Genomic DNA, 72,089 nt, shown 5'->3' on the forward strand with positions numbered 1-72,089 from the left:
CATGTATAGTCCCTTTGAAAGGAGATATGATCAATGGGAATATGAAGATTAAATATATCTCACAAGGACATGAACTTGAGTTGGATTTGACACGGGCAGAAGCTGGTTCTATAGCTTGGATGCTTTTTGAGTTTGGAACGTGGCCACAGCAGATGGCATATTTTGCTTACTTTTCTCAATGAGACTTAAACTGGAAGCCTTTGAAAATCTGGTGTTGTAAAAGTCAAGCTTCACATCGTAGCTTCTAGAATTACATGCCGCGAGCGTGTAAGGTGATTGGGACCATTGAGCTGATTGGCCATGTTGTTGCTTGATAGAGGCCAAAAAATTACAGTGATTAGACAACACTGATCATCATATTGTTGTGAGTTTTTCCTATTGAACACATCCCTCACTGCTCTTTTCAGGTCATTGATCAGATAGGGGACTTGGCGGCCCACCAAAATAACGGAATTGATTGCCGCATACTGGTGCCACATGCACAAAGCTTCATGGAACAGCCTCAAGTAGTAGCATTCCTCATGCATATATATCAGATACAAGAATGAAATGCTTGTTATGTAAACATTAAGCAATTGGTTAAATGGATTTTTTGATCTGTGGTTCAAATGCGAAGGCATGCAAGCGGGCCGCGTTGTGTCTACGTGGACTAAAAGATGGCCACTCATTAAGCTTATAATAGCTTGAATGGTATGGAATCCATGCTCCAAATAGGTAGCCGAATCACTTTCTCACATGAGCATCCAAGGCAATTAATACTATCATTGGTATCTACATCTCTGCTTTGAGATTTTTTTTAACCTTATCATCTGAGGCACTACATCAAGTGAAAAAAAACAGCATATGAGATCTTTGCCTTTGCCTTTTCAGGGCCAGAGAGATCTGATTCTTGAATTGATATCGATGATGACAGCTAGTTCTAAGTTGTAAATTGCAGCTTTAGATAGCAACCAAAATGAAAACTAGAGAAGGATTGAAGAAGCAAATTTTCATGGGTCATGCATGCTTATGTCAAGTTGGTAGCATTCATCACGTGGGGCCCGCTGTGAAAGTGCTATTAATATAGTTGACACATGGATAGAAGAAAAGAGATTACTTCTCAAAATAGCCATTAATACACAAGAAAAGAATCTCTATAAAATGAGAGAAAATCTGATATGGTTGTTCAAAAGTCTGTTTACAAAAGCAATTGATACAGGCTTATATAATCCCACAACCTTAAATCCTAAATATACAACTTTTTTCAAAATAGTAGAACATTTCCTAAAATATAAAAAATTTATTAAAAATATTAAATGGTTTATAAATTGACTCAAACTCTTTCACATGAGTAATTTAAGCTATCCCTCTAAACTACTAAAATATCCTAAAAATAATCAAATCCGTAACTTGTGAAAAATAATAAATTTTAGCTTAAAACTTAAACTCTAAAATGAACTTATTTTAGAAAACTGTCCATGGATAAATAAATGGCCTTTGGCTTTGGCTATTGGAAGCTATAATGCACCCTAGACGTTGGATCGAACTATTTAACCTGATTCTTTTTACAATCTTGGCAGTCAATGTGATTGTTGTTGACTTTTTCTTATGCCATACTCATCTCAAAAAATTAAACTCGTTAGTAGCCTATGATGATGACTTGTATTTGTTACGTATATTTTATCTTTGGCAGCAACTAATGGTGAAGGCCTACATGTCGGATTGGAGTTTTATACTTAGGATGAAACTATAGAAAATGAAATCTCACTTCTTATTTTTTGCAGTCTCCTATGTGTTTATGGTTTTGACTTCCACCATTTTTGTAACAATGGATTTATAATCATGGATTGTAAGGATGTTGATTGTGGCTTCATTAGACACTCTCGATGAGCATCCCTTTGCCACAATATTATTGTAGTCACTACTGACTTTGGATCTATGCACTTTGGGAAATTGGGATGATTGCGAAAGTGTTCATATTTTGGTCATCAAGTCATCCGTTTTTACCTATCCATCGATTATTTCTGTTGATAAAATTGTTAACTGATATTTTGATTCAATTGAGACATTTCTAGGCCAAACATGAATCCATCAACTGATTCCGTTGATTCATCAAGTAATTTGATGGAGAAATCATCAAGAGGCGGTCCATCTACACAAGTATATTCTTCTTTTTGTTGGTGGATCTTTTTCAACATCTGATTTTCCAAAAAGCATCCGACTCCCTGAGTTAGCCTTGCTCTTGTACGGTCATGGTCTATAATTTGACATGGGTGTTGTAGCTGTTGGACCCAAACTAGCTAGCTGCGAGCTATGTCAATGGCCATAGGTCGTGTTTACTGCATGTTTATGTTTGTGATCCATATCCTCGATGAAGCAGTCAATCCTCGCTTTTATCTCTTGATTTGACGAATTCCCTTATTTTTTAAAGAGCCAGGAATTCCATGCTCATCAATGATTCATACCTCGAGAGCACCATAGGTTTGTTGTTAATTGATGCAGCAACTCTGATACCGAATGTCGTAATGGGTCCTAATTTAAGCTATTTTAGGACACTCTAAACCCTAAAAATAGTAAAACTGATAACTTACAAAATAATAATAAATATTAACTTAAAACTTAAAATTAACCCAAAAGAAAATGACCATATTTTGGAAAAGCAATTTGAGGCCAACAGCCTTTGGCATAGGCTAGCGTGTACAGCTAATCAATAGCTTTCCTTAAATATACAAAATGGATATGCAGTTATAAAGTTATGGCCTTAAGAAGCTATAAGACACGCTAGACCCTTGGGTCATTAAGTTATGGCCTTAAGAAGCTATGAGACACGCTAGACCCTTGGATCTAACTTTCTAGCCTGATTTTTATTTTTAAAAAAACCGTGGCCATCCATGTGATTGAACAGGCCCAGGCCTAATCTCAGGTAAAGGTCCTTAAATGCATAGCCAAGGCCTAGCTATGAAGACTGATAGTTTCATTGCCTGTGAATGGTAAAGGGAAAACATAATGCCATGATTATGATTGGGCAATACTAATAAATCTAGGAACAACTACTGAGATCACAAGTTTCATTGTGCCGAGAGATGGGACATCTGTACCAGCCAAATAGTACGGCCCTATGGTAAAGATTGGTCATCTCCAAAATCAGGTTGATCCACTCATTAGATGGGCCATACCTGTATCTGGAGTGAAAAAGTCAGTTATTCATTGATTCCAACAGTGTGGCCCACCTGACAAGTGAACCACTCTGAATTGTGCCGCAGGTGATCTTCATGATGCAGTCTATACTGTTTGCATGTACAGATGGAAGGAAAAATATGCCCACCGTAACCTATAGGTAATCAGTTTCTCTTCAATAAAACCAGGTTACTTCAAAACGAGTGTTTGCTTTGATTATACAAATGGAGCCCACGGTTCAGTGATCCAAACGTTGATATGTGAGGGCTACACGAAGTTAAAACTTCCCCAAATTGGAGGATCCTGGCCATGGAATATTTATCCTCCTTTCGATTGAATGTGAGTCATTCCTGTTTCTTCTTTCTTAACCATCTTGTCTGTGGGCCACCTCATTTTACAGCACCACAAAGATAATCCAATTTTGAAAGAAAAACAAAAATGTCTTTCCACAAACAGATGGGTACTCACAATACACACACACACACACACACACACACACACACACACACACACACGGAAACGCTCAGCTGCGAACTGGTTCGTACTACCAACTTTTTTGAGAACTCATCATATCTGACGAGTCTCAAAAATCTGAACGGTCCACATGAAGCAGAACCTCATGAAATCCCCAGGTACGAAATATTACTTTGATCCAAAACTTTGATGGGCCATGAAAAATGCAAACAGTTTCTTCCCTTGATTTGAATTTCTCTTTGCTATGGCCCACCAGAATCTTAGATCAGGGTGAAAATTCACCCCCTATGGTTTCATGGGATTCTGCATCTTATGGACCGTTCGGATTCGACACCCATGACACGTGTGCAAAGGTGCGCACGTGCATAGGTGAGCATGCCTCTATATATATATATATATATATATATATCATTTCATGAAGTTGGATGCAACCAAACGCAACAAAAAGAAGAAAAAAAAAAAAGGCCCTCATTCACCGTCACAGTTACAGTGATTGAGGAAAACCAATTATGATAATAATCAGCAGAGCATTATTATTACCATAATACCAGCATTATGTAGGTCTGATTAGAGTATAACTCACGAAAACCTGTTATAATACAAAAGAATGCCCAGTTAGGTCCGCCAAATGATCCTGGAGGTCTAACGTGGAGCTTCATAAGAACATTGGAAAACACCATAAAAAGTGGAATGCCTCGAAATAATATAACAGATGTGAAGGAAAAAGAAAAAAGAAACAAAAATAAAGAACAAGACCTGCATATGGCACAGCTAATTTTACAGAATGATGAGGTCAAAAATGTACATATTTCAGTTTTTGGGTGGTGCCGGCTGCTGCCTCATACTGGCTCTGCGGCACACATCCCATGCCTTATGTGGGGCCAAGACGCCGGCCTGTAGCGCAAAAAATGACTCGTATCCTGGTGAGTCGAATGCAAAACCAGTATGCTTTGATGTTTCCCTTGGAAGCTGAGAGAGGGCATAGCTCCTCTGCTCGTCCGGCGTCAGGTCGTTCCCAATCTCCAGCAATTCGACCCTGCTGCTCACTTCAGGGTCATTTTTGTGGATTTCCTGAATAATCTGATAGTCGTAGGGGAAAAGCCATCTTTGAATCCTGAAAACAAACAGACTTGGATTTAATCTCTTTAACTCAGGAAATGAGAAACCTAGATTTGGATTCAGTTAATTAAGGGCGAGTTTGGTTACACCAAATATTATGAAAGATTGTGTTTGGTTGTTGCACCAAATATCATGAAATCTTTCATGATATTTGGTGCAACCAAACACAACCTGAGGACCTGTTGGGAGCTTGGAAAAGGAAAAGGCAAGAAAGTGGCATTTTATAAGAAAGCATTTGGATAGAGAAGTATTTTTAGGACTACTGTATAAAACACATTCTCAGAAAATGTTCTCCACCCAAAAAAAAAGAACTCCCAATGAGGGGAAAATCATTTTATTGGAAAGTATTTGGGCCTAAAACAGGCCAGAGAGAGAGAGAGAGAGGGAGGGAGGGAGGGAGAGAGAGAGCGAGAGAGAGTCTCACCCTTGGTATGCAAAGTCGCCAAGAAGTGCAAAGATAGGAATAAGCAGAAGGGTGAAATAGAAATAGAATGAACTCATCAAAACATATATGACGAAGAATATGTTCTCCTGCAAGAATATGTAAAACAGAGAAGTAAGATACAACACATTAGCTTGAGGGATAGCATGATCTAGTATACTCGAGAAAGCCTACCTGTCTATCATATGGGGTCATTATTCCAGAGTAGATGAAGATGAAAATAAACCATGCTAGAATGCTCCCTCCAATACTTATATGATGCCACCTTGTGATCAAATTACAGGCCATTAGCAGGCGAAGGTTGACAGTCACTACCACACAGGTGAAGGCCATTGTACTGACGTCCCAAAGGCCAATCATCTTGCCTGAAGTATTGAGGCTGCTGCGACTGGCAGCGACTGTAGAATGATAGAGGACCAAGGATTGAAATACGGAAAAGAAAGCCCACACTGCCACAACTCTCCATTTGAAGAACGTGTTTCTTATTCCCTCCTTGTATAGCTGCGGGTACTTCTTGGATAGAGTAGCACTCACGTCCTGGCAAAAAATTGCAGCGTTGGAGCGGTTGAACCAAGCATAAACTTTTTTCTATTGAACCAATCATGAACTCTTCTCATCCGACTTTTCTATTATCTAGAAAAGAATTAAGAGATACCAATTGCATGCAAATTTCCGCACGAGTGTCCATGGGGACGAATGTAGACATTTAAAAGATCTGGACAACTTATCCAGAGGGCCCCACCATATATGGGCCATGTCCCAAAAGATAGGCTGGTTTCTAGGATACTAACTACATGATTGGAACAAGACAAGAAATGGTCGGTGGGCATTTCTTTCCTCAAATTCAGCATTTAGGAACATGATCAGACATAAGTCCAGACAGAGACCTTATATGGTTGGGCCCACCAAAAGAGTGGTCCCCATCTTCTATATGCCTGACATATGTCCCATGGGAACTCATGAACGAAACATGCGACCAGTACTCCAGAAATCAATACCAGCGTGGGGGGGGGTCTGCCATATATGGATTAACCCTCACGAGCATTTTACAAGAAAAAATATCTCACCTTGTCAAATAGGCCAAGAATAATCACAGGTAGTGCTGTAAAAATAACATTATACAAGGACTGAAACCAATCATCATAAAATCTCTGACCAGAGAAACCAGTCTGGAACGTGAACCAAAACTGAGTCAATGTGAAAGTAAGATTCTTGTAAAAGAAGTATGTTACAACCTGCAATAAAAAAAGAAAAAGAAAAAAGGATTGGAAGTAAGAGACTTGCTAAATAGATTCAATTAAAGTTATACAGTCTGTAAAGGAAATCAGGGAATAGTTTAACCTTGCATAATCTTAGATATGACCATCGCCCATGCACTAGAAGCAAATCAGTAAGGAAGCGGAACTGAGCAATCGCGAAATCACTAGCCATGACTGCTTGCATTCCTTCCAGCCCACTTATGCCGACGCCAACATGAGCAGCTTGAATCATGCTCACATCATTAGCACCATCGCCAATACTAAGTGTGATCTTTCGGGCACCTTTCTTGACCAAGCTAGTCACCTTCAAAACAGCATAGCAATTTATTGATTGCCCAGAGAGTACGTGTGTCATGGTTAGGGCTGAATGCAATCCTTTCACAATACCACTCCCTCAAAATGCATGATGGTGCATGGTAAGTGACTATGGAATGAAAATTGTAAACACACATAGGTCAATAAGTTGATGCAAAAGAGATCATGATGATGTTCCAGATATCCATGATAGGTATTGAATACATACAACAAGTTTACAAAAAATGTTTAATACAGGTTAAAAAGTTGCTAGCTGTACTGAGACAAAGAAGAATTCCATTATTTAAGTTCATAATGCAACACTTCTCTATTAAAAAGAAAAAAGGAAAAAAGAAAAAAGAAAAAAAAGAAGAAAAGTGTTTGCTTTATCAAAATAGGTATATGTTATGAACTTTAATTGGCAAGTTTGACACAGTTTACTTTTCATAGGAAAACAAAATTTTATTAAAGAGGGAAAAATTACACAGTTATCCATCCAGGCAATAGATGATTATGGAGCTCACATGCTTTTCTTTCTTCTTTTTTCCCTAGGTACGCTGGATCTGAACCCAAGACCTCAATGTTGCAAAGCAAGCTGTCAGCCATTAGCTGTGGACTCAAAAACTAGGCCGCATGTATCGATTGCCTCTTAATGCCTTACACACAAAGTCAAGCCAAGGCATTGGCCTCCTTCAACACTTGCCAAAAGAAAATCAGAAACAACTCCACTGTATCCCTTTTTCTCATTAACAATGAACTCTTTTTTTTCTTTCTTTTTTCATGGATACGTTCGAAGATGTTCTCATCTAGTTGAGATATAATGTAGCATAATCACCAAGAAATTTACCTGCGCTTTTTGCAGTGGAGAAACTCGACAGCAAACTACAGAAGTGCAATTCAAGCTCAAGTTGAGCAGAGTTACTCGTAAAGTGGGATCCAATGCATACATCAAACACTTTCCATCAATTATAAGTGCCAATTTAGGCCGAGATACAGTATGCAGGTAGTGTTGAGCATCATCCATGCATTTTTTTAACTCTTGTTTCACCCAGTCTCTGAGAACGCGTGCAATCTCCACTTGATCACCCTAATCATAAAATATAAAGACAATCTTAGCAAGGAAACAGCCCCACTAGAACAATCTAGTCACCTACGTGTACATGCACTGGGAATTTTACACTTCAAAGAGAACACACTTCAGGGATTTTAAAAATGCATCTTACCCGACTCTCGACCTCTCTAATTGCATCAGTTTCAGAACTGATGGTAAATTGTTTCATGTCATTGTTGATCAAATTACAGGCTGCACAAGGGAAACGAAAAGGCTAGCAAATTGGATGTGATGTCCTGGAAGCAAAACAAGTAGAAGTGGACATGAACACAATCTTTCAACGAACATTGACTTACCATAGGCTATATTTATCGCTGTTTCCATCTTGTCCCCTGTCAGAACCCAAATCTTTATACCAGCTCTAGAAAGAGTCTCTATACAAGATGGCACTCCTTCCTGAAGTTTGTCTTCTATAGCAGTGGATCCGATCAATATAAGATCCTTCTCTATCAGTTCTGACACCTAATGAATTTAACACATAATAAAGAAGGTGAAACCTCTTCCACTGGGAAAACGAGTGGCAATTATATGATATCTTCTTAGAGAAAATAGATATATGCACACTATCTGTCCATGATGATGTAAGAGAGCAACACCAAGATACAAGGCATACCCATGCAAGCATGGTAATATCACAACTATATGCAACCACTACACACCAATATATCCAATTCATAACACATGAACCCTTTATCATGAAGTAACAAAAGAAATTTTGAAAACACGCACACCCCTATGCATTTAAATGAACATTTGTTGCCATGTATGAACATTGTTATCAAGAAGAAACAAACACTAACATTTGTTACCATGTATGAACATTGTTATCGGATTCTCCACTACATAAAAAGTTAAAACATCTGAAATGCCTTGAGATGAAGCATAAAAAAGCTAGCTAATTCTTCAACTGTTCCTTTCCTACATGATTAGACCATTTATTGGAGCCACGTGAAGAAAATTATGTGAATGAACAGTCAACAACTAGTTCATCTCCATGTGGGCATAAAAAGGAACTGCAGCATTTATGGATAACAAGCATGTTATAGTGGATGGTGATAGTAAGAAAAACTTGATGACCTATGGTCTAATTGAAGGTCTGGCGTTTGATAGAGTGGAATGGCATAATAAGATTCATGTAACCAACCCCAATTAATTGGGATAAGGCTTAGATGATGATGATGATGATGACGACGACGTGTGCTAGAGTGGGTTGGACATTTTGGACTTTTTCCTTCTAGGGCTTTGGGTCCACTTCTGTTAGGTTTTATTTTATTTCAAATAAGAGGCTGTAGGAGAGGGCTCTCTCTACCCTAATCTTTTCACCACTAACATGGTATAAGAGAAGTATAACCCTGATGGGACAATTGCTCAATATAAGGCTCGGTTGGCTGCTAAGGAGTTTACACTGCAACATGGGGTGGACTATCATGAGACGTTTGCTCCATGGCAAAATTAAAATTTGTTTGGATAACATCATCACCAGCCTTTATATCAGTTGGATGTGAAAAAACTACTTCATGGTGATCTGAAAGAAGAAATTTATATGAGCATTCTTATAGAATTTCAACCTCCTGCCTTGAAGGGGAAAGTATGTAAACTTGAAAAGGGACTGTATGGGCTCAAGCAGCACCTCAAGCATGCTTTGAATACTTTAGACAAGCTGTCTCTCAAATTGGGTTCGTGCATGGTTTTTTTATCACTCCGTGCTATCAAGCAGCAATCATCTCGAACAATTGTTTTGGCCGTCCTTGTGGATAACATCATTGTCACAGGAGATAAGGTAGATGATATCAAGGCTGTCAAAGAGTTCCTTGCCTCAACCTTTGAGGTAAAAAAATCTTGGACTGCTACATTAAGCATCAAAGACACCTGATCCAAGGATGAGATCTTCCTCTATGAGCGCAAGTATACAGTTGATCCACTCTGTGAGACCGGTATGTTGGGTTCCCGACTGTCTGAGAATCATCATCTTCACTCTCAAGGAGTCTACTCATCTTTCAGGTCCTGGCTGATATAAGTGACTGGTCAGTAGGCTAATTTATCTCTGCATGAGATGGCCAAATATTGCTTATGCAGTGGTCTCATGAGTCAGTTTATGTAGTCATTGTGCACTCATCATCTTGAAGCAGTTTATCGTTTTCTCCACTACTTGAAGTCGTCTCCTGGCAAGGGGGTTATTTTCTTTGATCATGGATGCCTTCATGTGAACGCCTATTTAGATGTTGATTGGGTTGGGTTATCTGATGCTCGCCGTTCCACCATCAGCTACTGTACATTTGTTGATGGCAACCTAGTCCCTTGGAAGAGCAAGAAGCACACTGTCGTTGCTCGTTCCTCTGCTGAAGCGAAGCATCACTCTATGGGTCAAGCCACGTGTGAGGTCCTTTGGCTCCAGATGCTTCTTTTGATCTTGATGTTGATATCTCTACTCCAATTTCCTTTTCTGTGACAACCAGGCAGCCATACACATTGCTTCCAACCTTATGTTCCACAAGCAAACTACACATATCGAGGTAGAGTGTCAGCTTGTTCACAAATAGTTTACTGTGGGTCTTACTTTTCCTTCTCATGTTTCTTTGCAGGATAAACTAGCTAATGTCCATGTCAAGGTGGTTCCTTCTTGTCATCTTGTTAATATTGTGTTCAAGCTGGGATGGGGGACATTTCAGCTTGAGAAGTGTTAGAGTGGGCTTGGATTTTTTTGGGCTTTGTACTTTGTAGGGGCTTTGACCCAGTTCTGTTAGGGATTATTATAAATAAGAGGCTGTTGGAGAGAGCTCTCTCTACCCTAATCTTTTCTCCATTAACAAAGTGAATTGGGTTATACCACGTCGGCTATAAAGACCACAGCACAAAAAACACAGCCAACTAATTTTAAGATGCAACTTCAATGGATGTTTGTGGGTGGCCAAAAACATTATCCTGGTCAATAAAGGTGATTTCAACAAACAAAACAAATATTGCAGATAAAAGTTGTTCTTTCAGGAACTATTTACAAAACAAATGTCTCGAGTGTAACTTCACTAGGATACTGTATCTATCAAAAAAAAAACAAATACACGTTAAGAATAAAATTCCAGATAACTATAATGCCACTGAAGCTTACAGGTAAAGAAAACATGTATTTTAAAGCACCAACCTCATCCAAATTCTCTTCAGAATAAAAGACTTCATAAAAATCTCAATTAAAAAAATGTTGGGACAAGTATAGATGATGAAGATGAATAATATTGATAAAAAAAAATAAAAAATGTCATAATAAAATACCAACCTCATCCAATTTCTTTTCACGGTCTCGCAAAGATGACTTGGCTTGGATAAATTTCTCATTCCAGCTTTCATACCACTCACTACTCAAATCCTTGTAGGCAAGACAAAGCGTACGTAAACCAGAAGACCCAAACTGCTCCAAATGCGCCCTGGTTACTTTCTTTAAGTTATTGTCTCCATCCACCAATCTTTCATAGATGACAGTATCAGCGCCCTGTGAAATACAATATCTTTTGAGTGCAACCTGGCTCGATATGAGCAATAATAACCATCCAAAATGTCAGGAGCCTCAAATGATCACCTTGCAATACAAAACAAGCCTTCCATTTGGATAGCGACATATGACGGACTGGCGTTTTCTTGTACTATTTGCATAAAAAGATATGTTAATGCTAGTGCCATGGAAGAGTATAAACTCAAGTATAATGTTAATATTCAGAAGCATAGGCAGCCACCTGTTGAACTCCAAAACATTTAGAATCTCGTATTGGATATCTTGAACTTTACCCATCTTCTCCACATGTGATTCACGAACCTTGATCATAGTTGGTGTACGCCTGGAAACACAAACGTTTATGAAGAATTCGATCGAGAAGTACATAGGATGCTGCATTAGATATTCATTCAATCTTATCTAGGAAGCAACTTTCAATAATCTGATTATTTCTTGCCAAGCCCCCAGCCAACACCAGTTACTAGAGAAGACATTGCCATTCACCGAACCAAAGATGGGATACTCATCTAAAGAATCTTTCATTCATATGCAGTATTATTATTACTATTATTATTATTATTATTATTTTTTGCCAACATAAGAATATGATTTTGAAAAAGATAACAATTAAGAGAAGAGGCACATGTGCACGCTCATGCACGCATGCACATATTGAATGACAACTCAGTTTTATTTCAAAACGGAAGGATGGAGAGAAGAAAGCAGAGAGCAAAAAGGAGATAACGAGCAATCATCTTCAATACAACGAGAATCTGCCAAGACCAGAAAACAAAATAGGAGTATAACATGCAGACAGAGCTTTGCTTCAATACAAATGGATCCCAAGAGGAGAGGGAATCTGGGTCGGACATGGTCCACATCATAAATTGGATCTTTCACTTTAGCGACTCCACTGGAATACCTATACCTTCAAAGATCCTATGATTTCTCTCTTTCCATATACCCCACATAATTGCACAAGGAATATGTTAACGGAAAGCAAATAAAGAGACGGAAAGGATTCTCGCAAATCTCATCAAGTCACACATCATGCCAAAAACTCACCTTGTTGCCTCGGCCCAAAAAAGAATGGACTCCATTTCTAAATATATTTCTAGAGTTGTGAGAAGGGCTTCCTTCATTATGCTCCCAGCCAAAGAGACTGATGGTTTTCAGAGTACATTCATTGTGAGAAAAGATACAATTTTGTCACCACATACAGTTCAAAACTGGTTTCAGTCCTAATGGAGTCAGCTGGCATTGTATTGTTCTACTTAGCGGTTTTGAATCACAACTTGCCCAAGGAAAGAAAACAATAAGACTCATTCCAACTCAGTTTGAATCATTCGAGATCAGTCAAACAGTACACATGTATCGGTGAGTCAACTCATCTTGTTCTCCACTGAAATCAAGTCAACTAAGTATCAAACAATTTTTTGAACATGGTTTGAGCTGATGCATGACACAGGCACTAACATGTGCTTAGCATGCACAAGCAACATTGAGCAGCCACGTAAGTGTATAAAAGGGCTTCATCATCCACCAACCATGATAGCAAGTATGTTTTTATTTTTTGAAAGATGACCACTTTATTAGCAAAGGCAAGCAAGAAAATAAAGCAAACATATCAACCCACCATTCTAGAGTCAACAAATAATAGCATGGAGCGTACTATAGTTCATCGATAAGAATTTTTCAAAAATGAAAACAGAGGCAAAAGAACATCCCAGAAGAATAACCAACTAAAATATTACAAAAGGGCAACCAACCAGGCCCTTGGGAAAGCTTCCCTTCTAAGGCCCAAAGACTCCTCTAAGACCAATGCCCAAGAGCTGAAGTGATATCTAAAACTCTTTCAATCACCTGGACCACCGATTCAATATTGTTATCAAAGGTTTGATTGATCCTTTATTTTCCAAATAGTCCATAGAAGAGCTACGAAACACATGTACCATAACAATCTTCCTTTGTGACCTTTAGGGCCTGCCCCCAGCCTCCAACCTCTCAACCACCAGGACGAGTTTTGATCAGAACACCGGCAGAGGCACCAATAGAAAGGTGATTTACACATTCAGCATTCCCGAGGCACAAACGGCAACCATTCACAATAGCCATATTGTTGCTTGGGAGGTAATCAGCTGTAAGCACTTTATCATAACCAAGCCCCTGAAAGCACTGGCCCTAGGTAGCATTCTCCCTCAAAATACAAGGGGCCATTTGGATGCCTGTTAAGTTTTTTACGTTGCAAGAGACTTTCAGCTGTAAGTCACTTACAGGGAAGTGACTTCTCACCCCCAGGCCCCAGGCCCATGAAGTTTCCTGGCAGTTTTACCTGTGACATACAGGTGAATTTCCTCCCCCAAACACCACCTGTAAGTCACTGCCCACTTGCAGAACTTACAGGCATCCAAACGAACCCTAAGCTGCCAAAGCACACAAACCCAATGGGATAAATGCTTCAGTATTCATCTAAATATCAACCATCACAAAAGTAATAATAATTCCAGAAACTGTCGTACCTGAAGCTTACTGTTCTGATCTTGAAAAGTGCAACCAAAGATCGCAGCTCAAAGGAACTTTCATTACAAGGAATCATATTATGTGTGGCCCAAATTGTTGCCTAGTATAACATGGGTTATCGGGCCCAAAGTGGTGCCTGTGGTTCCTTGACCCAGACTATTAGTATGTTGTGTCCTACCTTGCATTGCACTGCTCAAAAACTCCTTGATGGGATAATCTTAACTTTTTAGTTTGTCAGAGAGACATTTAAGAAGAGAAGTACAACAATGATCCACATTCAACTGAAGGTCCTAACATTGTTCGCTGGGATATTCGAATCTCAAAGAATTTACTTCATCTATATAGTATACTGGTGCAGAACACACCAATGGTCTGGATTATCGAAGCATGGAGCCCACTAGTCAGAACTCCAAACCCTTGCATACAGTACAAAGACGTGAGCCATGTATCACATTATCCTCTTTTCATCACCTAGCATTAAAGATGTGACCAACAAAGACACGTTATTGTAGAGGATTATGGTGAAAACACTAACAAGCACCAATGTTCAAAATATCGGTATCGCGTTACGTTTAGCACCCTTGGGATACGGATACATATCGGTTATCGCATGGGATATATCAATTGTATCGCATAATGTATCACTGTTGTTGGAAACATGGGGAAACATTGGAAATTGGTCGAATTTTTCAACAAAATTTTAATGATTGTTCAAAAAGACATCGATACACACTTACAAATCAAAACATTACAACAAACAATTGCACATAATAGGTTTTCTTTTTATGGGGTCCTAATCTATGCATTGTCTAACCGAATTGATGCAAGTATATTCAAAGTCTATTCATATAATTTATAAATGTAAGAAGACGTGTGGAAACACAAGAAATACATTCAAAAGCAAAAGAAGAATCACTAGATTAGGTTACGTACATGTTTGATTTCGATTTTTTTATTTTTTTCAATTTTCCGCAAATCGTTCCTTCTCCTCCAAATCTCAAAATCGAAGTTCCCAATCCATGATTTTTCATGGAATGCAAAACATGAAAAATCATGGATTTGTAACAATTTGACACTGATTTAACATGATTTATAGGAAAAAGAATCGAAAAAAAAAAAATGCTCACTGGATCGAACGTGTGGGATATATCCTGCTACTTGTGTGTTTCGTATTGCATAGGTGGGATACAAGATTTATCGTGGGATATATCGGCCGATATCGTCGATATTTAAAACACCAAGCACTGACATTGGTTCATGTTGTAAATAGGAAATCAGAAGCAACAGTAATATTATAGGTGCCTGAGTTTTCCACAGTGATTGCCGATATTTCAATGGCAAAATTACCTATAAAAGAAGAAGCCAAAGTTTTTTGCAGCAGTAACCAAAGCAGCCTCATCTGGAGATGCAGCCTGATATGTGATCTTCTCTGGGGATTCATCACCTTCAGGAAGCACAGTATGACATATTGCAAGGCATCTGAAGAACTCCTACTCAGAGAATAGAAACTTCCATTAAGAATTTTACAGTGGAATTGAATTAAAGGAAAGAACTCTGAGAAAGTGCAGCAACTAATATGAGAACAAAATTATAGATGACTATCAATAGGTTCTATTGTGATCAACGAAATGTATTTCAATGACCTATTTTCAACAGTTACAAATCATTTATTTGCATTTGGAATCCTTCCCCAACAAAAGTTCTGACAAGATATTCAGTTCCAAGAACTATGTTTAAAAGAGAAGGCTAAAGCAAGTCAAACAAAATGAAACGAACAAAATATTATAAAGTTAATTGTTCTGATACAATTTTTTTTTTAAAAAAAGTTTCCAGGACCGAATAAAAAAGTATTCTCATATTATCACTGAAAAAACAAAATACAATTTATAAAAAAATAAAAAAAAAAGTTTCCATGACTGAATAAAAAAGTATTCTCATATTATCACTGCAAAAACAAAATATTCTGATATACTTGAATAAGAGTGTCCATGAATGAAAAGTTAATTATAAATAAAGAAGCATCTGAAATTGATTTCTATTATAGAAATGGAGCTATAAGAAGGCGATGTAAACGATTCAAGAAAAGGGGTACATTAGACTTATTTAAAAGATTAAATGACAACAGAGGAAACTAAGTAGGTAGCTGTGGCATATAGAGGCATGTGGAGCATCAAGAGAATTTCTAAAAATACATCACCCCACTGAAAAAACCAAAGGAAAAGACCAAAAAAAAAAGAAAAGTTGAAGCATTTGAATAACTATGTATCTAAGAATTTGAATAAGTATTGTTTGAAGTTACGGAATATGTATCTTAGTTCCACATAAAGCTAGTAGTTCCAGAATTAATAACTATTGCTGCACAGCCCATTAAAATGATTCTTTCCTAAGATGGAATGGATAAATATACATTTTTTAGCCCCAGACTTATGTGAATGCTTCATGCAAAACATGACCCCAAAAAGATGAATGAACCAGCATTTTGTTCTGCTATAATTGCATCTGGTAATTTACCTTGCAAGTCTCAGCGTTGCTTTCATTTCTCCAACCACCACGCATAAGCCTAGCATCGTCAAAATTGAAACCCTTCTCATGCACTGCTGCAGCTGACTTTTTTACCTATAAAACAAGATAGAATGAGTAAAATTTTATATAATAAATAACATGTTCTTACCACAATCTTTGAACATACCTCATCGATGTTCAAACCATTCCGCTGAGCCGCTCCTCTTTCTATTTCAGTGATCCCAGTTCCATACACCTCTCCACCAATTGAACATTTAAAGAACTCCATCAGGTTCCTTGTCAAGGTTCCTGTCTTATCAGAGAATATGTACTCCACCTGTCCTAAGAAAAGAAGTATATTCAAATAAAATTCCTAGAAAGTTTAATCAAACAGCATGTCAATGAATATATTAGCAGCAATTGGCCTTCAAGAATTAACAACAAAGTATTCAATCACCACCGAATCTCCATGAGATATAAAACTGAAGAATGAAAATCTGCTTTAAAAAACAATGAAGTTGCACCTGTATGGTAGTAAGATATGACAGATATACCTGTCCAAGTTCCTCATTCAGATTGGATGTCCGTGCCAATGCAGGGGTGTTGCTTTCAATATGATACATATGTAAATCCTTATTGATGAACTGAGTGGACTGAATGAATTTGATCATCTGAAATTTTAACAGAAAAATAAAATACCATTCAACATGGATTATTAGGAACATTTGAAAAGAGAAATCTGTCACCACATATCTGCAGAAAAACTGCTTCGACTGAATAACTCATGGCACCCACCTCAATTGAAACATAAAGAGAGATAGGTATAATGGTTGAGTACAACGTAATAAGGGTAAACATGGTGAGAATGGCAACCTGCAAATAAACAAGAAATGAAATGTACATAGCACAGTTGCCAATGGCATGCAAATGGATCTCATTATAGAACAAATGTTCTTCGAAAGAGGAATCAGTACCACAAATCTGTTGCTGGGATTAAATTGATCTTCGACACCTTCTCTAAGACCTAAGTAGTAGTACTTGCGGTTGATAAATATACCACTGGGGATTCCAAACATACAATTACTAGTTTTAGTCACCAGCATTAATAACAGAACCTCAATTCAAAGGAAAGACAAAACAATGACCAGAAACATATGCATGCCCTTTCAGCTGAAACTGATCAGTCAGGGAAAAACAAAATCTCAATATAAAGAAGGCAAGTATTTGTGTGGCAAATGCAGCTCAGCAAGCAATTAACAGGCATGGGCTTTTTAAATTGATGTGCATGACTCCTAACACAACCACAAAAAAATCCTCCAAAAAAATGACGAAAGGAATATAGTGAAATTCTATTGTTAACAAATCCTCGAAGCAAATGTTTCCCTGAACTGTCATGTGAATGATGTCAGGAAAGAATGCATTAGTAACAACTTGTAAAGGAGAACTAACTGGATAGTGATTAGACCTGCCAATCGCTCCAATAAAACACATGAGGAAGAGGACACCAAATAAAGTGAGTATGAGTTTGTCCAATTTCCTCTCCAAGGTGCTTCTTTTGGAAGGGACATTCATAGAGTTCATCATAACCTGCAGTTTAATCAATGAAACCCATAAACAACTAACAAAATTGCAACACAAATCCAGATTGCAGAAGAGAGAGCAGATACCTCCCAAAGAATAAAAATAAAAGGAATTGAGCCTCATGCCATATGCGACTGAAGAAAAAGGAGGGACTGGAATTCAACAATACAAAGACAACACACCTTTGTTTCATGTCCAGTAAATACAACAGCTCCAACAATGTATTCTGTATTTCGGAGGCTGCATCCCTACAACAATATAAGGCCATGATGAAGATGAGCAATTAAAATGAAGTGGGCACTAGAAGCTTCTAGTATGAAGGTTTTCTGTTTGTGAGAACAGTGAGAGAGCAGTGTATCTTGAGTTGCATACTGCATTGTATCATCACTGACCAAAAGGAAAAACTCAAAATTAACACATTTAGGACAGAACAAGGATGATGGCTGAGACACTGAATTCATATTGGAATACTTTAAGAACACATATGGCATGATCCATAGATAGAGACTACCTAGTAGTAGCAACTGCACCTGTTAGTCCCCAGCTTTTTTATTTCTTTCTTTCTGTTTTTTTTTTTTTTTTCAACCCCCAGACTAGATCAACAGTGGGTTCATATCATGTGGGTGGCCAGTCATCAAACTCTTGCCAAGCTACCAGAGAATAGAATGTCATTTCAGCTTACCCCTAGTAGCTGGGGCAAGGCAATGATGACCAATGTTTTAAATATCAGTATCGTCAAGTTTATCGGCCAGGCCTGAAAACTTAATGTATCAGAATGTATTGGACAATACAGACTCATATCCCAGAAACATCTTTGTCCAAAAAAAAAAAAATTTGAAAAAATTTCAGGAAAAAGTAAAACACCAGAATCTATCATTTTTAAATTTTTTTTTTTTTTTTTAATTTTTTGTTTTTTACATGTATTCAATGGTGTATCAGACCATTGTTCAATAAGAATGTCATCCATCAGCTTCACCTATAGAAAGTCAATCAAATAGACCCTAGTCAGATCAAGCATCATTTGGTGGAATATGGCCCATTACATTGAAATACAAAAATAAAAAAGTGATAGTTTATCCCTTTCGTTATTTTCCCAAAATGGTCCATGCTACTTCAGTTCATCGAATCTGCTCGGATTTGCATTTTGATCCCACGAATTAGGCCTAGATCTAGTTTGAAATGAGTTTCTAAGCTTCTTTGATAGTTTAAAGGAGGATAGGAGTGGGAAAATGAAAGAAATTTTGAAAAAAAAAAAAGGGTGGGGGGGGGGGGGTAGCCTTATCGTAACCGATATTCAAAACCATGATGATGGAACATGCACACACACAAAGCCCCACCTATATTAATTGCACCACTCAGTCCCCAACCGGGGAAACGAAAATGTTAGGTGGATAGTGGGTTGTTGAACTTTTACCAACCTACCATGTGACGCAGGACAACTAACCACTTGCTCTAAAAGCTCGAACTGATAGAGCGTGGCGAATCAATCCATTTATCTCATAGCCCAGGTCAAGCCTTTGGCCAAAACCCCCCTCGTGGGCCACACCTTTACGTGGGTCCCACTTCACACAAGCCACCCACCTCACACGGGCCACCCACCCAAAGTGTGCCCCTGCTTCACATAGGCCACCTCACTCGAGCTCGATGTGAAAATGCCCCAACCCCCTGTGAGGAGTCTCGAACATGAGACCTGTTTTAATACCACTTTTGATGTAGGACAACTAACCACCTACTCTAAGGGTCTATTTGGGTGGTGGGATTAGAAGGGATTAGGTGGGATGGGACTCAAAAAACATAATTATTACCCATGGTAGGGATTGTTCCCTGTTGCCATGGGATAAGATTAATGCCCTACTTTGTTGATAATACGGTGGTACATTGAATGGATATACCCACCGTCATTTGAAATTACTGAGAATAACACACGTGTTATATCTAAACTGTTCATTTGTTTTGTAACCTCATTTTATGGCATGGGCCTAAAAATGAGGTAGATCCAAAACTTATGTGGCCCCAAAGAAGTTTTCAACAATAAGTGTTCAATCCCCATTGCTTTCTATGGTGGGGTCCACTTGAGCATTAGATTTACCTGATTTTTTGGCCCATGCTCTAAAATAATCTCGATAAATGGGTGGACGGTGTGGATATAGCCCACACTTCATGGTGGGACCTACAACAACTTGCTAACATTGAGTGAAATTGGCACAGGACCCAATGCAATTCTATTTAATGTAATTCCAAGCTTTTCCATTCTTCCCAAACGTGGAGTGGAATTGGCACAGGACCAGATGAATCCCATCCCACCTAATCCCTTCTAATCCCACCGCCCAAACAGACCCTAAAAGCTCGAACTGATAGGGCATGGTGAATCAGTCCCTTTATCTCATAACCCAAGTCAAGCCATCGGCCGAACCCCCCTCATGGGCCCCACTTCACATGGGTGTCACCTCACGAGCCACCCACCTCATATGGGCCGCCCACCCTAAGTGAGCTCCCGCTTCACATAGGACACCCCACTCGAGCCCGGTGTGAAAATGCCCTTGCATTAATCACCCCCAGTGAAGAGTCTCGAACACAAGACCTCTCGCTTTGATACCACTTTTGGATAGAAAAGAAGAGAGAAGGAAGATACAGATGGGAAGCCTCACGCCTCCGTTGAATGGGGAATGGAATCACACCACACTCAAGCTTCAAATCACATGGAGTATTCTACATATCACATGAAAAAGAGAAAACAAAAAGTTCTTTTTTCAAAATAATGGCATTCCATGAGAATAAGCCAAACCCAAAAGGATGAGCACACATATGATCATAAGTGTGTTTCTTAGTAGGTGTGTCCACTCCACACACACAAGGTAACACAAATGCACCCAATGTTTCCATCCATTACATACCACCATTCTCAAGGCAAGATGCAAGAGTCACATTACTCGGATGAATCCTAACTCTTTGAATGTTGGTCATTCCATTTACCATCCTTTTTAATGAGTCAGAGATCTGATGGTTAGCATCATCTAACCAAAGTGCTTTGGCATCATAAGCAGTCCAAAGCATGGGCCTATTAAATAGATGTTCCAAGATGGTGATCAGATCCACTTTTCATCTGCTCAATCTCAGCTATAATATTCATGTTGTAGATTGGGTGGTTAGGTTCATCAAATAAATATGACGTTTGCATCATAGCTCAATAATAGTAGTGTCGAACAAATGGACGGCTAAGACAAACACGTGTTTATTGTGCCTAGCAGTCTTGTCAGGAATTGCATGCAAGAGACCTTAACTGTTTGCAAATTTCCCTTTTTGGATCATGTACAACAGTTAGGGTGCAGTGGAAATTTTGGGCATATGTTGTCTGTTAAACATGCATCGGTGGGTTGCTTGCTATGTGCAACCCATTACTTGAGCATGTCCCATCCGCTTTTGTCCGAAAGTGGTACATCAGTGGTAGCATTTACTGGATAGTACCAGAAGTGATCCAGCCTCAAAGAACATAAATTTATTGGATTCTTGACAATATCTTGGAGAGAAGTACAATTAAGTAGAAACTTATCACAACCAATCCAGCATGCACGTATTGATCAGAGACTGGGTGTTTTAGGACATGAAAATTATAAGAATTCAAAAGGTGAGGGAAAAAAAACATACTCGCAGGAGAATTTGATTTGGGGAAAGAGGCAATGTTTGCTTCTGGGTGATAAGATTGCCAGTGAAAGTGTACAATGAGTTATTTGGTTGCTCGCATTGTATTTCCCCTGCAAACACAATAAATATCTTTCAGAGAAATTTAATGGAGGCGAACAAACACAGAAAGAAAAAGATTTTGCAAGCATCACCAGACTAAATTAACTTGGTTACTGAAAGGGAGATGTAAGCATTGGAATGGAAGCACCAAGCACAGAATCCACCATAACATTCGATCTTTTATTTTTATTTGTTAGGAACTCATCTCGAAGTGAGAAAAGTCGTAAAAAAATAGATGTGTGCTGCTTTGAGCAAATTCATATTTTAGGTGCCAAAAGCACTCAACTTGTCTAGGTATATGATGGGTTAGGAGACATTATAATCCTAGTAATGGTCTCTTACAAATGAGGAAGCAATGCCACTCAATCCATCCACCTACCATAGAATAAAGCTTCTTACTAATTCATAATGGTGTTGCTCTAAGAAAAGAAAGGGAGGCAGCCTTGGCATGTTTAGTTGCACCCACTACAATGTTAGAAGAAACATGACATTTGCAAAGGGATGCCATGTGTCCATCCAAATCATCAAGTGATTGAATGAAAAATTTGGGCAAACTTCTTGGCAGCTTTCCGAATCTGACCAGCCCAAAACATTGAAGTGGGTGAGTGAACATTGGCCTTTAGCAACTATTCGAAGAAAATTGAAAGCAATGAAGCTTTTGATCAGATTTCTACAGTGCAGACAGAGAACTCGAAAAGGCTGGCTGTGAAGAGGAAGTAAAAAAGGCGGTTTACTCTTTGGGTGGGACAAGTTGCCCAAGCAAGATGGGTTTCCTATTGCATTCCATCAAGTGTTATGGGAGGTGGTTAAGGATCATTTGATGGCTTTTTTGTCGGACTTTGTTGAAAATAGGGATTCTTTCAACTGATTTGCGTCAATTTATCGCTCTCATCCCAAAAAAGGGGCGGAACGTTTAAAAGATTTTAGAACTATTATCCTTATTGGGTCCACAGAAAATACTAGTGAAAATTTTGGCATCTAGGTTTTGAAAAGTTTCGAGAGGCGTATATCAAAGGCGCAGGGAGCTGTTGTGTTTGGGAGCAAATCATAGATGGGGGGCTTTGATTCCACATGAATGTATAGACCCTCGGCATAGAGAAGGTAGAAGCATCATTTGCAAGCTAGATTTGGAAACTGCGTACTTGGCATGAAGTTTCTCGATTATACACTCGACCGGTTGGGTTGCAGGGAGTAGCAGCAGATGTGGATGGAGGAGTGCAATAGTTTCGCCAGATTATGGGTCACCCGAAAAGGCTTCTTCAATGCTTCAAGAGGCCCCGGGCAAGGGGATCATGTTTGTAGTGGTGGCTCGAGGCTCTCAAGTAAGATGTTAAGAAGAGGGGCTATGGCAGGTCTAGTTAAAGGATTCAATGTGGGAAATGACTCATTCCAAGTTTCTCATCTTTACCTTGCGGACAACACTATCATTTTATGTGATGCAGATGTGGAGGAAGCTGACAACTTGTGGAAAACTATTGGTTCCTTGAAAGTAGTGTCAGGGTTGAAAGTCAATATTCATAAGAGCAATATTCTGGGCAACAAAACATCAGATGAGGAAGTGAAATTGATGGCAGAAGCATTTGGCTGCAGAGTTGGTCATCTCCCATCCTCATATCCAAGTCTCTCACTCTGAATCACTAAGCCCAAGAAACATCTTTTGGATGATGTGATAGACACGATTGATAAGAAATTGTCAAGGTGGAGAAGTAGACAGTTGTCTTTGGGAGGAAGATTAACCCTCATCAAGATGGAGACGTCTAACATGCTGCTTCATGTCCTTATTCCATTGTCCGGCTTCTGTTTTGGACAAGTTGGAAAGAATTAGCTAAGATTTCTTGTGGAGAGGTGCACAGGACAAGCAGAAGTACCATTTGTTGAAATGGGATAAGGTCTGTAAGCCGACTTGCGAAGGTGGAGCAGGAATTAGAGAGCCAAGATCTGTGAACTTCGCCCTAATGTTTAAATGGCTTTGGAGGTTTGGTTTAGAAGAAGGCATCTTGGGGAATGATATTATCTCATGCAAATATGGTCTCCCCCTTGCCACAGAATCTCTAGGAGGAACTGCAGGACATAATCTCACTGCTTTTTATTCTTCATCCAAAAAGGCCACTTGCGAAGAGGGATGAGTCGGGTGTCATGGTTAAAAGTCTCGGCGGTTCAAACTGACTCATTAGGTCCTGAGTCAAATTGAACTAGACAGGTCGGGCCAAATCGCCCCCGATCACTACTCCAAAAGCTTTGTGGGCCCGGCGGGATGTCTACGTTATATCCACTCCGTCCATTCATTACGCCAACTCATGTTAGGACATAAACTAAAAATCAAGCATATTCAAAACTCGAGTGGACCACACCATAAGAAACAATGGGACTGAACACTCACAATTGAACCTTTCTTGGGGCTCACAAAAGTTTTGGACCAGGCTGATATTTGTGTTTTACCTTAATCCTTCTAAGAATGACCTCAAGAATAGATTGGATGGCATATAAACACCACGGTGGGCTCCAAGAAGGTTTCAGTGATGAGAGTTTCCATCCTCATTGTTTCCTCTAGTTGGTACACATAAGTTTGGATCTGCCTCATTTCCAGGCTGATATCCTAGCATGTGCTTGCTAAACAGAGTGAATTTCACACAGACATTGTTGTGGGCCCCATAAAGCTTTTGGTTACACAAGCTCCCTTAATGCTTAATGACCAATGGGTTTGTAGGAAATTTGTGTCCTAATGGACTGAGCTAGCCCCACCTCACAGGGAAAAAACCATGACACTCCGGCAGATGCAATGGATGATGCACATGCACTTAGTAATTACTTATAAATTACATATGTAGCATATAAGTAATTCATACTAAACTACCCAAATTATGGGTCCTAATTTAGATGAGCAATGAACAAAATATTAGCCTTATTTTATCATCTGACTATCAAATTGAGGGACATCTATTTGACGGTAAAAAATGAAATTATTTTTTTAAAGGTTAAATTTGAAAACATCTAATGGTCTTATTAACAAGTATCAAGGAATCAAAGGTTAGGATTGTTCAACCAATTTGATTTGGATTGTAACTTAGAGAAAGTGCGTTCTACAATTCGGATGGTTAATTTGTGTTATTGTAGTGTTGGCATATGTGATCGCATATGTCAAATGAGCCACTGAAATTGCATATGCCATTAGTCTGGGGTGTATGTGATGGCATACTTTTGTATGCGAAATGTATGAGATGGCTTATGCGATGATGCCATCGCATACACCCTATGCAATGGCATACTTCCCAAGGTTGTAACTTGTAGGTTTAGTTGTTTGTAACTTGTAAGTCGTAACTTGTATTGTATTATGTCATGCACACATCAACTCATCAAGATTCAATTTCTTGAAGGTTGATTAATTGGTGAGAGATTGTACAGCTAGAGAGAGAGAGAGAAAGAGAGAGAGAGAGAGAGAGAGAGAGAGAGGTGAGCCTTGTATTCTTGATTTCTTTTGTTTTAATAAAGAAGAAAGCTTTGTGCTACTGCCTATGAACATAGATATGAAATTGCGTGAATTGTCTAACACGACACCGTGCGTCGAAGCTTACAAAGCTTAAAGTTATGGCTAAGTTCTAGAGGGAGGGAGGGAGGGAGGGAGGGAATGAGGGGGGAGGGGGAGTGAATATGACTACTTAAAATATTTGCCAATTTAAAAACAATTAAGTTATGTGGGCCCAAGAGCATAGAGTACAATAGATTCAACTGTGTAACTAGTTTATGAATTGAGATATAAAAATACCAATTATGTGTGCAACAAATTAAGTGCCTAGCAAACACTCAAATCATGCATCCATATGAATTAAAAACATCCAATCACGGGCAAGAATATAAATGCATTCACATAAGCAATGACAAATATAAGGTGTATAGTGGTTCAGTTAAGTACATACTCCACTCCCGGCAGACACACTCAAACTCAAGTGTATTGGATTTAATTATCTCAATAGTTTTCAATAGGTTCACCACAAACCATTACAGCCCTACACAAGGACCTACACGTACACCCCTCTCCTAGTATAACTTTTTAAATGTTTTGTTATATTATATAATATGACATAACTTAAAACTTATGGATGGGTCTAATAGTCAAGCTAAAATGAAATAGGTATTAAAAAATTTATATAAAAATAAATAAATAAATAACAATCCATTCACTTGAAGTAATTAGACATAATTTTTTACACCCACTTTTCCATTTTTTCAAAAAAATAAAAATAAAAATTCAAACAAAAATAAAAGTCATCAGCCTTAGCGATCACTTGTGCGCTTATGCAATGCCATAAGTGATCAGCTAGGCTAATGGCTTATGCAATTGTATGTGATTTGACAACATTGATTGTATACCAATTGTACAATTTCAAGTGCCTGCATACCACTTGTCATGCGCAAACGGAGTAATTGTAGAGAGAGCACTTGTGACAGCTGTGAGACAACTACGAAAGAGAGTGTACCACGGGATTGAATCAGCCAAACCTAGTATCATCTGAGTTGTAATGAGTCGGACAAGGCATCCCAAGCCAAACCCCATATCCTTGATCCGTGCTATCAAACTGGATCTAGTCCTTCCGCATCCAAGTTGACTCGTCCAAGTCACACCCGACTCAAACGAATCTTAAACCCATGGTGGATGTGGAAATGGGAGAGTTCTGGCAAGCAATTCGCTCCCCGAAGCCTCGGTCTTATTGCAAACCCACCGAGTTTGTTTGGTCATATGGGGACTGCCGATGGTGGCAGCTTTTGCTTGGTTAGTGGGAAGGAAAAAAGTGCTTAAAGTAGATAACCCCCAAAAACGATATATGGTAATCCCTAATATTTATGCCTTGTGTTAGAGGGATGTGGAGTCAAATGATCATTTGCTCATGCGTTCCACTTTCACTAGATCCGTTTGAGAGCTTCTCTTTTATTTTAATGGGGGGGTTCGACTCAGATGAATCTTAAAACCATGGTGGATATGGAAATGGGAGAGTTTTGCCAAGTTCCCAGTACATTCACTTTATGGGGTAATTCGCTCCCCTAAGCCTCGGTCTTATTGCAAACCCACCAAGTTTGTTTGGTCATATGGGGATTGCCAACAGTGGCGGCTTTTGCTTGGTTAGTGGGAAGGAAAAAAGTGCTTACAGTAGATAACCTCCAAAAACGATATATGGTAATCCCTAATGTTTGTCTTGTGTTGGAGGGATGTGGAGTCAATTGATCATTTGTTCCTGCGTTCCACTTTCATTAGATCAGTTTGAGAGCTTTCTTTTGGGGGGTTCTTTCATTGCTGTTGGGTGATGCCGCAGTTGACTGAGGTCTTTCTCCTAGCTTGGCACAGAGGAGGTGTTGGTAAAAATGAGAGGGAACTCTAGAGACTCTTTTAGGCAGGTTGTGGGCCATTTGGACAAACGGAATGATAGAACATTCAAGAACTAGCAAAAGAGAGTTGTCAAAGGTTTTTAGTAAGGTGGAGATGGATGCTATTAAGTGGGCCTCTTCTACTAAGGAAGTCTATCAATACTTTGGAGTTTTTTCTTTCAAAAAAGGGAAAAAAAAAAAAATCAGTACCCAAGTGTTTCCTTTGCTTTTTCCTTGTATTTTCTGCATAGATTCCTCATATACACTTTGTCAACATCCAGTCTTTTTTTTTTTTTTTGTAGACGCCCAAGAATGCAGCAATAGACCCTATTAAGATTGACTCCACTCCTTTGCTATCAACAACTCAAGTTATGTTTTAATATGGCCCTCTTGAAACATGCTTAAATTGGCATAAGTCATGATAACGATAACAAGCAGCAAATTAACAAGCGGTCCTGCATCACAACCACAATCATCTTTTGAGGTGTAAATGGAATAATATGCCTAATGTTTCACTATGATGTATTCATGATCATGATTTAAAGCCGGCGGATGATTTCTCATTTATGCTTGTATCCTTTGCCCATGTATTTTCTGCTTAGATTCCTCATCCATGCTTTCTCAATAAAATCCAGTCATCTTTCCCACCAAAAAATAAAAAGAAGTGGATGCCTAATAATGTAGCAATGAGCCCTATTAAGAGTCATTCCACCCCTTTGTTATTGACATTCCAGTTATTTTTAATATGGTCATCACAAAACATGCGTCGATTGGACATCAAAAAACGTGCTTCGATTGGAATAGTCATGGTGATGATAACAAGCAGCTATACTTAACGAGCGGCTCATACAATGCAACCGGAATCAGCTTTCAATGTGAAAACAGAATAATATGCCTAATGTTTCGACACATTTATTCATGGTTGACAGGGGAAAAAACAACTGTCAGATATAGGATAATGCTGTTGACCTTTTGGCATAGGCTCTGTTAATTTGTTCAGTTCTCCAAGGGTGCTTGAACAAAGGGATAGAAACAACAGCATGTAGAAGAAGAATTGGCCTAGTGTTCTGCAATTATTTCCCCTACAGGGACTAATAGAGCTTACTTACCAAGAAATACCATAATCATGGACTGCCAGATGAGGGATATGAATGACAGAAATAAGTTAAATGATTGAAGAAAAATTAGTCAAATAATTTACAGGATGATGTTTTAAGTGCTGATAATATTATACTCCAAAGTAATGAATCCCCATAACATAATTCAGGTCACAGGAAATTTTTGGGACCAAATGCATTCAAAACATCAATGGCTAAAACAGTAGTGGAAATATTTGACCTTCAAATTCAGCAGCTTTATCAGGATGCAAGTAATCCCAAGTCCTTTCAAGGGCTTTCCTGATCTTCAAATTTGTCTCTCCATCAAGATTTGCAGTCTGTAACCCAGGAATAAGATTTACTATCAGTTACATCATAAATCAAGTGCTTCCATTATATTCTTACCAGCAAGTATTTTTCTATAATGAAAAGGTAAAGAGATTTTCAAAGGAATTCTAAGAGTGAGAGAGAGAACAAAACCTCAATGTAACAGACACCATCTGGATTGGAACTAGCAAGGAACAAGATATCTGCTGGAAAAAATCCATCCTGCTTAATCTGCACCAAATGTGATAACAATTATATTAAAAAAAAAAAAAAAAAAACCCCACCATAAGAGCCCTATAGATAATATGCAGGGTGAAAGTTCTGCAAATCCATTTAAGAGTAAGTTGGCAACATGAAGGTGCAAACTGGATGCAATTCGTTTTTTAGTTCAGATCACGGGATCCAAACAATACTAGGAACAGACTTATGACTTGTATTGGTGTACCCAAAATTGTCAGCTGGCAGAAATGTGTTTAGGGTGGCAGGTTCAGGAACTGCATCAAGCTGGGACCACCTTTCTACCCTGAATGAATATCCAAAACATTCCAGGTCAGACCTGAAACATTTCCAGATATAATTGAGCTGAGAAGCATCATCGCCACCCAACTTGTGATCAGTTAGTACCGTGATTTTGATAAATGAAGAAGAGTTTGTCTGTTACCACCCACATATGAATCTCCACAAATTCTCCGACCAAAATGTTCCCCTCCCCACTTGCACTAGGTCTCATTCAGAACCAAACCCACCCATCAGAGCAACACGTCCCATAAACCACCAAACATCCATACAACCCTCACTGATTTTCACTAATTATTTTTAAAAGTTATAGTGGTAAAAGCCAGTCAATTTCCATAGCATCAATCCTTGTCTACACATCTGTTTTTCACATTGGATAGACATGCTTAGCCCCACAAGTAAAAGTGACAACGATCATAAAAAGTTCAGTTCTGGAAAAGTCACTTGAGACATCACATCATAGCAAAAACAAAAGACAAAAAAGGTCAGGAGAACTCACCCTAACCAGATCCCCAACCTGGAGCTTCTTCCATGGAATACTTTCCCATTTCTGACCTTGCAATACATCAACAGGTGTACTATTTATCACTCTGTCATTGAGCAAGCGCTTCTGCACAATGAATTAGCAAAAGACGGATATGTCACATCACCAGACATTACATGCTGCTGCAATGCACAATATCCAAAATGAAACACCACCTTCAAGTAACCCAGAATAAAATGACAAACAGACTATTTCTTGATAACAAATATAGATCTCAAAATATCACTGCAAAGACCGTGAGTGCAGGCTAAAACATGAGGCACGCTACAGAATGATACTCACCCAATCCTCAAATGCTTCCTTAACAAGAGATACAAAAAGCACTAGACTCAGTGGGACCACGTTCGTAACAGGATGCACAGGACTGCACAAATATCAATTTCTTAGTACATAATCTTTTTGAAGCATAACACGATTTTAAAAAAAAAAAAAAACAAAACAAAACTAAGGTTCTCTTATATATCTTCAGTGAAGTTATGAGCTCAAGAATCCTTCTTGGTACGAGGGTTGGTCATTCAAACAGTGAATTCTGCTGTGCGCAAGGACTGATCAAACGAGAACACAAGAACACATTAAACAAACACTAGTTTAGCTGGGGGAAATTACCTGATTGGTGTTGTAGACAAGATTGAGATCATAAGAAAGTACAAGTTTGCCACCCGCCTGAACTGCCAGTGCATACACAAACATTTTAGGAGAATATGACAAATGAAATATTTATTAAAAGAAAAAAAAATGACATACAAAGATATCGAGAAGAGAATGAATAAAGGCATCATTTTCAGCTCAGTATTTAATCAGCACAGATTAACTTAGCTACCTGCTCAAACAAACCCTTTGGCAAGAAGGTGAAAAGATTGTACTTTGTTGTTGATACAGAATTCCCCTGAAAAGTTGAAGAGCTAATTAGTAACCTGTTGTCTGAAAAAACAAGATGCCAATGAAACAAGGTAGTACAGTGTGAGGGTTAAATCCACACATCCACATCGATCTTCTACAACTCCCTCTGGAGGGAGAGAGATAAATATGAAATTATTAAGAAGAGAATCAAAGGAAACAGAATACAGCAAGGGAGCCAGCAGCAACATAAAACTGAGTGACCCTCTTCCCCCAACTCAACATTGAAACCACCAAACAACCCCCAGCAACAAAACAAAGGAGACAAGCAAAACAAAATAACAAAAAACGAAAAACACAGGCTGCACATCCCCAAGGGAAAAGGAGCCTTTACAAAAACTAACCAAAAAGCCCTCTTGAGCTCACTGCATTTCCCCTTTCCTGAAGAAAGTCTCCCTTGCCTCGCCACAAAATTCTAGCTTCAACATTACCCACTCTAACATCGCAGCAGTTTTTTTCTTTTAATAGAATCCACTATCACAACTTTGCTTTTGAAAAGTCTCCAATACCTGGCACACCTCCCACATAATAGCAATGGGAAACTCGCCCGTGAGTATTTCCTTGCACTGAAAATGGACCCCCTTTCCAGCCCCCAAAAAAGATCGATCATCGCAACCTTGAGAGCACCCATTCCAGCCGAACAGAAAAAACAAAAAAAATAAAAAAAAATGATACAACACCTGCATAAACGTGCAATGCAAAAGAGAGGGATGACAAATTCCTTATCCTCCCAAGGCATAAAACAAATGTTTGAAGAAGAAAGTGGGATCCTAACACCCCCCTTTTTTTTAAATCATGGATCCAGCACCCCTTATACATTTGCAGGAAGAAGGAAAAAAAAAAAAAAGACTTCAATGTAAATGTGCCACTCATGACCCACCTCCACCACTCAAAATGCTCAACAATTTGCCGAAACTACTTATTTCTTCATACTTCAAGTAACAACAGGGTGTCCAGACCATGCTGTCACCTAGAAATTCATAGAATTCTCTGACAAGACCCCCTTTCCACAGAAAATGGAAGATAGTGTAAGGAATGCTCTGCAAGAACCTCTTCTCCAACTCACAGGTCCTCCCAAAAACAATGCTTGTCTCTGGCTCTGGTCCAGAAGAGAACCCCTTTCCTCAAGATATTCCACTGGCTACCAAATCTTTAGTTTTCCATCCGATGATACCCCAAACTTAATTATGGTTTTCCACAGTTCTGACACTCCACTCCCATATTAATGTTATATCACAAGTATTCTTATTTTGGCTCCTTCCCAAATCTCTACCACCACCTACTGAGAAAGCCCTATTTCTTTCCTTCACATTCTATTCCTCCTATCTTCGACTTTTACACATCATGTCACTTCATAAGATGAAACTTATGTACCCCCTACCTTCACACAAGAAGTTCCTCTGAAACTAAACCAAAATTCGTAATTATCAAAAATAGCAAAATTCTAACTCTAATAAAAATCCTAATTCTAGTAAAACTTTTCTAAAGCCAAGCCTAATTTCTAAAAATAAAAATTCCAAATAAACTTTTGCTAGAAGAGTCCTAGCATGTTTAAAAGTTATTTCTAAAAAAGAAAAAACTCTAAAACTCTAAAAATAAGAAAATATTACAAAAATTGAAATTACTAAAAATAGTAATTTTTCTTAAATTTTTGTTTTTGAGCTGAAAGCGCACGTTTTCTGGCAAAACGGACAGATGTGACCCACTTTGTAGGTAGGTTCACCTTGGATGGCCTATTGCAGTAAAGATTGATAGGTTGCGCGCCGCGTAATGATACCCGAATCAAAAGTTATGGCCAATTTATGGTTCACCTTCTTTTGGTCCAACCATGCTAGGAATGTACCGGTGCCACGTCCTACATCGTTTTGTTAATAAGATTGTTATTCATCCAAAATAAATGAATAAATCTGCAACTTGGAGTGAGAAAAGTTTCATAAATTAGGAAAGTAGCAGCATTTGCTTGGCGTGTAGGGAGAAAGAGTCCTAACTATTGAAAACCTCAAAAAAAGGTCAATAATGACCCCCAAACATCTGTGTAATGTGCATGGCTAATGTGTAGACAATTGCTCTCCTCTTCGTTCATTGTTCATTCACTCAAAAGATGTGGGGAAGTTTCATAAATTTGTTCAAGGTGTGTTGGGTGATTTCGGGCTTAATTGGCAACCTATTATCTTGATGGTATGGCATAATGTCGGGCTTGAAAGTATGAGAAGAGCAACTTGGAGATTAGCATTGCTAGAAGGCCTATGGTGATTTGGGGAGAAAGAAACGATAGATATTTCCAGAATTTGTGGGGTCGTTTGGATGCCTGTAAAATCCTTAAATTGTAGAAGGGATTATAGGTAATCGGATTGCAGAGGCTCTTTGGATACCTGCATTTGCCTATAAAGGCCACGTTGCAACTTTTAGTTGTAATTTGAAACTTGGCAATAAGTCATGTTTCAAATTACAGGTAAAGTGTTTACAACTAAAAAGACATTATACATAACAAAACACGAAGGTTGATACACACTCGTGATGTGTAGAGCCTATGCAGTGTGTACGGCACATCCAATATGCCCATCATGTGCTTCCCTTGATGCTCTCCAATGGCTCCAAAAAAATAGCTTAATTGGTCATCAAATGGACAACATGAGTGAAAGATGGGACGCCCACCATTAAAAACTTCCAGATTGCCACTTGGGGCCCATTATGATGGGTGGAGGACAACCAATCCGTCCAGCTCTCCCAGCCCCCCCTCGAAAAAAAAAAATCAAGTCCTTTTTATTTGATTTGCAATTTTGGCGGGATTTACTGCTCTAAGCTCTATGTGGTGTGAATGTCTACTTTTTACATTGCAAACACTTTACAAGTTAACCAAACACATAATCTATTTACCCATAAATGGATTACCACTTAAAAGCCAAACAAAATAGCATATAAACAATTTACACATGAAACTCCTTTCATGTGTAAAGTGTTTACTATTTAAAACTATATCGGCGTCCAAACGACCCCTAAGTGGTTTAGAGGGGGCTGTTTTCAACAAGGCAAAGCTTTTTGTAATAGAGTGGGCCTCCTCTTTAAAGGCATTGGAGAATTGTAATTTTTCTTTTCTTTCAAGGGATGTAAGTCATTTGGGGTTGTAATTCTTTGTGCCGTGCCTTCCCAATAAGATTCAGTAATCTTTTCCAAAAACAAAAAAGGCAATTTGGAGATAAGGAGAGGGTGTAGAAGCTTTTGCGCGCCAAAATTTGCGGGTTACTCAATCCCGCCATGGGCAGAAGCTTTTGCATGTATAGAAAACAAAACACTTACTCCACATAATCTGAAAAAAAAAAGAAAAAAAAAGACAATCTCCCTTCCGAATACGTGCTTTATGCATTGGGGGATATAGAAGCATCTGAGCATCTATTCCTGCATTGTTTGGCTATAAAGGAGGTGTGGCACCACTTCTTTCAATTGTTTAGCCTTCACATGTTGCACCCAAATCTCTGCAAATCTCATTAGTAGTTGGATGTTTGGGCCAGTCTTGGTTAAGGGAATATTGTATGAAAATGTTCTAGTCCACCGTAAAGTGTGGAGTGTGGGAGGAAAGAAACAGGAGATTATTATTATTATTATTATTATTATTATTATTATAGAACTTCTTCTCTGGATTCTATCAACGGAGAAATCATGGCATCTATAATTGAATGGTCTATTGTAACACCAAATATCTGCAATTCTCCAAGGGTAGAGAATGAGAACCTTTGTATTATTTGTTTTCTCGAAGCTTTTGAATTTTATTTTTATTTTTTTATCTTTTGTGGGGCAGGACCAAGGAGCCTGCAGTGATGAGAGAGTCACTTACCTCGTGGTCACCCCCGAGAATTCCACCCTGCTCTCTGTTTCCTTCATTTTGTTTTAAATTTTAATAATTTAGTGGTTATCCTTCAAAAAAGAAAGAGAAAAATGAAAAGAAAAGAATAAGAGAGAGAGAGAGAGAGAGTTAAAATACTGAGAGTTGGAGACTGAATTTACAAAATAAAATAAAATAAAATGCAAATAGTAGACCATGAAAAATGTCAATCCCAAATAAATTCTCGGCATGTTCGATGCTGAGAATAGAGACACAGTTGAAGAAAGTTTCAACTGAATACTCTGCGGTGATAGAAAGATTCATAAGTCATCATTTGGCTGCCGAAAGCCAGATAATTCCACAACTAAGAAAATTTCATGCTTCAAATTCCCACCAAAAACATCAAGATCAAGACAACATCGCGTTCACAATAAAGACATCACAAAATCCAGACTCTTCAACTAAGGGCGCGCGTACTCCGAATCAACCGAAAAACAAGAACCACAGAAAATTCAAATTACGCTGGAAGCAGATAAAAATAAAGAAATAAAAAAACAAATCTACGCCCATACACGAATCTGACAGAAGGAAGGATCGAGAAATTCTCCTCCAATTCAAGAAAAAACACGTAAAAAAGAACAGATCGGCAGTGGATCTTAGACGAACCTTGAATTTGACAGGAAGGTTTGCCTCGCGATCATTGCAGTGGATCGTGCGGTGGCCGGGGTGCTGGGGCTGGACACGGCCGAGATGGACGGTCGTTTGCGAATTCCTCGACCTCCCTCCTCCTCCAAGACGGGAACCCGATGCCCTAATCCTATCCCATCCGCTCATTTTAGAAACCGGAAGGAAGGAAAAGGAAAGGCAATTTTCACTGGCTTTCGAAGGCTTTTTCCCGATCTCTGCCGCTGTTATGGAAGCGTTGCCTGGTATTATAGAAAAGCAGGGGGAGAAGTTCCCAAGAAATGGGGAGGGCGCATTCAACACCCCTGCGTATCGTTTTCACTCCCCCTTTCTTCTCTTTCTTCGCCTTTGATTTTTATTTTTTAAAGCAAGTATAAAAATCCGCGGATATGCGTGAGAGAATTTTCTAAAGAGGACTCGGTTAATGGAGCGAGGGCAGGAAACAAGGACCGATGCCTTCTTTCTGCTCCGTCGGAGCTAACGTGCGCCTGGGTGGTTCGTGGGTGGAGGCTGCAGGAGGTCAACGGTACGCGGGACGCGAATTTCCTACGTGTCGCTGCAGAAAGTCCATTCAAGAAAACGCACTGTGGGGCCAGTGTGATGTGTTTGGGTGACATCCACACCGTCCATCATTTGAGCCCGCTAGTGTTAGGTCGTGATCGCTAAAATCAGGCAGCTTATATTATCAAATGGGCCACACCACAGGGAATGGTGAGGATGGGAACGCCCATCATTGAAACCTTCCTTGAGAACACCGAAGGTTTTTATCAGGACCTTGTATGCGGGACCAACCCCCTCCGCCTTCCGTCTCAGAAAGTTTCAATGATCGCTGTTTCCTTCCGTAGTGTCTCTCTGTGTGGCCCACTCGAATTATGGATGGCCTTGTTTTTGGGCTCACATCTTAAAAACATCTGGGCCGACATGGCGCACGTGTGTGGGATCTGTCCGTTTTCGCGCGTGTGAATGCATCCTAACCTCCATGCAAGGCCGGCCACGCTTGTAGGTTGAATGTGAACCCGAGGATAGCCATCGTTAGTCGTCGTTTTTCTGTACTTGTGTGGCCCATCTGATAACCTGACGAGCCTCTCTACTGGAAGAGCGCGAGGGGACTTGAAGACCACCTGATGAATGGCCTGGATCTCACGCGCGCGAGTCGGGCCTGTACACCCGCGTGTGCATCTTCAAGTAGCATTCTTCCTCTAGATTGCCAATAAGTGCCTCCGCCCAAGTAACGAAATCGTCCACAGCACCTGTTTTACGCTTAAAGCAACCCAAGCTCTGTAGGGCCCACCGTGCTGCATTAATGCAATCCACTCCGTCGATCGGGTTAGAAACCTTATATTCAATCTACATGGAAATTATCACCATGATGAAAATCTCGTATGGGCCACGCCAATGGAAGCAATGTAAATTTATGCCCCAAGCCTTTCAGTGCGATCATGTTAAAAATAACTCAAAAAAAAACATTTTTAATCTCCCGTATATTAGTTTTCTTTTATCGACTTTCATGTCATTCTTTTCTCACATATTGTAATACAAATTATAATTACCATAGAATTTATGTGAATTTAAATCATCAATTGTGTTTGTTACCACAAGTATGGTTTCATGTTAATTTAAAATTTTAATGTGATACTTTGTGCATATTTTACCAATTCTCACTAATGATATATTGTAAATTTAATAAGAAATCCTAGGCGGGGGAATTGACTCGATTTCCACAAGTTACCTTTTTTATAACTATTTTTTGTTAGGAGTTAAGAGGGTGTTATGTTTTACTAAAGTTGTCACTAAATAATTATTTTGATTCTAAAGTCAGTTACACCATGTAGAAATGCTTAGAATTGAAAACTTGAATATCATTAACCCTAATATAACTATTGAGTTTATGTTCCATAGATTCTGAGTAAGGAACAATGGTTATTAAAAAGAAAGGTATTAACCACTCATTCTACTTATAGAGATGCATGGTCTCTATTTCACAAAATTTGACTAATTTTTATAAGGAATATGATTAGTTCTCACACACAAAATATATAATGTAATGAAATGATTACGATGATCAATCGGTCCGAATTTCTGTTAGGTAAGATCTAATTATATCATCAGGCCGCAAAATATATGTTCGAACCAACTGAGTGCAGAGTGTAAGGTGTTTAGAAATATGATGTGTGTGGATGCTCGATGTTATATTGATGCTTATGACAAAACGACGGCTAACTGGATACGTTTCTAGTGAGGTTGTCTCCAGTTATATCAGCAAGTCACAGAACATACACTCATCAGTTAAATATGAGAAAAGGATGAAATGTAATGCAGTTGCAATGTATTTAAGGAGTAGAGGGTTGAGAAGAGAACGAATATTGTATAATGCTAATGCTCATATTTGATTAAACTAATTAAAACTTGAATGGTTGGATGAATGTTGGTATTGCAAAGGCTAGATTGAGTAGCCCCGTATTAAGCTTAAATGTCTATGGAGACTTGGACTCTGGCTAAAATAGACTATATCAAAGTTTGAACTCTTTTTCTCTCACTCTCACTCTTCTCGATGGAGGGATGAGACTGGATGACTAAATTCCTAATGGATGATGGTGCTTTGAAATGGGGGTAGATGCTTTCCCACGCTACTTGATTGTGAAAGTAGGAAAGAAATGGAGCTATTTGTAGCCCCCAATCCCGATTTTCTTACAATTTCTATAAAGTCCGTGTATAAAAGGTAGTTAAAGGGTTAGGATCAGAGATTGTCACATGACATCTTCTCATGGGTTAGATGGGGTATAAAATGGTAAATTTGGGAAAAGAAATGAGAATCAGAGTAGATACACACTAGTTGCACACTTAAAGTATGGAAAATAGGGGCTTCACATGCTCAAGGGACACCATCCCAAAGAGGGAAAGTGCTATCTGGCTGGTGGCAAGTTGGTTGCTGCTGATCTTCATTAGGACTTCCTACTTTGACAGGCAGCCTCCCTTACTCGTGTGGAAGCTTTGCTGCGATGGATGATGCATTGATGTTTTGCATGGTACTCTGATTATGCTTGATTTTGGGCTTCTGGTTCAGGATTGGTTTTGGGCTTAACTAGATAATTTAATTGGGTTGTTGGACTAGATAGGTCGACCGGATGAGTTGACTTAAAAAATTGACTAGTTGAGTTAACTTAAGGCTATAGGGTTTAGGATTAGGTTGATTAAGTTGATTGGTTGATTTGGTTGAATGGGCTGACTCGGTTGAGTTCAGGGTTTAAAATTAGGGTTCCTAGATTCTATGCTTTGGGGGTTGGAGTTTTGGTTGACCATCCATTAATTCAAACTCAATTGACTTATTGGCTTAAGGTGTGGTGTCTACAGAAACCCACCTCAATTAATAGGTGTACTACTCAATTTTAGTTGTGGGGCCCAAACATTTGCCCGATTCATGATTCAAATGAACCATACGATCGAAAACAATATACAAGGCATGCTTCTTCTAATTGTTTCCCTTTGTATGGCCCACCTGAATAATGAACCTGACTGATTTTTGGGTCATACAATCAAAACGAGGCAACGCACCTGGCAAGCAAGGTGGAATTCACATAAACATTAAGGTGGGGTACACTGACCAATTCTTGAAGTCAACTAGAGTCATTTTCATGCAGAGCCATAACGTCAACTCACCTAGGCCTTGAAAATATTATGGGACATGGCCCGTCATGATGTTTACGTAAAATTCACCTTGATCAATAGGTTCATCACTTAATTTTAGTCATAGGGACAAAATATCAATCTAATTTGTGATTTATGTGGGCCACATAAAAGGAAAGGGTAGCCCTTACCCTCCAAATTTTTTCCTTTCTAGTGGCTCATAAAATCTAAGATGGATCTATTTTTTGTCCCTAAGCTAATATTTTAGCCATGTATCTAATAGTTAGAGTGGATTTCATATAATCATCATTTTGAGCCCTAAAAAAATTAAGGGTGGGCGTCTCTCTTTTAGATTTTCGCTTTGAACAACCCATCTAAATCATAGATCGTGATGATCTTTCGGTACTATAGTTAAATTGTGTTGAAGCACTTAGTGATTGAGGTGGATTTCATGTAAACATTATACCAGGGCCTACCAATTCTTGAAACCAGGTCACGGTTCAAGTCAACACACCTATAGCCAAGGAATTCAAGACGAGTAAATATTGATAAATGAAATTCATTTACCACCCATATAACACTCTAAATACCCTTACCTTTTGCCTTTACTACCAATTACCATCCTTCACCATTCTTTCTACGGTGCCAAACGACCCTAAATGCAAAGTAACGGGTGACAATAGGCCCGTTGAGCTTGACACTTGGCATAGACCTGGGACAATGAGGCCATGCTTGATGTTAGGGAGAATATATTAGACATGGCCCAACAAGTTTTGCTTGGAATTAACAAAAAAATTCTATTCTATTTTCCAACAAAATGTTCCTAATCCTCACATGTGCAACAACAAAAAATATTAAAATAAATAAATTTAATGTTTACATTTAAGATACATGGGTTGGTTAATCCAATATTAGAATGATATTTGTACGATATAAAATGTACATACCAAGCCAGGTTAGGTCAAGTTAGACTAAAATGACTTAAACCTAAAATACTTGATTGGACCATACATGTCGAGCCCAAATCCAAAACATGAATCAAGCCAACTAGTCCAAGCCTCATGTCAGGTTGGCCAAACCACCCAACCTTTTGCAACCATACATGATCATATATCATTCAAAAATAAACCATTCCTGGTTGGTCCCACTTTAGATAGATCATAAACTAAAAACGCGAGACATGTAGGTCAATTTAAATTATCTAAACAAGTAAATTATAATTATTTTTCCAACAGAGTTCAAAATCAAAATATAGAATAAGTTCAATATTTGTACTGAATTACACTAAACTATTATTTTAGTTTGTCTTTTTCAACCACAACTAAATTTTGTTATAAAAAAACGCTAAGTTCATCCCATCTGGCCTGTCTTAATTTTGAATTACGCTGAATTTTGTATCTTCCTTTCATTTTTCGTATACAGTCGTGATTGACTCTTTCAACAAAAGATGCACATCATGGTGGTCCCACACATATATGTATGGTTGGCATTCCATCTCCATTATTTCATGTAGGTTAGCTGATTTTTTGCAAATAACACACGGCCTTAGTGGATTTCACATCAAAATCATGCGTCTGGTGGCTCCGTCTTGATAGGATTTGGTTGGGCCACGTGTTATAATTGGTTTGTTAGGTCCAGTACTTACTCAGCAGTCAGCAGCCTCATCTTTAACAATGATGGCATGTGGCCCAATTAAATTCCGCCATATATGATGGTAGGATCACCACCAAATCCACATCCGATTACCAGCTATGATTTATGGTCCTCACCCACGGATCATACGGCATACATGCAACGTTTTTATTTCTACTGACGTGTCACCTGTGCATGGCATCAGAGTTGTGAAAGGTGGACCCATCATAAAGTTACCTGAGACAAAAACAAGGACGGACGGTTCAATCTGTAGGCTACACCATTAAAAGCAATGTACAGTCGATGGTCTGACTCAAATTTATACGCATGGTCCGACTGATAAGTGGATTTTTACAATATTCGCTCCAAATAAAGTTCGTCCAGGGAAAAAAGCCCAAAAAGGTCCACTCGTATGACAGGCTACGGCGTAGAAATCAGTGGACAGATGGTGGTCTGACTTAAGGTACGGTCGTCCTTTAACCTAAAATAATCTTTAAAAATGAATAAACGGCTTGGATAAAACACATATTTCACACAGATCGCCTGACAGGACCGTCCGTCTCTGGTTAGGTTCTGGTGGGGGTAGTACCCAAACCCGGTACGCTTTCCACGGACGCTGATTTCCTCTGAGAGCCTCTCCCATGAAGTTCCTGTGATGGGATGCAGGTGGGGCCCACCGCGATGTTCGTTAGAAATACACTCTGTCTATGGAATTTGCGAGTTCATTTTAATACATGGGACGGAAAATGAGGTGGATTCAAAACTTAAGTGGGCCGTACGAGAGGGAAAAATGGGAAAAATAATTCCTACCGTAGACACATTCTTGGGCTCGACCTTGATGTTTGTATGCCATCCAAACCGTCTACAGGTCATTCCCACCGGTATGAAGTGAAAACAAGAAAAAGTTATCCTAATCCCCACTACTTCCTCTCGTACAGCTCACTCGAGTTTTGGATACACCTCGTTTTCGGTTGCACGTTCTAAAATGATTTTGCAAAACGGATGGACGGAGTGGATTTATCACAAACATCCAGGTGGGCTCACCAAGCCGCGTCCACTTTCCACCTTCATCTTACGGTACTCCACGGACGCGAATTGAGCGCGACGGTCCTGACAAGGGCTCTTTGGAGCCCATAGTGATTTATATGTTTTATCCACGCCGTCTATCCATTTTGGAAGATCTTTTTAAGTCATTTGACCAAAAATTATATACATCGAAAGCTCAAGTAGATCACACCATAGGAATCAGTGATCATTAAACATTGACCGTTGAAAACTTCTTGGGGGCCACAGAATTTTTGGATCAATAAATATTCATGTTTCTCCTTAATCCAGGTCTATGTGACCTTCTTACCAGGTTGGATGGCAAATAAACATCACGGTGGGCCCTAAGAAGGTTTCAACGGTGGTCCTCATTGTCACCACTGCTTCCTGTCGTATGGTCCACTTAACCCTTCAATCTGCCTCATTTACCATCTCATCCCCTAAATGATCTGCCAAAATAGATGGACGGCGTGGATGAAACAAATACATCACGTTGGACCCCACAGAGCCCCTGCCAGGACCAATTGGCAAAACCCTAGGGATTTAATGTGTGTACATTCTCACGCACAAGATGGAATGCATCTTAGGAGATCTTAATTCTTAAGAGATAAATTAGGAATTTAATGTAATTTAATATGGGAGATACTCTAACAGCTAGCAGTGTCCAAACATCCGAGCTGTGTACTATTCTTTAGTCTGTAGACTCGTTAGCTAGGCCATCCAATGAAGGGCACATCGAATCAACGGTTCTGATCAAGAAAAGATGTGACCCGCTCGTACTAAACGAACGGGAGTGTTTTGTATCTTACATCCAACGCATTGTGTAGTAGTAGCATCCAGGAATACCTACCGTGCGCCTTGCTCGCACACGTGGATGAGATCAAAACCGTTTATTCGCTAGGTCCTACAGCGAACTGACCATGACAAAAAAATCACAGTATTCCAATGATCCTAACCGCTTAATTGGTAGGGTACAATTAGAAACTATAAAGGCCAAAATAACATCAGATTAATTTTTGTGGGGAAAATATTCATTTATTGGGTGGTTAGGATAGTCCAATCCAAGCAATTTTAGTTGGTGGGCAACACTGGTGGAGCCCGCGAGATGCACGGTGCGGATGACTGTATACACGTGCCACGTGAACGGCACGCAATATGGTAGCGTGGCGTCCCCCCAATCCAATGCCTTTTCTCTTTTTCTTTTTCTTTTTCTTTTACTCTTTAAGGAGGGGGCCACTCTGGTTTGTCGCAATGAACCAGTCAAGGTTCATTGCTAGTCCCCATCGTAGATGTGGCTAGGCGAATCCAGATCTTCCATCTGGCCATGTATGGTAGCCTACGGTTGAAAACGGGCAAGGATAGCTGCTCGGATGGCCCACCTTCTGATGAGACTAAAAATCCACATTCAAAAGGAACAGCCCATTCGATTTTAAAGCTAGGATAGATACGTTGGTCATTAAATGTAAGCCTGGTAGATGGATTCATGATTAGATGATCTCAAACATGCATCTGGTGTACCCTTTTGCTTTTAACCGTCTATTAGATGATCTAAAACATGCATATGGTGGGCCACATCAAGCAATTGACCTCAAGCACTGTAGCAAACGTACTAGAGTTTGGGCCGTCACATGTGCTGGACCTGGGCCTAGTAAATGCAAAATGTTGAATATGCAGGGCAGGCAGCCCAACCCAAAAGTTCAAAGCGGTCTTTAGATCAACATAGGCCCGGCCCGTTAACAGCCCTAACCAGAGGGACGCGGATTGCGTCCTACCCCCGCCCGGACGGGGATCCGTGGGGCCCAAAGTGATTTAAGTGTTTTATCCACACCGTTAATCGTTTTTCTAAGATCATTTTAAAATATTAAAAAAAAATGAGGCAGGTCTAGGGATTAAGTGGACCACAAGGTAGGGATTAAACTTCCACCGTTAAAAAACTTCTTGGGAGCTGGAGAAGTTTCGGATTAAGCTGATATTTGTGTTTTCACTTCATCTACATGACCTTATGAATAGGTTGTATGGTAAAAAAACATCACGGTGGCTCTTAGAAAGGTTTCAATGGTGGATGTTATTATCACTGCAGCTTCCTTCAGTGTTGTCCGCTAGAGCTGTGGACCTACTTAATTTTTAGGATCATACCTTAAAATAATCTTAGAAAATATATGAACAGCGTGGATAAAACATATACATCACGGTGGGCCCCACATAGCCCTGCCCGGAAGGGGTACGACGCAGTTGCGTCCTACCTACATCAGCTATATAGCTGGTTTGTGGTACACCAGCCAATCCGCTTTCCACCTTCTTTTTTTTTTTCTTTTTTTTTTTTAATTTATTTATAGCCATCTGTTTGACGACCACATATTATAAGGATAAGATCGTCGAGCAACGTAATGTTTGTATAGTTGTCCTTTCACTGTCAGTTCCACCACATGGGCCCCATCACGAAGTGAAAAAGTCTATAGGCTGGGCCGGCAGTTGGCCTCTCAGGCGAACCTGCAATGGGCCAGCCCAAATCCAGCCATCATCTGCCATTGGCTTGGGTCCAACTTTCGGGCTCGTAGTAAAAGCCTGAAATTCAAATGTGCCGGGGTTGATGATGCATGTACAATGTTAGCCTTGAATGGGATCATGTGTTATTTATTATCTAGGTGGGCCATTGCGTCAATGTGCCCATGGCCTCAAGTTAAGTTAATACTTGTGTGAATTGATTTTGGACCGTTGATTAATCTTTTTAGTCACCTATTTTCCCACCTACGTGGGTCAACTGCTCACAAGCATGATTTTATTTGGCAACATTCACTTCGTTCATCTGTGCAATTTCATTTGGCAATGCGAAAGCAAGGAGATCGTTCATCTGTACAAATTCATTTGGCAATGCGAAAGCAAGGAGAAGTGTACTTGTTTGGGTAGTTAGTTACTTCAGATAAGTTACTTATGATTTCTACTTTTCAGTTGGTAAATATATTTGGTAGCACCAGCATATTTATCAATTAGAAAGTAGAAAAATGTTTTTAATTTTCAACATCATAAGTAATTATTCCTCAAGTTTGTTTAATTCTCCTGAAATTCACCATCTATCATGCCGGACCAACCTTTGATGTGGACCATTCATTGTGTGGGCCCTACCTTTGATGTGGGTTGTCCATCATATGGGGTTAACCTTGGATGTGGGTCATTCATCATTATGGCCCGACTTTTAATGTGCACCATTCATTATGTGAGGCCCACCTTTGATGTTGGTCATCCATCAAGTGTGATCCACCATCAATGTTATTGTCCATCATGTGGGACCCACCTTCAATATCCACTGATCATGTGGAGCCCACCTTTGATGTGGACCATCCATCATATGGGCCCCACCTCTGACGTTGGCCATCTATTTGGATATACACCACTCATCATTGGGGTTGACCTTTGATTTGGATCGTCCATCATGTGGGGTCCATCTTGATGTGGATCGTCCATCATGTGCGGCCCACCATTATTAATTGCCCATCATGTGGAGCCCACTTTTGATGTGGACTGTTCATCATCTAGAACCCACCTTCAATGTGGGTTGCCCATCATGCAAGGCTCGCCTTGGATGTGGGTCATTCATCATTAGGGGCAGGCCTTTGACGTGGATCGCCCATCACGTGGGGCCACTTTAATATGGGCCATCTATCATGCGGAGCCCAACTTCACTATCCACTGCCCATCATGTGGAGCCCACCTTTAATGTGGACTGTCTATTATGCAGGCCCACTTTTAAAATGAGTCGTCCATCATACCAGCCATCTTTGGATGTGTGCTTTTTGTCACTATGGACTGACCTCTGAAGTGGACTATCCATATGTAGGCCCACATTAATATGGGTTTATCCATCATGTGGGGCCCACCTTTTATGTGGACCATCTCCACCTTCAATGTGGACAATCCACCATGTGAGGCCTTTTTTTAGATGGACTGAGAGAGAGTTTCCTTTGATATGGGAAGTCAAAGAGAAGTGAAAAAGTGATAAGTTAATAAGCTAAAAATAATTACTCATTAAGAGAAGTAGCTTTTGGCACGTAAGTTACTTTTACTATAATGCTTACCAAACTAACTTAAGTTAAAAACATAACTTAATTACTTAAGTTAAAAAATAACTTATTTGCGGGCTGTAAACTATTAATTCACTGTACACGTAGCATGATAATGACACCCTAAACAATCAAATTACTAGCTATATTACTAAAATTACATTAATAAAATGATCTAAACCTTGGATATGTAAATCAATGGTTACAAAATATCAGTGAATTGCTCATTTATGATCCTGTACTTGTGAACCACCCACGGCTTGAAATTTCATCACTGTTTTTTCGCTAAAATATATATTCCATGAACTTATCATAATCATTCTATCAAATGTTACATATGTACACTCAGTAAAGATTTCAAAATTAATTTCGTAATCAAAATCAAATACCTATAAATACATTTCAGAATTTCAATGCATGCCTATTTTTTAAGTCAATGTATTTTAATTACAAAGCTGAGCACAATCGAAGATTTAGAATCACATTAATTTGTGATTTAGAATCCAATTCATTTCAAATACAAGCTCCAAATGGACCTTACTATCAAAATCGGGTGTTATTGCACCATACCACTTATATTGGGCCATTTCAAAAACCAGTTTGTATTCGGGCGGTACATTCATTTTCAGGTATATACATTTTCATACTTTTTAAAACCACTTTATGTGGTTATACATACATGGCATCTTCCAAAGCTTGCATCGCAAAACCCACTTGCATAAGATGATAAATACTCCAGTGCTCCCATTAACTTATAGTGCTCTTCATTTGGATATTCCATTCAGTCGTTTAAACTGTTTCATAGGCTATCCTACGAAATCTTATTGATTAGATAATCCAATCCAGCTTTGATTTGGCCTTGTTTTGCATATGGTGGGCCCTAACAAATACATGGGTCAAATTGTTGATTGGACCTATTTTATTTAAATTTCTAACCATATTAGAGATCAGTGATTTTAATGGTTCATAATTGTAAGTTTGGTATGATATTTGCATGGTAGCCCATGAAATGTACACTGAACCTAATGAACGGTCTAGATCAAAGGATCTGACTGTCTAAGTGTCTCGTTGCAACTAGAGCACTAAAAGCATCTCTCTAATAAAAATTGTGAATCGAAGATCAACTCATAGTCATGATCTATAAAAGCTGTAATCATCACCGTACGTTTGAAAATGACACATTTTTGGTGGGTCCCACAAAAAATCAACAACAGTTGCAATTGTTAAATGTGTCCCATCATTTCGGCAATAAATCATACAGCAAGTTAAGAGGCCGTCCATACACACAGCTGCAGGAGGGGTATGTAGGAGGCTTACTACACGGAGGAGGGAGTGATTTTTAAAGAAAGGAGAAGTGTTAAGGGCTAGTATTGTCATTTGCAAGAGGGCTTGGATGGGAGACACATCAGCTGAATTTCACATTTCTTTTTTTCTTGCGATGCTATTGGAAATTTTTGGCTGAAATAAAATATTTAAAAATATTTATTATATATTAATGAATAATTTTAAACATTAATGAATACCAACTACTCTCTTCATGTTTTTTGGGACCACATGCTTCTCTTTATTGCAAAATGCTCCTCAAAACCCCTTGCGTCTAACATAACAACTATTCCATTGCTCCCCTTCTTCTTCTTCTTCTTCTTTTTTTTCCAAATTATCCTCCATTCTTTTCTTAATCAGTTAGGAGAGAAACAAATTTTAAATTTAAAATTTAAAATAAAATATCCACTTTCTTCAGGGTCATTTGGATGAAGAGTAAATGTAAGGAGTTAAAAGGATTTGAAAGTGAATGAAAGTGAGAAGTGCATTTGGATGAGGGTAAATGAGGTTGATTTGTAACTCTAGAAAAATGGAAGATGTGAAATGTCTATTTTGGCTCCCTTATAAAGTCACAAAGTAAACAAAGGTGTCATCATACTCTTATTCCACCGTATATGTGGCATGCTATTGATATTATGAAACAATTTAAATATCAGCTACATTGGTAAAATCACACCACTAAAATGATTCAAACCATCCAAACATTGGCCATTAAATAGATGGTTAAAAATTAGTTGCAAGCTAATTGTTTATGATCCTTAAATTTTCAATCACTCTATCAAATATCATATATGTATACTAATTTGGAATATTAAAAATAATTTGATATATCACATATTTTCTTGTGAATAAATTGAAGAATTTTAATGCATATCAATTCTTTGTATTTAGTTCATCAAAACAAAATATTTGTATTCCAATGCATTTCATTTAAAAGCTACTAAATATAACTGAACATTACATTTACACTTTAAGTGTGATTGTAAAATGGATTTCATTTATCTCCAATTATAAGCTCCCAAATGAGCCCTCATATGAGATGTAGTAGTACCCTCGTTACTTCCTATCGGGGCAAAAATCCTAAAATGCATTAAGAGATTGCCATATTTTTAATGGGAAAAGATCTAAAAGGTGTAGCCTACTAAATGGAAAGCTCATATCTTGCACATTGTGTTCAATTAACCCATCAACAAACCACCACTGTGAGTGGTGTTCTGCATCAGACGTGGATTAGGTGGTGCTGCGAACACCACCCCAGCAATGCTATTGTGTTCAATTAACCCATCAACAAATCACCACTGTGAGTGGTGTTCTGCATCTGACGTGGATTAGGTGGGGTTGCGAACACCATCCCAGCAATGCTATGCCGAAATTTTAATGCACCACTGCTTGTGAGGGAAGAGGAGGAGTCCCTGCTCATGGCTCAGTCGTAGATTCACAAGAGTTTTAACACGGATATCATGAGTTAAATTGTACATTGTGGTTAGGGGTGTACACGAACCAAGCTAGCTCGGTTAGCTTGCTTGACTTGGTTTGAAGTTGAGTTCGAGCTGGCCCCAGCTCGACTCGGTTCGAATCCTCCTCGAATTGAACTCGTAACGAACCAGTTCAGTAACACAGTTACTTGGATATTGATGTTGCTCACCAAGTGTTTGATGAAATGACTTAACAAAGTGTGGCTGGTGGCAAGGAAGGTATGTACATAAAATAAATACCCCTTTTTCTTAGTTTTTATGTTGCTTAGAAGGTGTTTGAAATAAATACCTTGAAAACCATTGCTGTTATTTCCCATACAGCGAGATTTTGAAGGTGCAGTCGAGGTGTTTGTGGAAATGTTGGATGGGTAAACTCAACTTGATCTTGGCTCGAACTCGACTCGAGCTAGTCCAAGCTGCTGACCGAACTGAGCTGAGTTGGCCAATCAGGCTAGAAGTCCGAGCCGAGCTGAGGTCAGCTAGTGGCCAAGCCGAGTCGAGCTGAGGCCAACTCGACCCAATTCAACTCGATGTACACCCCTAATTGTGGTGTTTGTGGGTGTGAGTGTGTGCCTATTATACTTTTACACGTTGCAAAATTATGGCAATGTGATTTCTGAAACTTTGGGATTGAGTGGGCCACACCAAAAAAGCAATGGACAACCACCCAAAATTCTCCAACCTCACATGTTAGCTCACATGGATTGGTCTGATTTTCTGGGCATCCCAATTTCACCCAATTTCATTATTAGGGGAACCTTCTGGTCAATTTCGATGCTAAATATAAACATAGGTGGGCCACACCCACATCCATTGTGGAATAAGCTTATTCTCCACTGGCAGATGATCCTTTTGGGATATACTTGCAACACCTGTTCTATGGAACTCGTAAAACACCCTAGCTCTGTGGGGTCTATATGACATCCACTACGTCCATCAGGTTCCCTCCTCAAATGTTAGGCTCTACAAAAATCAGGCATATCAGCATCTTAGGTGGGCCACACCACAGGGAAAAATGGAAGGGGACGTCAACCATAGGTTTCTATGTGGAGCCATCGCATATCTTACATAATAACCCACTCATCAGGTAGGGCTCAAACACATGGAGAGAATTTCAGAAAATCATCAGCTTGTCTGAAGGTCGGAGTGCCACAGAAGTTTTAGCCACAATTTACATGGTTTCCATTGATGTGGCCCATTGTGATTTTTTTATGGGCTGATATTTTGTATGTATAGTGAATATAAAGGTCCTCACTTGATGGACGGACGGGATTTCAGATTAAAAAATGGTAGTCCAAACGGAGTTTGTATATTTTATGGACTGCATAAAAGAGGTGCTCCTTGGTAGATGTGATTACTTAGCATACTTAGGCGGGCTAGAATAAAAAATAATAGGAAGAGGTAGTCGGTCCTTAATCCCCGTTCAGAACTTAGTTTGTAGATGTGTGGCCACGATTGGTCTATCCCAGCCATTGATCTGATGGCCCCATCATAGATGGACCATTCCCCATGGCCAGGATTATCCAACGCGTGTGACTTTTGAACATAGGCCATCCATGATAACCATCAGTAGATGGACATATGAGATTGATGAAACGCCTGCCATTCGGGGTTTCAGACATTGTTAGGTTGGGATGGTCCGTGCACAAAAAATCCTCAAATAGGAAGATCCTAGCCATAGAACATTTGGCCCTGTATTGGTTTAGTGGGAAATGTTGCTACATTTCTTTATTTACATTTTGACTTTCTGATCTGAGAGATTTTTGGTGGATGAACCAATCAAAGTATGGCCTCATAACTCAACGGCTTAGATTGTTAAACAGTGGGCCCACCTTTACAATCTCTTGTAACATTGGTAAAATACTTCTCGTTAAGTAGTGGATCGGTGAGTTATTTGATACTTGGCCGCCTGTGACGCTTGATACGGAGCCACTCATTGTTAATGTATATTAGTGTGCATATGATACACACTAAGGTGTATCTAGTTATTATCTGTAGTCCAGCTGTATACACGTATTACACTCGTGGTTAGTGTATATAAATTCGAATTTTATTATGTTAATAAGATGAGACCGAGTTCCCTTTGTAGAGGTGGGCCCATGGATGGTCTATCTAAGCCATTGATCTGAAGGACCCCATCATGGATGGACCATTCCATGAATATCCTCTTAACTTGTTGACTCTAACCTTCCCGTTGCCAGGATGCAAATACACGGTTGTTAAAAAGAAATGCATGAACAAATCACATACAATGGAGAAAATGCCAAAAATTTAACAGCGGGGATCTTTCAATTTGGGGATTTCTGGGGATAGTCCATCTATCATGGGGGCCTTCAAATTAACGGCTTGGATAGGCCAATCATGGCCTCCGTTCTACAAACTAAATCCCCTGCTCAGAACAACTAGGGAACCCAGCCTCTAGTAAGAAATATTTCATTATTCTCCAACATAATATGGCATGGGAGCTGTTAAATGGCTCACATTGTGTAATTAACTTAAATTAAACTGACTAAATTGTGGACCCCACTGTTACTAACAACTCAAACCCTAGTTCCAGTGCCCCAGTTATCCAAATTGTTGTTTGATGGACCCATCAGTGGATGATGGATGCTCTAGATTGAAAGATCTCCAACCTCCTTTGTGGGCACTTCACCAACCTATTTGGATAGCGTGAAGAGAAAAGAAAGGGAAAATGAAAATGATTTTCATTGATCTCATCTTATTGCCTTGTTTGGAGGACACAGATTCCTTCAAAAGGCCTTCAGGGACAGTTTCTGCATTTGGAACTTAGGTGGGGTCTGCTGTGATGTTGGCTAGAAATCTAACTTGTCCATCCGTTTTGTGAAATCATTTAAGGATATGGGGCCAAAAATGATCCATCCATTTTGTGAAATCATTTAAGGACATGAGGCCAAAAATGATCTGATCGCCTACTTGGGTTTTCAGTTTGGGAGGGCCCACTATGATGTATCGGTTTATCCATGCTGTCCATCTCTCCTCTCGGATCATTTTATAGTACATGAAAAAAAAGAGATAGATCCAACGCTCATGTGAACCACACCACTGATGACTCTTGCATTTAATGCAATTGTCATTTAATGCTTTTTTGCAGTTAATGCAACCAAGTTTATTATTTGGTGTGGTCCTCGTGACCGTTGGATCTGCCTCATTTTTGTTCACATATCATAAAATGCCTCATTTTTACTCACGTAGCACAGAATTACCTGAGAAGAGGGATGGACTGCATGGATAAACCAATACATCACAGTGGAGCTCGAGACGGGCGGGGGTAGGACGCAATCCGCGGCCTTTCAATTCATCCCTACGTAGCCGACCCGGGGAGACTTCAAGGGTGGATTCCTCACCACATGGAGGTGTGCCCCACCTAAGTTTCGAGCGCAGGAACTTCCTTTGGCAGGAAATCCGCGTACTTGTTTGGATATCCCATATGATGGATGACTGCAGGTGTCATAATGGAAAACTACGGGACAATCATCAACATGTTTCATAGTCAAATCATCTAATATAAAATATACGGAATAGGCCCACGGATCTGTCTGTGCATGGGACATGGCGATCAGGGGTTCAGATAGCTTACCTAGCTGAGACGTCGCCATGAAAGCCGGATAAAAACACCAGAATACCAGAATTCCTTTAGAGCTTAGGATCTTCCTCTCCTTCACACCCTTTCTACAAATCAGTAGATGGGACTCGAATTCTTGCTATATATGTAGGATTGGGGACCCAGCTCTCTTTTATAGAGTCTGTGGAGAGGGAGTTTGAAACCCATCACAACTCTCTCTCCCATGCTCCACGTTGTAGCATCCTAGTTCAACTCAAACTGCCGTGCTATAGCATTCCAGCCCTAGTACGCAGAGCTGTGCAGATAGACTGCGCAGCGCATCACCTGAAGTGGGGCCCACTGGTCTACTCAATCATCCAGTCCAACTGTATAACAATCCAGACCGTTGATCAGTGAGGCCCACTAAATAGAGTTCTTACATTCTCCCACTTGGGCCTTATTGAGCAACGTCAATGATAATCATATATATAATAATTTTGTAAACAATTTTTGATATTTTAAGAAAATATCTAAATGGTTAACCAATGAAAACAATTGGACAGTATGAGTAATGCTATTCAATCTGGTCCATCAAGACAGTCAGTATCGAAACGCGGTAGTCATCACAACATTTAATTTAGGCGAAGTGAGTCTAAGCGCGATCACAAATACTTTCAATCTTAACGACATAGATCACGAATTAGGAAATGTGGTATAAGGATTACACACTTTAGTGTGATAATATGTGCCTATCCTTAAGAGGTCCTGAAGCTTTTTCATGTCTCCAACGAGACACAACTGTAGTTCCACTTATTCAAAATTTGCGCATATATATAAATAAGCAGAAATAAATCTTTATATCAAAATCATCCAAACAAACTGTATAAAACGAGATCTCTAAGTGTCTATGAAAATTAAAATACGCTCAACTCCCACTAACTGAGAACATCTGTGGGATCAATGACTCCCATGGATGTTACATGTTCCTGAAATGGCGTGATAAGGAGCCCTTTAGTGAGCGGATCTGCAATCATCTGCTTAGTGCCGATGAATTCCACGGACACTTGATGATTCTGAACCCTTTCTTTTACAACAAGATACCTAATGTCGATTTGCCTCGACCTTGACAAATGCTTGTTGTTATTAGAGAAGGAAATAGCAGCCGAATTATCGCAAAATATTCTCAATAATTTCAGAATATACTCCAGTACTCATAAACCTGAGAAGAAAGTTTATAACCATAATGCCTGATTAGATGCCTCACGATAGGCAATAAATTCAGCTTCCATAGTGGATGAGGTTGTGGTAGATTGTTTCACGCTTTTCCACGACACAGCTCCTCCTACCATCATGAAGATGTATCCCGAAGTAGACTTCTTAGTATCAACGCAGCCTGCAAAGTCTGCATCTGAATATCCGATCAACTCCAATTGATCAGACCATCTGTATGTGAGTCTGAAGTCTTTCGTTCTCTGAATATACCGCAATACTTTCTTCGCAGCTATCCAATGTTGCATTCCTGGATTAGATAGATATCTTCTCAACATTCTAGTGACAAAGGCAATGTCCAGTCGTGTACAGACTTGAGCATACATGATGCTACGTACTACTGATGCATACTGAAATTCTTTCATTCGATTCTTTTCTAAATCATTCTTTGGACACTGAAATAAACCAAATTTGTCGCCCTTCACAATGGGCGACTTTCCTGAAGCACAATTTTGCATGCCATACCTTTCGAGTACCCTAGCAATATAGGTCCTCTGTGACAAGTTGAGCAGTCCAAGTATTCTGTCACGGAGAATCTCAATGCCGATGCCGTAAGAAGCTTCACCAAGGTCTTTCATTTCAAACTTTTGAGATAAAAATTTCTTAGTGTCGCTCAACATCCTGGTATCACTGCTAGCTAACAGAATGTCATCAACATACAAAATCATCATAACGAACTTACTCCCACTGGTTTTAATGTAGATGCATTCATCTGCAGTGTTTTCTACAAAGCCATATGAAGAAATTACTTCATGAAACTTAAGGTACCACTGCCGCGATGCCTGTTTCAACCCATAGATGGACTTCTTAAGTTTGCAAACCAAATGTTCTGCGCCAGTAGCTACAAAACCTTCGGGCTGCAACATGTACACATTCTCATTTAGATCCCCATTGAGAAATGCTTACATCCATCTGATGTAACTCTAAATCCATATGAGCTACAAGAGCCATTATTATCCTGAATGAGTCTTTCTTTGATACTGGTGAGAAAGTCTCCTTAAAGTCAATGCCCTCACGTTGGTTAAAACCCTTGGCAACAAGTCTGGCTTTATATCGTTCGACATTACCTTTGGAGTCCCGTTTGGTTTTAAATATCCATTTACAACCAATCGGCCTTATTCCAGTGGGTAACTCTATAAGATCCCATACTTTATTGTCCTGCATGGATTTCAACTCATCTTTCATGGCATTAAACCAACGAGAAGGATCAACACTTTGTTTGACTTGTGTAAAGGATTCAGGATCCTTTTCCACCCCTATGTCAAAGTCGTGTTCCTGTAAGTATACGATGTAATCGTCTCGATTTACAGTCCTCTCTTTCAGATCTTCTTAATGGTTCAGCTTGTTGGGTCTGATCTTGATTTTCCTCATCAGTGGTTTGTATATGAGGTTCTACGTGGTGCTCTGCAGTGACTGCAGAATCAACTGCATTATTAATGTCCACGTGATCTGGATTGACTATGACAGGAGTCACAGTCCTTTGTTCCTCAAATACAAAATTTCTTATGTTCGTGCTCCCACTGTTTTCAGTGTCCTCAATGAATCTGGCATTCCCAGTCTCAACAATCCTGATGGAGTGGGAAGGACAATAAAATCGATAGCCTTTTGATCTTTCTGGGTATCCAATGAAGAAACAACTTATGGTTCTAGGATCAAGCTTCTTTTCATGCGGGTTATAAATTTTGGCCTCAGCAGAACAACCCCAAACATGTAGATATCGGAGACTTGGTTTTCTCCCATTCCACAACTCAAAAGGAGTTTTGCTTACTGCTTTGCTGGGAACCCTGTTTAATATATGAACTGCGGTTTTGATCGCATCACCCCACAGAGATTCTGGCAATGTTGAATTGCTGACCATACTTCGCACCATATCCATAAGGGTGCGATTACGTCTCTCAGCAACTCCATTCTGCTCTGGAGTACCAGGCATAGTGTACTGAGCAACAATGCCACAATCCTGTAGGTATTTAGCGAATGGCCCTGGATTGCGTCCTGATTCGTCATATCTGCCATAGTATTCACCACCACGGTCAGATCTGACAACTTTAATTCTCTTATCGAGTTGATTTTCAACCTCGGCTTTATAGATTTTAAAAGCATCCAGGGCATCTGATTTCTCACTGATAAGGTATAGGTACCCAAAGCGAGAGTAGTTATCTATAAAGGTAATGAAATATTTGTGGCCACTCCTTGAGGCTGTAGGGAATGGTCCACAGATATCTGTATGTATAACCTCTAATAGATCTACACTCCTGGTTGTACATTTCTTTCTTGTTCTAGTCTATCTTCCTTTTATGCAATCAATGCATACTTTATAGTCAAAGAAGTTTAGAGAATGTAAAATTCCTCCTCGCATAAGCCTGTCTAATCTCTTATGAGATATATGACATAGACGTCTATGCCACAACATGAAGGAATTCTCATAGTCTAGTCTTCGCTTGGATCTCACTACATTTCTATGCAAGGTATTAATATTATAGACGTGAGAGGCAATCAAGTCTAACTGGTATAAGTTGTTTACTAAAGAGCCGGTTCCAACTTTAATCGAATTAAAGTAAATACTAAAACTTTTATTTCCAAAGTGGAACGAATATCCCAACTTATCCAAACAGGAAATTGAAACTAAATTGCGCCTTATAGACGGCACACAGAATGTATTTACTAAATTCAAAAAATGACCAGTCTTCAACTTAAGCCTATAGACTCCTATTGCCTCCACGTCAACTTTGACACTATTGCCTACGTATACTGAGCGCTCCGCATCAGTTGGTGGCCTGGCCTGTAGTAATTCCTGCATAGAAGTGCATATGTGAATAGTAGTTCCTGAATCTATCCACCAGGAATCCACTGACACATCGGTCAGATTAGATTCAAAACAGACAAGAACAGAATGATTACCTTTCTTTATGAGCCATTCCTTAAAACCTTCACAGTCTTTCTTTAGATGACCCGTCTTTTTACAAAAGTAGCACGGTTTGCCTTTAACCCGTTTGCGTTTAGATCCATTTCCAGATTGATTCTCATGGTTTCCAGATGGAGGACCAGAGAATCCATTATTAGAACCTTGTTTCCTCTTCCTTCTACCTTTATTCCCTTGCCCATGCCCTTGTCCTGAAGTTACCATATTAATATTTTGAACTTTTATCATCTGTCTGATCCTGTCTTCTTCTTGGACGCACTGAGTGATGAGTTCATCCAATGTCCACATGTCCTTCAGAGTGTTATAGTTTACCAGGAACGTGCCGAATTGGGGAGGTAGGTTGTTCATGATCAAATGAACCAGTTGATCATCAGTGAGTACAAGCCCTAGAGCATGGATCTTAGAAACAACTTCGATCTGCTCTACAATGTATTCACGGATGTTGCCTTTTCCATCGTAGGACGAGCGAGTCAATTTATTCAGAAGAATGCCCACTTCAGATTTATCAGATTTCTTGAATCGTTTTCCCATTTCAGTCAGGAAAACTTTAGCCTTATCTGTTTCAGGCATGACACCCTTCATCGATTCAGAAATTGAATACTTAATGACTTTCAGGCATGTATCATTTGATCTAAACCATGCAACCCATCGATTATATTCAGCTTCAGTGGCATTATCAGATGACTTTAGCGGTTCTGGTGTTATCAGGGCAAGATCTAATTGAAGACAACCCAGTACAACTTCAATGACGTTCTTCCATTGAGTATAATTAGACCCATTTAAGGCAGGGACTTGATGCGTATTAGTTGGTATTGAGACTAAAATATAAGAGATACACATATACTCACATTAGTTCATTATTTCACAAAGCAATTTAGTGAATGTAAACAAATATCAGGTAAAGATAACTGATTCAGTTGCTAAGGGAGGCATTGGCTGAATCATCTAAGATGAAGATGGGCCCAACCATCACATCTTAGTGAGAATCTGTCACATCATCATCATTCCTCCTGTGGGAGGTAATAATAATATGTTAGTGATCCTCCTGAATATGAAGCTGAGTGATGTAAGTCATGTAAATTTGAGACACTCAACACCTATGGGTGAGATGAGTCTTTCAGTTTTACATTACCAGCACCATTTACTTCACCCGTTCACATGACTGCCAAACGGTAATCGTCTGCATTTTCGTTACCGTACGCATGAAAAAGTGAACGCAACTGTATGCAACCCTCATTATCCCAATGTTATAAGTATGTACTTGTAAAGTTTTCATCGATTGAGGTCACTATGGTGGCTAACACAACCGAATCCAAATCTACAAATATAGACTTTAGGATTGCTATTATAATCCTGCCTCTCAATGGATTATACTTAAATTAGTTTGATACGGCCCACAAGATGGTCAATATTGATCATTGGACAATATAGAAACTTTTGATAGAAACAGACGTATATGTTTCGCTCTCTATAATCCAATGGTCTATATAAGACCCTTAATGATGGGTAGTGGGCCTACAGTTGGGCCGAGTCAAGACTTTATATTATCTGGTCATTATCAATGAGTACAATAAGTCTAGTCTATAATACTCTCACGATGGATATATAGTATTGAACGATCCACAAATTTTGTTGCTTAGATCCTGACATTTATGTCCATTAGATGGGCGTGTTAGATCTGATACTTGATGATAGTTCTTTATCCTAATATATGTCCATCAAGTGATTGTTTCTAGATTATATGCTCATTTTAATCCATACTAATGACTCAGATCTGGTTAACGGATCCAAATAGGTCCCTAATGTATCAGTGGGCCTAGATGAAATCTGAATTTAATGTGAAATACGTGGTCCAAGTAAATGGGTCCAATCAACATCCATACTAAAATCATCTGATGAGGCCCACTGGTGTCAGGCCCATTACAAATATTAGGTGGGTCCATTACTGGCAGTGGGCCCTAGATCAAGCGTCAGGCCCAGCTAAAAGACCCCAGATCCGAGAATTGAACCGGAATGGTAATCGGGTCCGAAGACCAGATTACAAATATAATAGTTTTTGCCCTACAGGGATATCCAGTCGCCTACCCTTGTCTGCAAGCAGCGACTGAAGGGAGATGAGCGAGAGGGAGATCCTCTCTCTGTCCGTCGGTGAGCCGAGGTGACTTCCTGAATCTCCCTTCTATTCGGTTTTCTGGCAGTTCCGTCGATACAGGGTTCGCTGTGACGATGATGAGGCCACGGGAACGGTGATGGCGGTTGCCAGCAATGAAGACGTTGATGTTTCTTCACTCCATTGAAGCAAGGTTGAAGGTTGGTAATGGCTACCGCCCTAGCTGATGGCATGTAAGGGTTTGACGAGATCTATGCCAAGACCCTATGATGCTGATTGTCTGTTGAATTTTGGGAAAAAATCCCTAATCGTGTGATTCAAATCCCTAATCCACGAACGAATATAGGATTTTAAGGATTTGAAATCCTAATTGTAACTGGATTCGGGATCTGGGTTCCGAAATCCTTAATCGGAATCTGAAATTGGGGATTCAAATCTGAAAACCCTAATTTCACAATTTTGGAGTTTCAGATCTGGAATTCCTAATATGAATATGAGTTTTCGAAATCCGTAGATACTGATGTGGGATACGATTTCGAGATCCCTAATTACAACTGGATTTGGGGTTATATTGCTGAAATCCCCAATCTGGATTCTGTATTTGGGATTCAAATCTCTAATCTCCTGATTTGGGGATTTCGAATCCTAAATCTTTTATACTACTCATGTCTGAATTCCGGGAAAAATCCCTAATTGTTGATTTCTGAATTCAGGGAAAAATCTCTGATTTCAACTGTTCTAGGAATTCAAAATTTTTTGATGCTGATCTGATATGACTAAATACGATCATCCATACCTATGCACAATCGCTCTGATACCAAATGTGGGATCTTATCTATATGCGGAATAGGCCCACGGATCTGTCTGTGCATGGGACATGGCGATCAGGGGTCGGATAGCTTACCTAGCTGAGACGCCGCCATGGAAGCCGGATAAGAATACCAGAATACCTGTAGAACTTAGGATCTTCCTCTCCTTCACACCCTTTCTGCAATTCACAAGATGGGACTCAAATTTCTGCTATGGTGTAGGATTGGGGACCCAGCTCTCTTTTATAGAGTCTGTGGAGAGGGAGTTTGAAACCCATCACAACTCTCTCTCCCATGCTCCACGTTGTAGCATCCTAGTTCAACTCCAACATGGAAGTGTGCCCCACCTAAGTTTCGAGCGCAGGAACTTCCTTTGGCAGGAAATCCGCGTACTTGTTTGGATATCCCATATGATGGATGACTGCAGGTGTCATAATGGAAAACTACGGGACAATCATCAACATGTTTCATAGTCAAATCATCTAATATAAAATATACGGTTACTATTGGATAAAAAATTTTGCATAATTTTCATATTTTCTATTAAAATAAAATCTTAAAATAAACTTTATTTCAGCACAAAAATAGGCACATCAAAATTTCAGGTGAACGACATCCCCATGAAAACAGACCTGGATGAAGGAAAACAAACATCCAAAACATGTGGACTCTAAAAGTTTTGAACAGTGATCGTTCAATCTACATTGTTTCATGTGGTGTGGTCCACTTAAGAGCTTTGACACCAGCTAGCTGTTGTTGTTGGGCTTACTAGCCAGTAGCCAAACCGCGTCCTAATAGATGAAAGGTGGTGATGTTTTGCAGGTTTGCCAAGTTGAGGACATTGAATGCCTGATAACTAACTAGGATGATATTGATGGGACTGGATGTTGGATATATTGGTAGGCTGATTGCCACTTTGTTCTACCTGTGCATGTCTGGAGCCTGGAGGAAATGTGAGGTCCTGATTTGATAGTTTGGATATGTATGTTTTGATCACCCTAGCCATTAAACCAACGGAATCCAGAGTTTGCGTTGTCCCAGATAGATGATCCTAATCCTTGGATCAGTTACCTGCAACAAATGGTTAGGGAGAAGACATAGCAATGGTTCATAATAACAGTCACTGATTGGATGATTAGAATTATCTAATCTTAGATGCCGTTTTAGAAGAGTTCATCTATGGTGGGACTGATCATAACAACGGTCTGGATCAGCAAACCAAGGGCCCACTTCAAAATAGATGAATCAATTTTGATAGTCTTGCTGCACACGTCTTAGCACAGATGTAAAAGATCCAAACTGTTCATTAGGCAGATACCATCGGTGGGTTACAAGTAAGTGCAGGTCGAATTGGGACCTGTGGATTTTTTTGGCCGCCTATTTTCATCATGCAACCATGGCCCACCTGATGAGCGGATTCATTAGCTTGTTTTATGTCAGGGCATGGTCATGGTGTCTCCCTACTTAATGAATGGTTCCGATCTTGCATGCACATGCCATGTTGGCACGTGCAGTGAGGTACCTCTCTGCTTTTGGACTTTGGTGGGCAAGCTCTAAGGTGGGTCTGAACACAGACCTCTACGTTGAAGTGCAGAGAGTCGGGGCGAGCACCTTTTATCCGGTATTCTCAATCAATGCTAGACTGCCAATACGTGTGTGAAAGATCAAGCAGATCATCTGGTGGGGCTCACTTTGAACATGCAGTGTCCTAGAAAATCAGGCCTGTGCGGTCATCACCACCGTCCATCTTTCCAAACATGTATGACCCACTTGATAGCCCGACAAGGGACTCATCTTCAGGCTACTATGCATAGATGGAGGGGCCCACCTAATGAACGATCCAAACCATCAGCCAGATCCAAAAGTCGAGTTGGCCGTACAACAGGTAAAAATGTAAAATCTTTGGTGTCCACTCTTCATATCTCTTTCTACTGCTGGCAGGGGTGTACATCGAGTCGAATTGAGTCGAGCTGGCCTCACCTCGACCCGGCTTGGCCACTAGCTGACCTCAGGTCGAACTCGGATTGGTTCGGTCCTCGAGCTTGATTGGCCAGCTTAGCTCGGTTCGGTCAACAACACAGGCCAGTTCGAGCCGAGCTTGCCTGTGCAACATTTTCACAAACACTTAGACTGCACTTTCGAAATCCTTCTGTATGTAAAACAATAGCAATGGCTTTACAGGTATTTTATCAAACACCTTCTAAGCAACATAAAAATCAAGAAAAAAAGGGTATTCGTTTCATATACATACCTTCCTTGCCGCCTGCCACACTTTGTTGAGTCATTTCATCAAACACTTGGTGAACAACATCAATATCAAAGTCACCGAGTCACCGAACTAGTTCGATTCGAGCAGAGTTCAATCCGAGTTCGAACCGAGTTATCCGAGTCGAGTCGAGTCGAGCTGGGTCCATCTCGAACTCATTTTCGAGCTTAAAAAATCAGCTCAACGCAGCTTTGAACTGAGTTAAATCAAGCTTTTTAGCTCGGTTCTTGTACACCTCTACCGCTGCCTAAGTTGTATATTATTGTAATTCGGATCCCAAGTTATATATTATTGTAATTCGAAGCCCACAATAAATTCGGATCAAATCTAAATATTAGAAATTCGAGTCAAATATTCTGTTTATCCTACCCTTTATAAGAGCACATTTAATGAAGATAAAACAATCAAAATTAGAAACAGCCAATTAAGCAATCACAAATGCTTGATTTTAACATGAACAATCATTATGGGGAAAAAAAATCCACTGTTCAAAGGAACATAGATCTCCACTATAATCAAAACTTTATAGTTACTTAACTCACCTTCTCAGATCAGTACAGAAGCAATCTGATCTCTCCCTGCAATGCATACGCTGGTAAAAATCTTAGCCATTGAAAAAATCCGCTCCAAAGCATTTATAAGCATAGAAAATACTCTCACCCAATAAATTTCTTGCCTTACAAGATAAAACATAAAACAACGCGTTCTCTCTGAACTCCAATTAAATTAGGACTGAAATAACCCAACTTTTGCAAAACCACCTGACGGAGTTCATGTACGTTGGTCGGACCAATATTACCTTCGGTCGGACTGACAAAGTCTTACTCTCATGGTGAGAAAACTTTCACTCTATAGGTCTGATCAATACCCAGTTCAATCCAATTGATAGAGCCCTGCTTGACCTCTCAGACGGAGCAGAATACAAAGCATCCGCACAACATGTATATTGCATTATTTTTTAATTATTCATGATGATCATCAGGAGTTTCACCAGATGTACCTAGGGTTGTATACGAACCAAGCTAGCTCGACTTGACTCGAAAAAGCTCGATTCGACTTGGTTCGAAGCTGAGTTCGAGCCGAGTTGAGCTGATTTTTGAGCTCGAAAATGAGTCGAGCTGGGATTTGGATCGAATCCAGCTCGAATTGAACTCGGATCGAACCAATTCAGTGACTCAGTTACTTTGCCATTGATGTTGCTCACCAAGTGTTTGATAAAAATGACACAATGAAGTGTGGTTGGTGGCAAGAAAGGTATGTACACGAAACAAATACCATTTTTTTCTTGGTTTTTATATTGTTAAGAAGGTGTTTGATAAAATACTTGTAAAACCATTGCTTCTGTCTAAGGTATTTGAAAAGTGCAGTCCAGGTGTTTGTAGAAATGCCTCAGTGGCGAACTCGACTCGATCTTAGCTCGAACTCGGCCCGTGCCCAGCTGAGTTCGAGTCGAGGTCAGCCAGTGGCCGAGCCGAACCTCAGCTCGACTCGGTGTACACCTCTAGATGTACCGAATGGATATCACACACAAAAGACGTGGCCCCCACACAGTTGGGGTGTTGTACCCATTCCGTGCAAAGGGCGTTGTAGAGGATTCCGGTCCATTCCTCCTGTTACAGTGATTGCATGTGCCTGACCACATTTCTTCTCTTACATAAGTTACGCAAAAAGCATACTTAAAAAATGCTCTTTGAAGGAGCGGTTGCAATCAACGGCTGTCGTGTTCCTTTGGACAACCGTTGCCTGTCGTCTGATCTCATCAATGTAGGTACAGGCACTTGGGTTTTTAGTATAAGACAATGCAACCTTCTTATACGGAGCGCTACACATGATCCACTAATAGAATGTGGACCTTTGATGAAATCAACAACTTGCAAACCATAACATGATGGGAACCCTCGCAAGTGAGATGGAGAAGGGGCCTTGCAGCACACGTGCCAGCCTTGCACGGTTATCAGAGCCATTCATCAGATTGGGCCCACTGCAAAGATCCCACGACCCAAATATCAGGTTGGTCCAGTCATCATTTGGGCCACAAGTGTCTTCTAATGTGGATTGTTCTCATCTTTTTCTAACCGTCCGTTTTATCCAGCGAAAGTATTCCTGACCTGATGATGATGATGTGAATGTTCATGATACTGGATGGTCCGGATCTCTCACACGTATGCCGAGGGCCGTTCCCCATCCCGACTGCTGGGAGGTAGAACCCATAGGTCACTTGGATGGCCGGATGTGCATGAATCATGTGGTGATAACGACACTCCGATAGCTACCCTTGCTTTTGGCCCCTTAATCTAAGGGGAATGAAATGAACCAATGTCGGACACTAACGGTGAAAATTCGCCGTTGATGAATCTTATCATTGCCAGATTGGACAGCTAAGGAAATGGTCCCAATTATTTTGTGAGGTGGTAGGGTCTGAGCTGGGCCCACTTCCCTTAAGTTTATGATCTTGACCGAACCTTATCAATTGAGAGCACACGTTACCGGTGATCCTGCGTTAGTGCATCATCTGCTGTCATTGAATGGGACTTTGGGCTCCGTTAGATTGGACCCGGTTTGCCTGGTGACTGGAGTTGGGCATCCAGTCAAAGTTGGACCGAGTTAGGTCCAACTCGACTGGATCCAGTTTGTCCAACTCAACTCGATCCGGTTTTGCCAACTACCTAACCCAAACTCGTCTAGCTCAGGATCGAATCCAGTAAGGCTGACTCGATCCAAACCGATTCCTAGCTAGCTTGACCTGAATCGAGTCCCACTCGGTTAGGGAAACCGAGTCGAATCGAGTTGGGTATGATTCAGATTGAGTATTTTGTTTTATTTTTTTTGAATTTTTTTTTAAAAAAAAAAAATGAAAAATTTTCAAAAAATTGCACCCAAGCCAGCGTAATACAGGAGCATTTTCACACTGGGCTTGAGTGACGTGGCCCGTGGGATGCGGGGACACACTCGGGGGTAGGTGACCCATGTGATTTGGGGCCCACGGGAAATGTCTTATGTTCAAGACTTCTCACCGGGGGTGATTGATGTGCATTTCACACCGGGCTTGAGTGGGGTAGTCTATAGGATGCGGGGACACACTCGGGGTGGGTGACCTGTGTGAGGCGGTACCCATGTGATTTGGGGCCCACAAAGAAAGTTTGGCCGAGGTCCTAGTACATACGATGTGAGACCTGGGCTATGAGATAAAATGATTAATTCGCCATACTCTAACAGTTCGAGCTTTTAGAGTAAGTGGTTAATTGTCCTGCATCAAATCGGTATCAAAGTGGGAGGTCTCGTGTTCGAGACTCCTCATCAGGGGTGATTAATGTAGGAACATTTTCACACCGAGAGGTAGTCTGTGGGATGTGGGGACACACTCGACATTGGCCACCCAAGTTTTGTTGGACTTATTTATGTAACACCCCTTGTTTGAACTTTGCATGAGCCCATCTTTGAGTCTTAAGGTTTGGTCGAAATATTTGAGCTAAGCCAAGCCAAATTGGGGTAGGTTATCCTTAGTGCCGATATAACTAACACAAGGAGTAGGGGGCTTACTGTTGGCGAAAATAATATGACAAGTCCAGAGACTCGGTTATTGAATGGACCAACTCTACTAGAACTGACTGAAAGATCCGAGCCAAAAGTTCGGGTAGAGCAAGATAAAGCCAAAGGAGAGACTTGTTCGGATTTGTAGAAAATGAATCCCGACCGAAGTTGAGAGTCGAGAGCCTAGGCGAGTATAGGACACATCAAGTTGACTCTGTTAACGAGGCAGCAATGTCTAAAGAGGCCTATTAAAGGTCCCAAATCAGAAAGCCACCTGACCGATTATGAAAACGACCTGTGTATGGTTGGTTGTAATATCGGCTATCGGATAGAAGAAAAGCATCGGTTCTTAACCGACTCAGTTTCGTCCGACAGTAGGGCAAAAGTCTCCTATATAGGCCAGCCGAGATTACGAATCTATTGAGGCCGAGCTAAGTAAAGGAGAGACAGTGTAATCTTAAACACCGTCCCGAGAATCTTGTAAAAGGATCCCTGGTCCCAGAAATCTCAGGATCGGGAAGTATCCGTAAACAAAATACCATATAAATCAAATCTCCAAAATATCGGGAAAGAATCCCCATACGGCAGGATCCTCCTTCTCTTATAAATAGGAGTGACTCCAAGGATGAAAGGTACGCAAAAAACTCTCCCGAACTCCTTCAATACAATACGACCCAGATTCCTAGCCCGACTTTGGCATCGAAGGGTCCCTTGCTCTAGCCAGGGTCTCCCTTGTCTTCTTCCTATGCATGCACTCAACGGCTAGAAGGAGGGACGACCAGATTTTTGCATCAACAGTTTGGCGCCGTCTGTGGGAACTAATACAAAAAGTCGTTTCCTACGCTCTATCCAGAGGTTAAAAAATGTGCTTTAATGGTGGTTACTAGAAGAACGGTCCCAGAAGATCCGAATGAGGCTGTCGCCGTTGAGCCATCGGATGCAAACGCTGTTCGAGGGACTCAAGGTCAGAATTCCACTGCTCGATCAGCGAGCTCTGCTGGGACGAGGAACACTCAGCGAAACCGAGGTAATGGGCGACTGGATAAAGAGGTACAAGAACTCAGATCCGACATCAACATCATGAAACAGCTGTTGGAACAAATACACCGGCAGCAAGTTCCGCCGGGTATTCAGAGGACTAATGCCTCGTAGCAAGTTGTTGATCCCGAGCCTAATGCTCCACAACCGACAATCCCTAAGAAAAGTCAGCCCCAAGGTCCGTGCGAGCCGGCCCCCGCTCATTCGGCTACTGCCGTTTTGCCTCCCGTTGACCTCCGACATGAAATCGATCGGCGAAGGCGATGTCGGCCTCCGGTTGAGGGAATGGCCGAAAGTAACGAACCTTGGAAAGCCGACCTTCAAGATTTCAGGAGGGAGGTACGGGAGGAGATCGAAGACGTGAAGCAAGGTCGGGATTTGCGTCAGAATCGGCCCGAAACAAAAGCGTCCCCGTTTGTGGAGGAAGTAATGCAGGCCCGACTACTGGAACGTTTTCGTCTTCCTCAAATTACGCCTTTCACGGGTAAAACCGACCTAACTGAGCACATCGAATGCTTCCGAACTACATGGAACTACATGATGCTTCGAACGCTGTGATGTGCCAGGCCTTCTCCCTCACCTTAGCCGATGTGGCCCGACTTTGGTTCAAACAGCTGAAACCAAAGTTCATTCGAACCTTCACAGAACTTAGTGACGCCTTCCTTACCAATTTTATTGGCGGGAAGAAGAAGTTGAAGCCTCCAGCACATCTGAACAACATATTCTAGAAGGAGGGAGAATTGTTGAAAGATTATATCAAACGATTCAACTTCGAATCGCTCCAAGTTCGAAAACATTCGGAGGAGATAGCACTCAACTCTATCATGCAAGGTGTAAGGGATAAGCGGTTTTTGGCGTCCTTAGACAAGAATCCACCCAAAACTTTAGCAAAGTTCATGACTCGGTCAGACAAATACGCAGACGCTGAGGATACGCAGAACTTACACGAGGCCGTCCAGAACGCAAAAACCACGGCCAAAGGGTCTGCCAAAAATGAGGCTGACTTGGCCGGAGGAAAAAAGCGTAAAGACGACTGAGCGCGCGACGAATGCAAGCCAGGCAAGCGACCCGACCGAATGTTTTCTACATACACCCCACTTAACAAACCTAGAGAACAGGTGCTGATGGAAATCAAAAGTGAAGGATTCTTAAGTTGGCCGAATAAGCTTCGAAGTAATCCAAACTGGCGGAATAAGGATAAGTACTGTCACTATCATCGCGATCACGATCATAGTACGAGTGATTGCTATCACTTGAAGGAGGAGATCGAAAGGCTTATCCAAGAAGGCTGACTTAAAGAACATGTCGAAAGAACGGAACAATGCAAGAACGACCGAGCGACAACCGATCTACAGAAGAAATTCAGATGATAGTCAGAGGACCCCTGTGCGAAGGCGACTCAAATAATGCCTGAAAAAATCATGCTAGAAGCCTCAGCCGACCTAAGTCCGACATTTTGATCATAGATCGGCCTTTAAAAGAAAAGAAGGAAAAGTATTGTATCTCGTTCACTGATGAAGATGCCCGAGGGATCCATCATCCACATGATGATGCATTGGTCGTTACTCTGACCATTGCAAACCGAAGGGTGTTCCGCATTCTCGTCGACACAGGGTCATCGGCTGACGTATTATTCACTCAGGCTTTCGACAGGATGGGTGTTGAACGATCCGCATTACGACCGGTTCGTACCCCGTTGGTAGGATTCTCGGGGGGACAGATACTCCCGGAGGGGATCATTTCACTGCCCCTCACAGCCGGGAATCATCCGCACCAAGCGACAACAATGGTTGATTTCCTGATAGTCGACCAATCGTCCGTGTACAACGCTATACTCGGCTGACTCTCTCTGAGTCTCCTCCAAGCCGTGTTATCTACATACCACCTCTCCATGAAATTTTTGACTGAGTTGGGAGTAGGAGTCGTCAAAGGAGATCAGCAGGACGCGAGACGTTACTATATGACAGCTGTAAAAACACCCACCGTGAAAAAAGCTCTAGCCGAAGTATCAATGATCGAGTCGCTAGACCCCCAGGTCGAGACACATGAACGAGGGCAGTCAGTTGAAGATCTTGTCTCAGTGCCTTTGGTCGAGACAGACGAGTCCAAAACAGTGCAAGTTTTCTCATCTCTGCAACCACCCTTGAGAGATAATTTGATAGCTCTGCTTCGATGATATGTTAACGTATTTTCTTGGAGCCATGAAGATATGCAAGGAATCGACCCGTCAGTGATCACTCACCGACTCAATATTGATCCGATCTACCGACCAGTTTGACAGAAGCAACGACCTCTCGGCCTCGAAAGGTACGCTGTCATAAAAGAAGAGGTTAGCAAGCTCCTCAAGGCAAAATTTATAGACGAGATATATTATCTAGAATGGGTAACAAATGTCGTACTGGTGAAGAAAGCTAACGGGAAGTGGCGAGTCTGTATCGACTATACCGACCTAAATAAAGCCTGCCCGAAGGATAGCTTTCCTCTTCCAAGGATAGACTAGTTGGTGGATAGTACCGCGGGGCATGAACTTCTTAGTTTTATGAATGCGTATTCAAGGTATAATCAAATTGTAATGCATCGGTCCGATAAATCTAAAAAAATCTTTGTCACTGACAAAGGCTTTTATTGTTACCGTGTGATGCCGTTTGGTTTGAAAAATGCTGGTGCGACTTATCAGAGATTGGTGAACAAAATCTTTGCTCGGCTGATCGGCCGAACGATGGAAGTGTACATTGACGACATGCTCGTCAAAAGTGTACGCGCGACCGACCACATAGCCGACCTAGAAGAAATGTTCCTCATCTTACGTAAGTTTCGAATGAAACTAAACCCGAGCAAGTGCGCCTTTGGTGTAAGCTCGGGAAAGTTCCTCGGTTTCTTGGTCAGTCAGCGAGAGATAGAAGCTAACCCGGAAAAGATAAAAGCCTTGCTTGACATGGAGTCTCCAAAAATGATTAAAGATATACAAAGACTGACTGGATGGATAGCAGCACTTAATCGCTTCCTGTCCAAAGCCACGGATAAATGTCTCCCGTTCTTTAGACAATTGAAGGGACGACAAACGTTAAATTAGACAGAAGAGTACGAAGCAGCGTTTCAGCAGTTAAAGTCATATCTCGAATCTCCCCCAATCTTATCGAAACCCGAGTCAGGAGAAGCTTTGCTGCTGTACCTAGTGGTGTCCAAGGCAGCAGTGAGCTCGGCCCTGATACGTGAGCACGAAGGAAAGTAGCTGCCGATTTACCACGTCAGCAAAGCTCTATTACCGGCGGAGACGAGATACCCACTCTTGAAAAAGGTGGCCCTAGTTCTAGTAGTCTCCTTGTGCCGACTTCGACCATATTTCCAAGCCCATATCATCGTCGTAATGACCGATCTTCAACTGCGTCAGATTCTACAGAAACCGGATACATCCGGCCGACTCACGAAATGGGCGATGGAACTCAGCGAATTCGACATTCAGTATAAGCCGAGAGTAGCAATCAAAGGGTAAGTTGTGGCCGACTTCATCACTGAAGTAACACCACAAGACAATCCGATGACTGAGCATACTACCGAGCCCATTGAAGAATTAACTACTGCTTCTCCTGTACCGTCGCTCGACCCAATACCCTGTAAGCTGTATGTAGACGACTCCTCCAACTCTAAGGCAAGCAGGGCAAGAGTAGTTTTGGAAACTCCAGATCAAACCTACATGCAATATGCCTTAAGACTTGGATTTCAAGCTTCAAACAATACAGCAGAATATCAAGCGTTGTTACTCGGCCTTCGACTCGCGGCCAGCTTAGGTGTCAGGCATCTAAATGTTTTCAGTGATTCTCAGCTGGTTGTTAACCAAGTTACCGTGCATATCAAATACGGAAAGAACAATTAAAAACGTATATGGAGAAAGCCAAAGAAATGGTCAAAGGCTTTCAACGTTGTATCGTCACGCGGATCCCTTGGACAGAGAATGCCAAAGCCGACCTATTAGCAAAACTCGCCTCCGCCGACGAAGACGATATACCTAGGTCTGTTTCGGTCGAGTACGTCGCTAAGCCGAGTATCGATGAACCAGTTAGTTTTATCATACATACGATTGACTCGAAACCTTCTTGGATTGATCCGATTGTCCGATATCTCAGTAAGGGTGAGTTATCTGAAGACCGCCCCGAGGCCCGACTATTAAAGGTCCGAGCCTCCCGTTATACCATACTCAATGAGACGTTATACAAGAAAGGTTATTATACTCCACTGCCGCGATGTCTAAACCTCAGTGAAGCGGATTATGTACTATGAAAAATTTACGAAGGGATTTGCGGAAACCATTCAGGAGGACGGTCACTTGCGCATAAGGTATTGCGTTAGGGATACTACTGGCCGACTATCCAACACGAAGCTCGTAAGCTCGTTCAGAAATGCGACAGATGTCAGAGATTCGCAGTTTTCCCGAGACAACCTCCAGAAGCGCTGACACCCATGACCGGTCCTTGTCCCTTCGCACAATGGGGAATCGACATCATAGGGCCACTCCCGGTGGGAAGAGGCCAGACTAAGTTCACTGTCATGGCCGTGGATTACTTCACGAAATGGGCCGAGACTGAGCCACTGGGAAAATAACCGAGCAGAAGATCATTGATTTCGTGTGGAAAAACATTGTCTGTCGTTTCGGAATACCATGGACCATTGTTACCAACAATGGAAAGCAGTTTGATAATAATAGCTTTCGTGAAATGTGTGGCAACCTCAAGATCAGAAACGTGTACTCATCGCCCCACCATCCTCAGACGAACGGGCAGATTGAGGCAGTCAACAAGATCATCAAACACCACCTCCGGACCAAGCTCGACCCAGCTAAGGGAGCGTGGGCTGAGGAACTCCCAAAAATATTGTGGGCATATCAAACTACAGCATGAACTGCTACAAGCGAAACTCATTTCTCCCTTACTTATGGCTCGAATCGGGTTGCCTTCAGCCCGAGTCAGTTCGTTTAACGAAGAGGATAATGAACAACTCCTAGCACTCGGACTCGATCTTGTGCACGAACGAAGAGAAAGAGCTCGGCAACAGCAGGTTACTCGGTTCTACAACGTCCGAGTCAAGGTCAGATGTTTTTGAGTGGGAGACATGGTTCTCCGAAAGACGTTCCTCAATACTAAGAAAGTCGGCTCAAGAATGTTGGGACCCAACTGGGAAGGGCCCTATATCATCTCAGCCACCATTTGACCAGGGACATATCAGTTGGAAGACCTAACCGGACGACTACTGTCTCACCCGTGGAACGCCGAGCATCTGAAAACCTATTACCCCTAAAGTCCGCACGGCAAAGCAATGAAAAAGACTCGAAAAAAACAGGCATGTAAACTGAGTCAAAAATGAATAAAATGAAACTGATCATATTCATTTATCAGCATGTTACATAGAGTTACATCTTGCTTCGGCAATACATTGTTAGACTAGAAAGGGGCAAAAGAAAGATCGGCCACAACGTGCGAATGTCTTCTTCGGTTAACGCTATTCTCGAGCTTGCCCGGAGCTAGTGTTAGTGCCACAAATGGAGCCGATGATGGTACCAAAAATTGAGTTTCCAGCGGAGCTGGTGTTAGTGTCAAAAATGGAGCGCCGCTTCAGGCTCGACCCCAGTACCACTCGCAACATCGTCAGGCTCAGCCGCTTCAGTCGCCGGATCCTCGGGAGGCCCATCCTCAAATTTCGAGAGGTCAAGGTCGGAAAAAAATTACTTCACCACTTGGATGCAAGCTTGGTACCGGCTCGCATACAGGCGATCTCTCTCGTCCTCGAACTCCGGAGACTCAAGGAAGTCTTTTACGGCCTTCTCTCCCGCCTCTTTCTTAGCCACCTCGAGCACCATTTTTGTATTAGCCTTCAGCCGGGTTAGCTTATCCTCGGAGGCGTCACGAGCCAGGCGAAGTTGCCGACTCTCATTAGTAGCCCCTTTCAGCACCTGAGCCATCCGAGCACATTCAGCTCTAGCGTCTTTAGTCGCCTTCCGAACCAAGCTCAACTCGCCAGTTAAGCGGCCGACCCTAGTCGAGGCGATCTCAAGTTGAGCTTCTACCTCTGCTGCCCGTCTCTGAGCCGCTTCGACGTCCGCAACATTTTTCTGAGCCTTCTCAGCCTCGGTCAGGTCTACACTGGCTCTCAGTAGGCAAGGAGCGAGCTGCACAATAAAAAAAATAACTAAGTCCGATTAAAGCCGAAAGAGACAAGGAACTAGATGATAAAATTTGAAATCTCACCTGAAGCAAGACCTTTGCAGCATGGGAGAGTATCCGACTCCCAGGAGCTTCGAAGATGGAAGCGAATTCTCTTTCGCTCCCGGTAAAAACAGCCCAAGGCATCATATCTGTCACGGCCCGACGGAAGGATTATTGCTCCTGCGGAGCCAACTCCTCCCTTGAACTCTCCCCACTCTGCTCCTCTCTTCGCCTCAAGACTCGTTCGACAATAGGTCCTGGCTCGAGAATCGCTCGAGACTCGATAGGAACGTCCTCTACCCTCT

General features: G+C 40.6%; 1 protein-coding gene across 4 annotated transcripts; it reads right to left on the reverse strand.

Annotated features, from left to right (window-relative positions):
• Positions 1 to 4,197: 4,197 nt before the first annotated feature.
• Positions 4,198 to 35,654, reverse strand: LOC131222679 (phospholipid-transporting ATPase 3). Of its 4 annotated transcripts, none has more exons than XM_058217839.1 (27): positions 34,909 to 35,640; positions 30,346 to 30,411; positions 30,132 to 30,188; positions 29,808 to 29,889; positions 29,481 to 29,591; positions 28,619 to 28,696; positions 28,380 to 28,476; positions 21,588 to 21,694; positions 18,125 to 18,190; positions 17,827 to 17,948; positions 17,336 to 17,420; positions 17,157 to 17,234; positions 16,916 to 17,032; positions 16,549 to 16,698; positions 16,371 to 16,475; positions 15,207 to 15,349; positions 11,581 to 11,682; positions 11,427 to 11,490; positions 11,127 to 11,339; positions 8,152 to 8,317; positions 7,968 to 8,047; positions 7,592 to 7,831; positions 6,533 to 6,754; positions 6,259 to 6,426; positions 5,366 to 5,728; positions 5,174 to 5,280; positions 4,198 to 4,744 (listed from the first exon to the last, which is right to left on the reverse strand). In XM_058217839.1, the coding sequence occupies exons 1-27, from the start codon at positions 34,941 to 34,943 to the stop codon at positions 4,441 to 4,443; spliced, it is 3,528 nt and encodes a 1,175-aa protein (XP_058073822.1). In that variant the 5' UTR covers positions 34,944 to 35,640; the 3' UTR covers positions 4,198 to 4,440. The 4 variants fall into 4 exon arrangements, with proteins under 4 accessions (XP_058073822.1, XP_058073821.1, XP_058073823.1 ...); XM_058217838.1 differs by having other exon boundaries at positions 30,132 to 30,193; XM_058217840.1 differs by lacking the exon at positions 7,592 to 7,831 and having other exon boundaries at positions 30,132 to 30,193; positions 34,909 to 35,642.
• Positions 35,655 to 72,089: the final 36,435 nt, after the last annotated feature.

This window comes from Magnolia sinica, chromosome 13 (assembly GCF_029962835.1).
Source record: "Magnolia sinica isolate HGM2019 chromosome 13, MsV1, whole genome shotgun sequence".
NCBI lineage: Eukaryota > Viridiplantae > Streptophyta > Magnoliopsida > Magnoliales > Magnoliaceae > Magnolia > Magnolia sinica.

What these genes read in the sequence shown, in the direction of transcription:
- LOC131222679 (XM_058217838.1), bottom strand. Translation starts at nt 35,076, where the DNA reads ATGAGCGGATGGGATAGGATTAGGGCATCGGGTTCCCGTCTTGGAGGA. An exon ending in TAAAGCTGCTGAATTTGAAG is followed by an intron (nt 21,695 to 28,379) that starts GTCAAATATTTC and finishes TTGTGTTTGCAG; the next exon opens with GGGAAATACAATGCGAGCAA. An exon ending in CTCTTTATGTTTCAATTGAG is followed by an intron (nt 17,033 to 17,156) that starts GTGGGTGCCATG and finishes TTAAAATTTCAG; the next exon opens with ATGATCAAATTCATTCAGTC.